Source organism: Magallana gigas, chromosome 3, assembly GCF_963853765.1.
Source record: "Magallana gigas chromosome 3, xbMagGiga1.1, whole genome shotgun sequence".
NCBI lineage: Eukaryota > Metazoa > Mollusca > Bivalvia > Ostreida > Ostreidae > Magallana > Magallana gigas.
This window is the reverse complement of record NC_088855.1, coordinates 37,783,339-37,841,585: the sequence shown is the minus strand read 5'-3', so window position 1 is coordinate 37,841,585 and position 58,247 is coordinate 37,783,339. Positions and strand designations below refer to the sequence as shown.

At 33.0% G+C, this 58,247-nt stretch overlaps 5 protein-coding genes across 8 annotated transcripts; 3 read left to right on the top strand and 2 right to left on the bottom strand.

Moving 5' to 3' along the window:
• Window positions 1–6,163: 6,163 nt before the first annotated feature.
• Window positions 6,164–14,629, bottom strand: LOC105337950 (NADH dehydrogenase (ubiquinone) complex I, assembly factor 6). Its single transcript, XM_011442899.4, has 10 exons — window positions 14,426–14,629; window positions 11,604–11,703; window positions 9,752–9,838; window positions 9,302–9,343; window positions 8,777–8,833; window positions 8,195–8,294; window positions 7,662–7,795; window positions 7,442–7,543; window positions 6,613–6,669; window positions 6,164–6,471 (listed from the first exon to the last, which is right to left on the bottom strand). Exons 1-10 carry the CDS (start codon window positions 14,599–14,601, stop codon window positions 6,346–6,348), a joined length of 981 nt encoding a protein of 326 aa, XP_011441201.3. The 5' UTR covers window positions 14,602–14,629; the 3' UTR covers window positions 6,164–6,345.
• A 146-nt stretch (window positions 14,630–14,775) lies between these two features.
• LOC105337949 (uncharacterized) lies at window positions 14,776–21,373 on the top strand. 2 transcript variants are annotated; one of them, XM_011442898.4, is made up of 9 exons: window positions 14,782–14,907; window positions 15,446–15,498; window positions 15,837–15,952; window positions 16,337–16,500; window positions 16,901–16,928; window positions 17,758–17,869; window positions 18,905–19,033; window positions 19,188–19,328; window positions 19,473–21,373. In XM_011442898.4, the coding sequence occupies exons 2-9, from the start codon at window positions 15,459–15,461 to the stop codon at window positions 19,622–19,624; spliced, it is 882 nt and encodes a 293-aa protein (XP_011441200.3). In that variant the 5' UTR covers window positions 14,782–14,907; window positions 15,446–15,458; the 3' UTR covers window positions 19,625–21,373. The 2 variants fall into 2 exon arrangements, with proteins under 2 accessions (XP_065935722.1, XP_011441200.3); XM_066079650.1 differs by lacking the exon at window positions 18,905–19,033 and having other exon boundaries at window positions 14,776–14,907.
• Window positions 21,374–22,974: 1,601 nt separating this feature from the next.
• On the top strand, window positions 22,975–31,383 carry LOC105322796 (calcium-binding protein P). 2 transcript variants are annotated; one of them, XM_066079647.1, is made up of 9 exons: window positions 22,975–23,160; window positions 26,526–26,594; window positions 26,784–26,899; window positions 27,193–27,356; window positions 27,809–27,836; window positions 28,324–28,480; window positions 28,711–28,962; window positions 29,345–29,443; window positions 29,909–31,383. In XM_066079647.1, exons 2-9 carry the CDS (start codon window positions 26,549–26,551, stop codon window positions 30,058–30,060), a joined length of 1,014 nt encoding a protein of 337 aa, XP_065935719.1. In that variant the 5' UTR covers window positions 22,975–23,160; window positions 26,526–26,548; the 3' UTR covers window positions 30,061–31,383. The 2 variants fall into 2 exon arrangements, with proteins under 2 accessions (XP_065935719.1, XP_065935720.1); XM_066079648.1 differs by lacking the exon at window positions 22,975–23,160 and adding an exon at window positions 26,033–26,158.
• A 1,270-nt stretch (window positions 31,384–32,653) lies between these two features.
• Window positions 32,654–40,471, bottom strand: LOC105322795 (ribonuclease P protein subunit p40). 2 transcript variants are annotated; one of them, XM_011421676.4, is made up of 8 exons: window positions 40,317–40,471; window positions 39,141–39,282; window positions 36,087–36,155; window positions 34,734–34,829; window positions 34,092–34,214; window positions 33,422–33,617; window positions 33,065–33,199; window positions 32,654–32,917 (listed from the first exon to the last, which is right to left on the bottom strand). In XM_011421676.4, the coding sequence occupies exons 1-8, from the start codon at window positions 40,434–40,436 to the stop codon at window positions 32,749–32,751; spliced, it is 1,050 nt and encodes a 349-aa protein (XP_011419978.3). In that variant the 5' UTR covers window positions 40,437–40,471; the 3' UTR covers window positions 32,654–32,748. The 2 variants fall into 2 exon arrangements, with proteins under 2 accessions (XP_011419978.3, XP_011419980.3); XM_011421678.4 differs by lacking the exon at window positions 40,317–40,471 and adding an exon at window positions 40,092–40,210.
• A 170-nt stretch (window positions 40,472–40,641) lies between these two features.
• On the top strand, window positions 40,642–55,932 carry LOC105324177 (pyruvate dehydrogenase phosphatase regulatory subunit, mitochondrial). The gene is made up of 18 exons (XM_034480121.2): window positions 40,642–40,722; window positions 44,690–45,176; window positions 45,471–45,601; window positions 45,861–45,942; window positions 46,051–46,132; window positions 47,918–47,999; window positions 48,214–48,335; window positions 48,620–48,734; window positions 49,246–49,398; window positions 49,832–49,956; window positions 50,881–51,073; window positions 51,411–51,560; window positions 52,113–52,264; window positions 52,611–52,759; window positions 53,185–53,392; window positions 54,013–54,102; window positions 54,794–54,973; window positions 55,200–55,932. The coding sequence occupies exons 2-18, from the start codon at window positions 44,902–44,904 to the stop codon at window positions 55,599–55,601; spliced, it is 2,691 nt and encodes an 896-aa protein (XP_034336012.2). The 5' UTR covers window positions 40,642–40,722; window positions 44,690–44,901; the 3' UTR covers window positions 55,602–55,932.
• Window positions 55,933–58,247: the final 2,315 nt, after the last annotated feature.

The following is a 58,247-nucleotide window of genomic DNA, read 5'->3' as shown; positions in this document are numbered from 1 at the left end:
TATACGTACACAAGGCAAAATTGCTAACGCATCACTTACTATTTTTTTGATTTTTTTTTATGTGAACGCAACAAAGATTGATTAGTATATTATCTTAACAGTTTATTATGATACAGAAAATGAAACATCATTTGTTGCAAACTTATTGACCAGTTGCTTTGAGTACTGTTTATGAGATATTGGTACCCCCCATTATGTGATTCACATATCAGTATCAGGTGTGGGCTCCATTTCCTCGGATAAATGCGATGTGTATGTCTTGTCGCCTAGTATTTACGCGGCACTTTGGAATTCTTGCTCTGTCTCTTACACTTCCGGTTTGTACAAATTTCCGGTACAACCTTGCAATTGACGTGTGGTGCATTTTAAACACTGTGGCTACCTAAATTGACATTGTTTTTATTTGATAAGTATGCTGCGTCATGTTTTAGCCAATATCACCGGTAATCGTTATATTATTAACATATTTTCTAACCTCACTAAAGGAGCATCCTGCAGAGACCATACCAACTGCCCTGCCACGCTCTTTTGTGGCCAAACGCGCCATACCCCGTCGGGTTTTTGTGAGGTTTTAGTAATGCATGCATCAATTATAAGATCACAAAAAAGAAAGTAAAGATTTATCTTTCCAAAAGAAGTGTGAGCACGATTTGAGCATTTCTAAAGAACAGTTACGCTTCGGTTAACATTGCATCCATTTATCCGTTTGTGCATTTAAATGTCTTACTTATAATTAAGGTGATCTAAAAACATTAAAAACATCTTTTAAAAATTTTAGGATGTAAATATTATTTTATTTTAAATGGTGCGTTAGCACTTTTGTCTAGTGTATATACAGAAAGAGATCACCCAAGAATATACCGTAAAAAAAAAACCCGCAGTAAAATGGATGCAATATTTTTCTATAACTAATAAAGAAGAAAGCCGGTGTTGTATAGCAGTTTTTCCCCCATAGTAGCATCTCCCCCCGGAAAACCTAGTATATAGTAGCCTTTCCCCTGGGGGGAAAAGCTACTATATAGTAGCTTTTCCCCCATAGTAGGGTTTCTCCCTCACGTTTTTGGTTCAGATTTTATTAAAAATATTGATGGAAATCCAGTAAGGATTAAAATTAATGTTTCTACACTCCCAGGTTGCATACATGTACAACTGTTTTCATCTATAAAGGCTAAGTTTCGTTTTGCCGATTTATTATTTTTATAGACTATGCTGAAAATTGAACATGTGTGTAATGGAATTACACATAAAACTTAATTTAGGTAATTAATTGAAAAAAAAAATACTTGGTTTTACAAGTTATACACTTATATGCATAATTCTGTGTTCTGAAATTGTACTAAGCGAGAATGTTTTAAGAATTTTTTGACAAATCTATCAGACTGTCTGTCTGTTTTTGAAAATTTCATCCAGGCTAAACCTCTGTTTTAAAGAAATTTTGTTTCCAATGTTTCAGAGCCCGATTTCTAAAATCCTATTATAATGATTATAGTGCATATTCTTAAGGGTCCAATGTCTCATAAACTAGAGATGACCATATCACCATATTTTCATAGTGGCAGTGGTTTACCACTTGTAGATGACTCTGAAAATTTCAGCCCTCAGGGTAGGGGCCATTGATGTTTCAGGGCCCGATGTTTAAAACCCCATTTTAATGATTGAATAGTGTTCTATAAGTGGGGATCCGAATCTCATATTCTAGAGATGACCACTTAACCATATTTTCACAGTGATAGTGTTATACCACTAGTAGATGACACTGAAAATTTTAGCCCCCATGCAGGGTAGGGGCCTTAGTTGTTTTCGAGCCCGATGTTTGAAATCAAATTATAAAGAAAATGTATTTTTTAGGGCCCCATATCTCAAAAACTAAATATGACCACATGGACATATTTTTACGGTCATTTAAAAGTAAAAACCTCATTTAAAAATACACAATCGCTCATATATTTCCTTATCAAAATGATTGAAAATTACGATTCTGCTTTTCTTTTTTAAGAACTATATATAATATGATTTAAATTTGGCCCCCATAATTCGCAATTTTTTAAAGTGTTTCGGGTACAGTAAAATGTTATGTTATTTTTTAGAAGAGTTGATTTAAAATATATTTTTTACCTATTCATTTGATTTATTTGCACTCACTTGCAGTATATGACGTCAGAAGTAACGCTATTACTACAATTCAATCAAAATCGGTCAAAAATTGACATTTTTCTTATCCGTTTACGAATGGGAAATAAAGAGCGCATGCTAGAACAAAGATATTTTTTGTTACTTATTAGTCTTGGCTATATATATATTTCTGATTAAAATTTTTTGTTTGTTCAAGCATGCGCTCTATGTTTTCTGAAAGAAAAACTGCTTGAAAACAAGCTGTTTTATGCTAAAGGTGCAAAAATGGCGGGAAAAGGCTGTCTTTACGATGTCATATTTCTTAAATGTGAGCACTTGAATCAAAATGAACATTATGTATAAACATCACATATATATCTGTACAAAGAAAAAAAAGAATTGAAGTAATACGACGATGCTCATTTTAGGGGGCCATCTAAGGCGCCCATATCATATATAGTCCAAAGTTTACGAACAATTTTTTTTAAAAAGGTACGCAGGTAAATTCGTTATTCTTCAAAACATTTAATCAATTCATAAGATGACTAATGATATAATAAATAACTAGATAAATAAATCAATAAACTTTTATTCATAAAAGGAGCAACCGAAAATCAAAAATAAATAACCAACCTAAGCGCATACATGTATACGACTTTTTTAACTTGTTAGTTGATTAGAAGACCAAGCTTATATTTTAAAAAAAAAGTAAGTCAGCTCATCACTATAGATGTGTTGGTTTTTTGGGGGTTTGGGTTTTTTTTTTAATTACCCTTGTTTCATTGTTTGAAGAAATAATATGGTAGACAAGTAAATCTTTATTGCAAAAATATGAAACAAATAGTAATATACGATGTTTAGGTAAGTGAATCGTATATCTGGATTTATATGGCATCGTTTTCAAAATTGCATATTTACAAATCACGTTGCAAACTTAAAAGTGGAAAATTAGCAAATAGTGAGTGTAAATATATACATAAGGTTAGTTCAGGCTCCATTTCACATTTTCCAAAGTAACCAGCAAAGATACCGACATTGTTCTGGTTTTGAAGACATTTCACTTTTTGAAACAAAATGTTTACATCATAAAATCTCGCGTTTCGTAAAAAATGTGCTAAAAATATGAATATGCGTAACTTTAAAACAAAATTGTAAACACTAACTTTTTACATGCTTTTAATATATAATCAATTAAAATACCCCTTACCCATGATTTAGAACCCCAACAATCAAAATAAAACTAAAACATTTCAGTTCTCATCATATCATTGCACCCTGTCTCCCGTTTGATATTTAGAAGAAGAAATATATAATTGTTTTAAAGATCGTCAATTCGAACGGTATTAATTTAAAATTGATAGCCTATTGGACGAAGGGAGTAATACATTTCCACTTTTTATTCCCTTCCTCTACAAAATTAAGTCAAGATTGTACAGTTAGTTCCCTCGGAGAAGCTTATACAGAGATGGTAATACATTGGAAAATTTAAGTTCCAAACCAGCGCATTTTTACTCAAATGTGTTCTCACGTGTTCTTAACGTCGAAGTCAAACCTGTAGATAAGCATCGATTAGATGAAAAAGATTCGAGGTATTCCGAAATCCGTGTAAAAGGTGTTCCAAAAAGGTGTAAAAAAAGGTGAAATAAACGATAATGACACATGAATGTTATGGAGGCGCGTGCCTTAGTTCATATTTGGGGTTAAAAAACCATGAAATGCTATTTTATTCTATGTATTAATAAATGCGATAATTATCCTTTTTTATGAGAAATTAATATCATATCAATTATTGCAAATTATTGCCACGAATGGTCCACCATATACATGGCCGGAATGTAAAAAAAGGGGGAAAATCCACTATATAGTAGGTTTTCCGTGGGGGTAATCTGGCTATAAAAAGGGGGAAAGCCCACTATATAGTCAGCTTTCCCTGGGGGAAAAACTGCTATATAGCCATTTTTCCGGGGGGAAGAACTGCTATATAGCCATTTTTCCGGGGGGAAAGATGGCTAGGGGGAAAAGGCACTATATAACACCGGCATACTAAATTCAGAGAGGGGCCACATCGAAGTAGGGTTTGATCGGGTTTTCTTCTGATTTTCGTTGAGGCTATAATTTAGGGAATTGTTTTGGCAGTTAGAATGAAGATGTTTCAAGTTTTTTTCAGCCCACGACAAAGGGAGGGTTGTAGGGTAAAAACAGGGACCACAAATCAGTGGGTTAAAATACAAAAAATATTAAATATAGAAATATTTTTTTTCTGAAAGAGTTCGGGAAGAATATGTGAAATTATTAGAGAAAGAGATGATAAATAAAGGTTCATGCTTGTTTGAATAAAGACAACGACACACATCCTGATATATTTGGTATATACATATAGAGGTAGAGCTAGTTTGCTATTTGGATCAAAGTTGATCAGGTGAGCTATTTGGCCTATGAGTTCTTTTACTGTTTTCTATAGAGGCAAAGCGATCTCAACAGTATTATTCTTGAAACGTTTCGTAAATTTCTTATAATATGTATAGGAAGTATGCGCACACATATATGTAATGTGTAAACTAGTATGATAATATACAACATTTTATGAATTCAGGGCATTTTAATTAACAAGCTTTACCATAGACACAAGAATAGAATTCCTGGGTCCCCCGCCGGTCAAGCAGTATACTAGTATTGACCAAGGCTGATTTAGGAACTTGACCAAGGTAATAGTGGTATAAACATTTGGTATAAATTTCATGTAAATCCGTCAAAATTTGTAGGCATGAGAGCGCTTACGAGGTCAATTTTTGGATAAAACGGAGTCATTATTGTGGTCAAAGTCCCATAACTCCAACAAAAAGTATCGACCAATGCTAGTTTTCGAACTTGACCAAGGTAATAGTGGTATAAACATTTGGTATAAATTTAATGAAAATTCGTCAAAATTTGTAGGCATCGGAGTGCTTACAAAAAAAGTGTGACAGACGGAAACACGGACGGACGGACAAACAGACCCACGGACACACAGACCCACGGCATTCTATGTCCCCGCTCCGCGTTGCGGCGGGGTACAAAAATAAGAAATGCCTCACTTTACAGCACTGCTTCTGTGTATCAGAGAGTAGCAAATTTTTTTTAGTTGCATTTATTAAATTAAAGCCATAGGTTACCTTGAACAAGTAACATCTCCGAAGGAAGTACCTTCTATATTTTTTATCATTTATAAAAACTCCCCAAAAAATCATTACTCCAATACTCCCTGTAAAAGTGTATATCTTTTCTTTAGTTTTTATCAGCTACAAAGTTTCATGAATTATATTTAGTGGTTTAAGAGGAGTTGCACTGTACTATATTCAATATTGGTCAATATAATATTCCTTACTTGAAAATGCATTTTTTATAATGCTTGCATAAACAGTAATAACCAACACTGTACCATTGTCATTCTTGGCAAGGTTTTTTATAGAAATTTCCCCTATATACATGATTGTACTCTTTTGCTGAAATTTGCATCCCTAAAAGGACCCTTCATTGGTTTTAACAATTTCAATTCTGCACGTTATCAGAATGTTTAAATGCTGTATATAGGGTTATTTTCACCTCATGGGTTTAGCCCTTCTACACTTGCAAACAGTTTTGCCCTGTCTTGGATTCGCCTAAAGAGTCATGTTAAAGCAATATGAGCTGTATTTTTTTAGAAGTTTACTTTGCTGTAAAAACCTGCTAGTATGGTAAGTCTGCATAAAACTTAAACTTTTATGATAAATAAGATTGGAAAAAAATCATTAATTTTGTCCGGGGAAAGTTATATCTTCTAAGGAACATATAGCAAATCAATTTTTGTACAGGACGACAATAATTCAATTTCGCTCCAATTAAGGTTCCTTAACGGCTCTTTTCACAAAAATTTAGCGAAAAGAAATTTAAAAACCATGATATGTTTGTCATTTTGGTAGAAAATAACATTTTCGTTAAAAAAAAATTCTTCATGAAAATTACAGCTCATATTGCTTTAAAAGAAAGTTAATTTGAGACATCAAGTGAACTAAAAAAGAACAAAACAACTTCATCCTTTCATTCAAAATCAATTTAATATAAATTAGTGGTACTGATATCTATCGTGACTCCAAAATTGATTTCATAGTCACAAACAATAAAGTTTCCCTGAAACAATTATATCCTGGTCATGGGCACCAAGGATTATTTCAATAGAATGATATCACAACAAAATTATACACAGATCCCATATTATCAATAAGTTTTCCTAAACTTCTGAAGTAAAAGTTTGTGAAACAAATATCTTCGACGATTGATAGATGGTTCAAATATATTAAAGTCAACAGTTTGTAGGTTTTTCAAATAATCATCACAAAACAACTGAAAAAGAAATGAATGAAATGATATTCAATTCAATATGGCTGAAATATGATTATATGAAAACATAACTTGGAGAGAGAGAGAGAGAGAGAGAGAGAGAGAGAGAGAGAGAGAGAGAGATTGACCAAAAAAGGAACTTACAGATGGTAAAAACACAGGGATAGCGTTTTTAGGAACCTTGTCCTTTAAAGACCTGGCCTACAAAGAGAAAGTATGTGTATACATTTTAGGAAGGGCTACTGAAACAAGTTATATTGACTTACTCATGCAGTTGATTCATAATATTTTGATATATTTACATTTTCAACTGACTTTGTCTGTGATAACATTAAGAATCAATTTTGAACCCTAAAACCCAATAACTTCATAAAACATGAGTGACACAAAATGGGCTAGTCTTATAGCATAACTGAAAAACGGTATTGGCTGCGCCGCATATAAATATAAGTAATATGGAAACATTCTTTGAATATTATGAGGTGATAATTTCGGTCGTAGCGTGGTTAAATCTATCATAAAGTCCTTCGGGCTTTATTAAATTGACCACGCCCCGACTAAATTATCACCTCATAATACTCAAATAATGATTCCTTATTCCTTAAATAAAAACTTAACTGTCAATGCATATCAGGCCAATTTGGCATGGGTAAAATGAAATGCATCAAGTTTTAAAGAGCAGTTTCAGATTTTGAAATTGTAAATTGAAAAATTAAGAAAAGAAGAATAAACATTACATGTTTGTTAAACATGTACTTCCAGTTTTTAATAAATCTAAATCTAAATTTTTTACATTTAAAACATTCATCAATTTAATACGTCTATACATTGAAAACCAATGTACGTGTTATACATAGGAACACAGGAATAAATATTCAAAATTTTACCCCATTTTTTCAGGCCATGATTCTGACTTTACAGTATTTAACATTTTCCAAAAAAGAATTAAAAAATAAAAACATTCTTTATTTACCTTAAGAAGGTGGCTGTTAGCAACACTTGCTATGTCAAATACTATGTCACTAACACCTTTGCTATTTTTTCCTCGTCTGATATCCTCTTGTGAGACTGAATGCTAAAAAGGAATAAAAACTCATGAATATAATACAGGTACAATAATAAATGTTAAACACTCACTGCAAAAAATTTTAAAATCACAACTGAAATTGGATACTCATGACTGATGGATGTACCTTTGCCAATAAGTCATTAGGAAAGAGTATGTTCCCTTTAGAAGCTGTGGCAGGAATAGCCCTGAGAAATGACACGATACCATAGCAACGACCTAAATGACTGGCTGCATGGTCCGCTTGTACATCTTTGACACCTTGTCAAAAAACAAAAAAATTCAGATCTTTTCTCGGATTTCTCTACCTAAATATTATACAGTTTAAATTTATTGATACAATTTAATGCAGGAAAACTTCCTATATTGTGAATACAGGTATTGACATACAATCTAACAGACACATTAAACTATGTGTACCAGACTACCGGTATATACAATTATGTACATGTAGTGTTTATTCTACGATTTAAAAAAGGGCACACAAATTATGAATTAAAAGGGCACTTTTCTTTGTGGTGAATTTTACAATACCTTACACCATCCAAACAATATCTGAATATTAAAATAGGCCTTAATCAATATATTTGTACATATATATATATTTATAAATCGCCTATCATTCTTTCATTCATGATAATATGCTGTTAAAATATTTACCATGTAATTCAAGAAATACATAGTACATAGATGACACAACTTGTTCATAATAATTGTCTAGATCCTCCAAACTGTTGAAACGACTTGCTGGGTTGGATTCCTGTCAAGTAAAATCAATGTAAATTATATATAATATTCATATATGATATTATTTATTCGCCCAGTACTAACACATAAACAAGGATTATTTCAATTTTTCTAAATCATATTCAATTTCATAACAACCTCTGTGTATATGCCCATGATGCACACCAATCATTCAAATATATATTTTGAGAAAAACTGTGAATCAAAGTAACTTATTAATTCTTGTACATCTCTTATATTATGTGTTTTTTAACAGGTATATGGTAATCAGATTCCTACAGATCTTAATTTCTCAAATAAAATTTTGCACCCAAACAATATAGATTATTGTTGATTAACATGCCTAAGTGAAAAACACTTCTTCCATGTTTCAGTAACCTACCTGCTAAAGCTCTGAAAATTGATACCTATCAGTAATTTTTTCAAGATAAAACTTTTTTTTCACATACATGTTGTTTTTCATTTATATCTATTTTCTTATCACTTTAAACTCACCCTTGCATCTATCATCCTGGACAGCCATATCTTTGATATCTTGAATTCATTTGCCACCTAAAAATTACAAGATTTTACCAACTTTTAATGAAGTGTAAAACCCATATAATACATGTATTTAATTCTGTATGTTTTTAACAGACAGTTAACATTAAAAAGGGGATGGCCTGCCCCCTTTTTCTAACAACAAACATTTTACTTAAATTTACATATAGAATATTGAATTTCGAAGGAGTTGCTCTTTTTGAGAGCATGTAATTTTTTTTTTAGTGTCGTAGATATTACATTGTAACAGGAGTGACGACAAAATAGAAGTTTTACATACTTCCTCTTCGCAACCCCATGGATTAGAATTTCGCAGATTGGCAAATAGGTTTTTTTTTTTGGACAAGATTTTGGATAATTCTGCGACACCCCCCCCCCCCCCAAAAAAAAAACTTCAAAAACAAAACTATATGTGTGATTAATATGGAACATGTTAAATAAGATTATTTTACAAAATCAAATATGAGAAGAAATACAAACCCAATTCAACAACTGAACAACAGGAGTTTGGGGTATCTGTCCCTGTTATTGATAAAAACAAACAAAAATCATTTTTTTTGGTTATTGTTTAAAACAGTATACTATACTCTCAAACTAAGAAAATAATAAAATATAATTATCTTTCCTCATAATTTTCAACCTGTATATTTGTCAAATTACTACCACACACCTGAAATTTTACACAGATGTTTACAAGATTACAAATACATGTATTAAATTACTAGTAATTTTTTATTGTTTCCATGTTATCATGAAAGTATTAACAGTATTTTCAAATAAAGATTTTTATATACGTATGTGATCAACACTAAATTTTTAAGTACCATATACGGTACACAGGTAGTCTGTGGTTGATTAATTCACATTGAAATTTACCATCATTCAATAAAATATACAATCGGACACTGCTTATATCTCACCTGAACCTACCTTAGGGTTATAAATCTCATCCAAAGTTTCCCTCCAAAATGTAAACCTGCCTTGTCCTCTGATTGGATCTCTCACATTTTCAGTCACCTAAATTATATAATATCTTAGGTAATTACTTTATAAGGATTTCAATTTTGTTTTTCTTAAAAAAAAAAAAATATATAAAATTAAAAAGACCATTTAAAAATGTCTATTTTAAGCTTGACCAGTATTTCAGTTTTCAAATGATGGCATTTTAAAAAGAGCCTCCATGCAATCTCCTAAATTCAATCTGATTTATACAGAAGTAATACAATAACTCTTTCACAATGAATGCAGTACATCCCTGCATGAAGGAAAATTAGTTTGGTGAAGTCTTAAATAGAGCCTAGAAGATAATGATGCATATTGTTGTACAGTTACTTAATAGTATCACCAAACTATATCAATTTGTCCCACAAAAGGGCAATTAAGCAATCATTGTAAGTACAACATAAAACAAGAGGCCCATGGGCCACATTGCTCACCTGAGCAACAATAGACATAATAAAATCAGCGTTATGGAGTCATAGAAAAAAAAATATGGACAATGTAGTCTTACAGATCCTGTATTAAATAAATCAATTTTTTCCCTAGATATTCTATTTATCATTGATCACCTTTTGTCACAGTATAGGCATTTCACATATTGAGCATTACAGTTCTCAAGAAGATCTAAATCAAATGGGATATAAACCTACATCAAACTTGTTAAGCCCAAGAAATATCCAGGGGTCAAAATCTAAACAAATTTATAGAATCAACAATATGTAAAAATGCTTGCATATAAGTAAAACCATATATTATAACATCTGAGTTTTGGTGAATTTAAAATGTTTTCCTTAGTAAAATTGGACCCCCCCCCCCCATGTGGCTCAACTCTTCTCCTGAAAAATGAAAAATATGATTTAGACGAATTTCAATCTACACTATCTAAGGTTGCTTTCACTAATGTTGCACCTTCTAAGAAAATAATTTTTTATACAAAGATTTTTCTCTATAGATTCCTTTGTAAAGATTTAACCCCTCCCCATTGTGCCCCTACCCTACCCCTAGGAATCATAATTTGACTGAATTTGAATCTACCCTACCTGATGATACTTCACACAAGTTACAGCTTTTCTGGCCAGTTGTGTTCTGAGTAAAAGATTCAAAATAAAATTCCTCTTTATATTCCTATATAAAAATTTGACCCCCCCATTTTGGCCTCACCTTACCCCTGGGGACCATGATTTGAACAAATTTGAATCTGCACAATCTGAGGATGCTTCCACACAAGTTTCAGCTTTTCTGGCCCAATGGTTTGTGAATAGAAGATTTTTAAAGATTAACTCTATATATTTCTATGTAAAACTTCGACCCCATTTCCCAATTATGGCCCCACATTACCCCCGGGGACCTTGATTTGAACAAACTTGAATCTACACAATCTGAGGATGCTTCCACGCAAGTTTCAGCTTTTCTGGCCAAATGGTTTTTGAGGAGAATATTTTTGAAAAATATCACCAAATTTTCAATAAATCCTAATTATGTCCCCTGAAAATAGTGCATGGCCCTTTACTGTAAATTCCTAATTAAACGAGAGGAATTTTTATCCACAGGATAAGTACTCACGTAATATAAGGAATTTACAGTATTTTAACAAACTTGAATCCCCTTTACCCAGTGAGGCTTTGTGCCAATTCTGGTTGAATATGGCCCAGTGGTTCAGGAGAAGAAGTTGAAAATGTAAAAAGTTAAACAGACAGACGGGCAGACAGCCAGACGCTGGACAAAAAGTTATCAGAAAAGCTCACTTGAAGCTGAAAAGTTTAACATCATTAAAAAACAATACCTTTGCTATTTCGATGTTATATGCTCTCAACACAATTGCTGCAGCTCTGAGGTTCTTTTCTATGAGTAATGAACAGAGAAAATGTTCATAATCATTCTGCCTGCAAAATATGGGGAACGATATCATTGGCACAAAACAATTCTTGTTATATACCCCTATCTGGTCATCAAACACCTTCATGTTTACCTGTTTAGACTTTCTAAACAGGAATTATTTATGTTTATGTTTTCTGATTACATTAACCACCACAAGGACATCTTTTCCAATCAGTTTTCTATAACAGTGTATATATTATATAATATGTGTGATAGAAAACCAAGCAGGTAAGATACCCCTATGCATACACTATGTTTTCTGCAACTTCTGCTTAATAATATGCAACTTATGCAATTAGGGGAACACCAACATTTGTCAAGTTAATAAAAATGCATCAACCATAACAATGATAACATATCATATCAAATCTTTATACAAACTAATAATGTTTATAGCGAGCGCAGCTCGCCGGCGCTGTGTGCCAGCGAGCGAAGCGAGCTCTAAGAACCAGTGTACGCGGGAAAAAGAACGAGCTAAACCTACAGTTCATCAAACAAAATTTTTTGTCTACGTCCCATAATGCTCTCTAATGTTTTCACCCGTGGTGCTATGCCAAAAATGGCCGACTTATAACTCGTAATTTACAGTGACTTAAAGTCTGAAGACACGTTTTGAGTATCGCATATGCTCTGGCGAGACTTAAAAGATTTGTTTCATGCTTCCATACCTCCGTATTGAGTCGAGAAACGTAAACAAAGACGAACAAAGTCATGGATGACGTCACAGTGCACTCGCGCTATATTTCCCGCGATAAATTTAGAGGTGGATCAAACATCTGTAATGCGTGTACTAGCTATTTAAGTATAGACTGCGATACCTGCCTCATTGACGTATGATTTGTTTTCAATTTTTTTTAATATAGAGATTTTATGTATATATATTAGCAAGAGCCATACTTTACTGTCATATCGATCCATTTTTAAGCTAATTGTGCATGCATGAGTAGGGAGGAAATAAACAATAGGACATTTTGAAATAAATAAAAAGGAATAAAATGAAAAAATAAACAGTTAAAAAAATTAAGTAGATATTGCATATTGTCAAACCATTAAAAAAAGTGGGAAATTACACACCTATAAACAGGTACCGGGCTCTCTCTCTCTCTCTCTCTCTCTCTCTCTCTCTCTCTCTCTCTCTCTCTCTCTCTCTCTCTCTCTCTCTGTGAAGGGGGTTGCGCTGTATGTATCATAACCATTAAAATAGGTACCTTTGGCATACTTTTTGTAGAACAAAACTCTCTCAAAAATTCTTTGATATGTTCGTTGATACCTAAATAAAACTATAAAATGACAATGATGCAAGGTATGTGTAATTCTTGCTGCGCTCGCCAGAACGGTAGCACCGTAAAACATAATATGTTTTACAGTGTGACTGTTGGGGCAAGCGCAGAAGGAGTCACACGTAGATCTGTCATCATTGTTAAATGCAACCCGTGGACTTAACCAAACAAAAAAACTTTGGCTTTGTCTCGAAAACTTTTACCACCGCAAGGAACCGGAAGATATCAAACTTTTATTCCAATGGTCCCTTACTAGGTTTATACACTTAAACAAAAAACTACCACTGAGCATTAATAAAATGTTAAACAGACTTATTAGAATATTTTGATAAACACAAAGCCGTTTTTTTTTTATTTTTTATCTCTTCTTTACCTTTTAATAATGATCATTAAAATCAATAAATTGTGTGTCTGTGTTATTTCTCATTTTGTTCCTTGTTGTTACCGGTGTTTTAATTTTCCTCTGTGACATCAATTTTGTTTTTAATCTTTTTAATTTGTGTACGCTATATAAGCGTTGTAGACATGTGCCCTCCCCCTTTTTTAGTGTGTGATATCCAATATTATTGAAAGGTTTGACCACATATGCAACTATAACAAATACATGTAGATATTTTAACAGTTTAATTTTTTTCTTTTATTTATTCATTACAAAATGACGTGGCTACACGTAGATCTAATAATGATTAGACTTTTCTTTTTTAATAATTTTTTGTCACCTACCTAACGTATACAATGATTGGATCAATGTGACAATAAATTTAGCTTGGAACTTGCATGTGTATTTACTGAGCAAAAAAAATCATCAAAACAAAACTTATCAGCCAAAGAGTCCCCGTTAATAGTGAGCGCAGTATCAGTATTAACGGTGACTCCCTACTGAGTACTTCCTACACGTTACATTCAGTACAGATGCTTGATCCACCTCTAAATGTATCGCGGGAATATAAAACGCGAGATCACTGTGACGTCATACTTAACTTTTTGCGCACGACAGTTTTCGTAAATTGTCGGACAAATTCGGGGAAGGAAATGACGTCATAGGTACATTTTTTACGTAAGCATATGTGTTGTTTACTTTAAATGTTTTTAAAAGGATTTTTTATTGTTAAATGAAAATGATGTATGCGATTTACAGTAAGAATTTTCCTTAGAAACGCTTCCTGTTCCGCCAAGTTGCTATGCACCGCAAAGGATCACTGGGATAGTAGAACGTTTTCACGTGGCCTCATAAAATTTTCTTTGAACAATGTGCAGATTTCAACTCGAATTTCCTCCGTTCGTACACGTTGTCTATGGAGCTCGCTACGCGAGCGGCGCTTTGCGCCGCCTCGCTGCGCTCGCTATTACTTGAAACCTGTTATGAATAAAATACAATGCTTGGACACGTAGTCTAAATAACATGTAAACATGAGGAAAGGTTAACAGGTTGTGTAAGTGTTTTTACCTTGTGAGATTGTAACAGTAATCAAAACTTTTCTTTGGTATACCGGCAATCACTGATGCATTTCTTTTGAAGTTCAAATAAGACACATTATGATTTTTCAGTTTTGTATACGAAAATCTATTATGTTTTACACCAATTCCACAGCCTCTGGGAATTATTCTCAAGGAGGCTGCCATCTTTTAATATTCTATAACACTCGGACCAAATTATGTCAAGATTATGAAATTTTCCGAAATAAGATTATTGTTATTTAAATCTGCATTTTAATTATCCAGTTCATATCTTATCTGTTGTGTCGTATGCAAATATATAAGAGCATTGCCAGATGTGAGTAGTTATAGCAGAAAAAAAAAATCAACAACTAAACAAACATTTATGGAACAACTTAATATTACAAAAGAGAACTAGATAACTCGTACCTGAAATGGTTTGTTATTTTCCCGAACTTTCTGCAACATTATTACATAAATGAGATAACTAAGGTGAGTGAAAATAGAGATATGAATTTTATCTTTTGGATTAATATTATCACCTTAAATCGTAAGAACAGTCAAGATAAACGAATATGTAATTCATTGCCATATATGTCATATTTCGCATGTATACTTTTTTTAGTTGGTTTATGTTGTACTGTATTTTTGAATTTACGCTGACTTTGACAACTGAACATTTGAATCACAACTTGCATAAGATGGTGCATGTCTTCAATGTTTTATTGAGAGAGAGAGAGAGAGAAATGGAGAGAGAGAGAGAGTTATCATATAAATCATATAAATAATTCCACCCAATCACTCTTGTAAAGGTTTATTACAAGGGAATTTTGTTTAACAGTATGAAGAGAGATTAATCTCTAACAATTAAATATACATGCATGTATTGAATTGAATGTTATTAAACCACTTTGTAAAATTAAACATTAAGCTAAGTTGAAAACATTAATTATCATAATTCATGGAAATTAATGCAATATGATCTGTCAATTTAATCATATTGCACCAATTTTTTTACTTTTACTCTTAGACTCTGTTACAACATGTCTGTAGTGAAGTCTGGATACCTAAAACGTCACAGTAGTAAGTATTTCCATTGATGTTATTCATAATTAAATTTGTTGTTAAGATGATAATTAGGACCAGTCGTTTGTCTATGGGTTTATGTGGTTTCTTAAATTGTTATGTTATTTTTCAGGGAGTGGAGGTGGTTGGGGTTAAAATGTTTTTAAAAAAGAATTATTTTTTATATGTTAGATTAATTAAAGTGGTAGTTTTTTTACTTTATTGTATCTGGACAATAATGTTATGTTCATGTCTTATCCTTTAATCAAATGTCTGTTATTGATAAGGCTTGTTTTGTTTTGCACATGCATATGGTAGATTAATTAATGTTGACATGAATTGCTGCTCTGTTTCAGACAGCTTGTTTCATGGAGGATGGAAGGATACCTGGGTTGTGCTGTATGACAACAGTGATTTATGTCTACACAAACATCAACATGATTCAGACCTCAAAGCCAGGATTCACCTTAGGGTAATTCAGAAGTAATTACATTCCCTTCATACACATTTCATCAAAGAGGCTTTCAGCAGCAACACTCTCCAGGAAAATCTTTTTAAATAATGCATTAAGATACACTATAACTGTACTGTTAAATTATGAACTTGGAACATTTTGTGATTAAGAGATAATATTGCACCTAATTTAATTTAGGTTAAGATTTGAATCCAGATTGTATATTTTACTTAAGATAATATTTTGTTGATGTTTGCTGCTTTTATAGCTGTTTCAGATACCAGGTATTTAAAAAAATGTATAAATGCCAGGTACATGTTACGTATCATGACTCATAACAAACTGTGTATTGAAAACATTTGTCATAAATAAACAGGTTATTCATAAAATTTTAACCCTCAGGATGTGTGTAAGAGATTTGCCTATGGACAGTACACTAACTGTTTCCCTGACCGACCCAAGGTCCCTGAGGGGTACACTTACGACAGTGTGATAGCTATTCCCTCAAGAAATAACAGCAAATGTAAAGTCTTCTGGCTGCTGTGTCATGACCCTAATGAATTAAAGTAAGTGTAGACAAGAAAAAACCAAGAACTCTAAATTTTTTTTTTTTTTTTTTTTTATTGATATTAATTTCATTTGCACATACAATATATCATACAATATATATATCTAAATGAACTCTTATGATTATATGTTGTATAAGGTTAATTAATAATTAAGATCGATTCAATTTACATTAAAACCTGCATTTGAACACATTCCAGATTTAATGAGCAATATCTGAGGTTTAATCAGACTCTAATAGTCCTTGCGGTCAATATCATTGATGTAATGTTACTTACAGGGTAAATCAAGATCAACAGGGCAAATCAACAATAAAATTCTTTGCATCTTTTTATCATACTGGTTTGGTACGCTTCGAAATGCAATTTATTGTAAAACATTATTTGTTTAATTTTACAGTGAATGGATGAATGCAATTTGTAAAACTGTAAGTACATTTTATTTTTGTTACAAATGATCTTACATTTTCCCTTACTTTTTTTAATAGATTTTCAAGCTTACTTAACATTACCATATTTTCTATTGTATGTGATATTGTCATGAAATTACCCCTTTTCAAAACTGTGTACAAACTGCAAACATAAAAAATAATTTAATAATGATTTTTAGCCGGGCTCTGCTGAAAGCAGAGTCCTGGCTATAGGCAGGCAAATCGCCAATGTTACTATAAATAGCACAAGTAAACAAAAAACCAAACAGCGTCAAGGTAAAGCTTCCGCTATACCAAATAGTTACACAAAGAGCCACGTTTTGTCAAAAGTGTTGGCATTTTGTTTCTTTTTTTTAAATTTCGAATGAATTGTCTATCTTTTTTAGTTTTCTTATTAATAACGTATTTTTAAAACATTACTATGCATTTTGGACACATACAATGCGCATGAATTTCCATGAACTACTTTGCTGCGCGATGAAGAAATGGGGATTGAATATATAATGCTTGTTGCAAAATTCAAGGCAGCAACTGTTAAACTTTTTAACTTCTACTAGACAGACATATTTTTTGTTTATAGCCGCTTACAAAATTTGGTCGCTCTCTGATGCTTTGCCGAAATTAAAAGCATGAGAGAGAGAGAGAGAGAGAGAGAGAGAGAGATTTTCAGTCTTTACTACACAATATGCATAAAGACACACCAAAAGAGCCCGGCTTTCAGTACTTCAGTACTTTGATTTTACTTTATTTTTTAAAATTTTAATACTGGGTAGATTTGATTTTGTTACAGGTATGTAAGAACTTTTAAATTTTGTATTCATTGCAGCTTCCCCCTCCTCCTAGTCCACAACAACAGCCACAACAGTCATCTAATGCCCCGCCCCCTTACAATCCAGGTGCCCCCGCCCCAGGAGGCATTGGTTTTGATGGTGTGTCAGGTGAGTTAGTAATATTATAAGTTTTGACTACGGTAATCAACATTGAAAACTTTTTAAAATTATTCGTGAGGTACAATAATGTAATGAGCTTTTAAGAGTCATTGCAAAACATGCATTAAAGCTGACATGAATCCATAAAAACGCATTATTTCTCTTTTTCCTGTGTATGTTATAACATCGCACATGTGCAATCACACATTGTGGCAGAACAAGCAATGCTAATGACCGTATTGATTTCCAAAGGGAGTGTTTTTGTAAAAACTGTAGAAACAGTAGTTACTTTCTTGAATTTACTTTCATTTGTGTACTGTTTTTGGATGTAGTGCAGCTGAGGTCTTCAATAAGTCTTTCAATAAGGTCTTTCATATCCGTTGAGGAGTGATCGAAACTAATATGGCAACCAAATGCTTCTATGAGTTCATGTCAGCTTTAACATGAGCACAATTACCAATAGGAGCATTCCATGATGTCTTTCGAATGTGTTGCAATGTGGTATACAAGCACTATAGTTACTTAGACTTGATTATATCAGATGTCTATAGAAATAATTCAGTGGTTACTTTGGAATGATTTATTACAATGATGAGAAAGTTTTCAAACTTTCTTTTTTTGTCCACAAGGCTTTGTACTCTAGCTAGGGTTAGGAATAAGAGCTTGTATGACCACCTGAGATGGTCTATTTTTCAGTTAGGCAGGTATGAAATTTTAGATGATAGCTAAGCGGTAAAATTTACCCTTAATTAAACACTTGTAGTTGCAAATAAGCCTTATTAGTTTATGTGCATGTACTTGTAAATGAAATCAGAACAGCAGATTATTTAGAGGTGGCAAACTTTTTATGGAGCTAGCCTTGAGGATTGAATGGTATTTTTGGAATGCTTCTCTAACAACACACTCACATTCTTATCGTCTGGATGCTGTGTTTTCTATGCAACAAATTGTACAAGGTGATAAAAGCTATTACGAAATCTTTAAAACCATTATTTAACAATGACCAAACCACATAAGATATTAGGACGTTAATTTTGTACACAGGGGGACACCAAGGAGGACCTACTCCCTACCCCCAGGGACCTCCACCTCAGGGGTACTACCCCCAAGGACCTCCCCCACAGGGGTACTACCAGCAACCCAATCAGCCTCAGTATCAACAGCAACCATATGGTAAAGTCAATGTTTAGTTAGTCATTGTCTTTATTAAACAAATTAATTACGGTAGTTTAATCAGATTTACATGTACTTTGATGTAATCAGGATGACAAATAAACATGTACATGCATTAATAAATTACTCATATTAAATATCAATGGATTTGTAGGTTATGCCCCACAGCAAGAACAACACAAGGGAAAAGGAATACTTGGTGGACTTGGAAATTTATTGGGAGGAAAAGGAGGCGGAGGGGGAGGAGGAGGAGGAGGAGGAATATTAAGTAGTAAAGGAGGAAAAGCTGCAGCAGGTCAGTAATTATAGCTCACCTGATCAGAGATCAAGAATTTGCAACATTCTGTGATTGGTGCGTTTCAATGTGTATAGATCTATAAACATACATTCATTTCATTGTGAATTAAATTTAATTAAAAAAATATTTTAAAATTTGCAGGTCTACTTGGAGGTGCAGCCTTAGGATATGGTGCCTCAAAAATGATTGGTCATGGCTTTGGTGGCTGGGGCCTTGGTCACCACGGTAGTTGGGGGTCCATGAGTAGTTTTGGAAGTGCTGGTAGTTTTGGTAGCATAGGAAGTTTTGATTGAAGTTGGATAGCACTTTATTTACCTTTCGAATTTTTATTAATTATTTTTTTAAAAATGATTATACATGTATATTGTATACCAGTTTGTGTGGTCTTGTATATTTAGAGTCTCTTAACCTCCGATACAACATATTTTATATTGTTGGTCATCAGTACTGTGATACATGTACATGGATGCTTTTTATCTGTACCATATTTAAAATTATAAATTATTTTTAAGCATAAATAATCTAAATAAATAATTTTGAAATGAAGAGAATTTGTTATTTCCTGAAACGAAGAATTTCTATTGCTTTCTTTTTCTGTGTTATAATTAAAGATAAAGTTCTGGGAAAAAATAACTGTCCTGACAAAGATGAAAACTTCCATTGCAAGAAAGTGTTGTGAGAAAATATAGAAGGGGTGGATTTTTTTAGTTTACCCTTATCTTTAACTTGTGGCTTCATGTACACTATAGAAGAGCACAATTTTTCTAACTGCACATGTGCTCAGGTGAAAATGTAACAGTGATATTATTTAATTGTCTTTAACTTTGTTTTTTTTTTCAGATATATATGTTTTTGGTATCTACTTATTTAATTTTATTTACAATACTTATACATACTTTGTATCATTCTGTAGTAATGATATCATTAATGGTGATGATGTGTTAATTGAGTCAGACCTAAAATCTAAGAAGAAGGTACAGTTTCTTTCTGTATATGCCCTAAAAACCAAAAGTTGTTTAAATCTCATGAAAATACACACATACCATCTTGAACATGTGTGTGTGTGTGTATATAAAGTACCAAGTTATACACTTCTATCATATTTTCAAAAAAAGAATATTGACTTCAACATTTTGTCATATTTCTAAGATTTTAAGTACTGATAGTGAAAAATGTTTAAAAAATGGCACACTTTCTCATAGTTTTTTGAAGAGAAAAATGTTTCCGCAGCCGTTGCCCACAACAAAATCAATATATTTTGTGTGATATCACATGATAAAGTTATAATTTGAATTTTGTTGTAAGCAACAACTGTGGACATGCATAGTTTTCTATTTAAAAAAATCTACTGAATTGTTAATCTTCGTATTCTGCTCAGTTTTAAGAAAACCATTGGAAAATGCACCGTTATGATGTTACAAATACCTTTCTGAGAGTCCAGTCAGTTTGCTATATAATAATTTATCAATTCTTAGTTTATAGCTATAGTGTAAATAAACGTTACATTTGATTTTTTTTATGATATTTTTTAAAATTACTTTAAAATATGGAAAATAATGACTGAATCTGTACCTGTTTTTTTCTGAACAATCCATATCTGATACTTATAGATAAAGTATATAGACTGTGCCATAGTAAATAGTTTGATTTGTGAAAAATATGGAATGTTTGTTTGAAAATTATAAGATTAACTGTTCATGTATATATAATGTTGGGTCTTTTCATTTTTTTTTGTATCTATGCAATATTTTTTAAAATACATGTAAATCGTTGAATATAAAATGCTATCAGATTTGAAATCTTTCGAAAATACATATGTATTGTTAACCTTGAAGGTGTTTGAAATACATGTATACGGTAGTTTTTTTATCGTCATGTTATTTTTCAAAATGCATAGATTGTAATAAGTGCCATCAAAATGATTTGTGCCATTTTCATTTATTTGAACTTTAATTATTAATACCTGTAATAAAAGAAATAGTAAATGTAAAGTTAGATGCTGCTATTACAGATAGAAGTAAATAAAGGCAAGATGCCATACTTGTCTGCTTCCTTTACTCTGAAAGCAAAATGATTGCAATTCACGCAAGGGGTTTGGGGGGGGGGGGGGTTACTCCTTGGAATTTGAAGTTAGATACCATGTGTTATTATTATTATACTGTGTGGTAAACTTTATCAGGGAAACAAGCGCCTCTGGTACATAGGGTGATCTTATACAATTAGAATTAAGTTGTACGGTGCACATTTCTTGTCGAACATTTTCTGAATCAGCTTCTCTTCAGATAATTTTTGGCCAATGTACGGTAATCCAGGGTGCAAATATTTTATAACTGTGAGTGTTGCAAATTCAAAATTTCAATGTCTCTTTGCCATCTTCCTCCTGAATCTTCTGCAGCACAAGGGATCACTTGAGAAGGGGGTGGTTCTATACACTGAGATTTTTTTCGATGGCACACTGAGTCATCCATTTCCCATGCTAACTCATCTGAAGAGTAAAAACTTCATTTTCTTATTGCATACAGGTTGAATTTGGAGTACAGTACCTTTGATTAAAAAAAAAATGGGATAACATTTTTTTCTTCTTTCAGGTTCCTTAAATTTCTGTAATTAAACCACTATTCAATCTTGAGACAGGTTGTTTGCCACTGCATTTTTTCTTTAACAAGTTTATTTAGCAATCCTTCATTTTTATGGGAGGAGGTGGCTTCGATCAATAATCCTGATAATCAATAAATGCATGACACCCCCACCCCTCCATCCTTGTGACAATTGAAGCATCTGCACACTTAGTGGATGCTTCTTTAGTAGTTGGCACTAGAAAAAAAAAAAATTTTCATATTCCAGTGGTCGTAATATGTTTTTCTTTAGGCCGCACGAATATAATTTCATGTTCGTCAGACCCCGTCGTATTTAAATACACCAACAAATAATTTTATTTTATACATCCCGCGCATCCAGGAAATCTTGTGCTGTTTTCTGTTCTGTTTTCGTATTTTGAATAAATTTATAAATCAGAAACAAGAGGAAAAAATATAACCGTCCATACAAGTTTATTTATGTAATACCTAAATATTTTGGCTATAAAAAATAGTTTTATTATTTAATTGCTCGCCCGCTCTTACCTTTTTTCACTGGGTGTCCGACAAACAAGAAATTACATTGGTGTGGCCTTACTGGAATTACTGTACATGTTGCTATATGACAAACAGGTGAACGCCATATAAACCGAATATGTAACTGGGTCACTGGAATCCAAGTTACTGCTACATATACCGATATATTTACCATAAAGGCAAAATACAATAACATTTTCAGAGCCGAAGGATTCTGAAAAGAATGGATCTTCTCAGGTGACCTCTATGGCCCATGGGTCTTTTCATAAATTCGTAAATGCCGATAAAACAAACATTGGTATCTAGTTTTAAAATAATTATGGTTTAAAAAGTAAAATGTTATTATATTGTGTTATTTGATTTTCTCAGTTGTACTGGGTTTGATAAAAATAAAATACTGTAGGGCCAATTGGTGAAAGAGTACTGGAAGCCGAAAACCAACGGTGACAAATACATTGGGGACTCGGACATTGTCGGCATTGCGTTTAAGTAAAGCTAAGTTAAGCCTCAGAATCAAGACATCAATGGTCACTGATCAGACATATTTATTTATTTTTTTTTACAACAAACGGGTTGTTGTTCTCAGAACTGTTTAGTGTTTATAGGTATTTCATAAAGCGATTCGTAAAAAGGAAATCAAATTGTAACGTTTGATAACATATATCGATTAGTCTTTCAGCTGAATTGGTGATTTTTATAACCGTTTTAACATTGAGGTAAGTAAACAGTCATCACTTGTCATTACAAAATATAGGTAAACATTACACTTTATCCACTATAGGTAGAATAATTTTACTGTTGTTTGGAATAGAATCGATCCCTCAAAATTCTAATAAAATATTGGTATGTCACACCATATCATGTAACATTCTATTCCTATACGTAAAGTAAATCTATCTGTTTACAATAAGTTTTAATGTTTCATGATATGTCATAATATGCCTATACTCTGTCCCAAGATATTTTGGATTCACGTTTGGCTTAATTGTTTGATATTTATAAATACCTCAGGATCCAAACGATGTTCATTCAAAAGTATGAAAAATTTCCAAGATTTCTCAGTCAAAACGCCCGTGTTAGCTTATCAGGTTTCAATACAATGCTAAAAAATGTGATGTCTACGGATATTTTGCATTGCAGCAAGCCCGGATGATAACGTTGAAATATTGCACGATGTATTCCGAGTGTATTCCGAATGGAGAAAAGATGTAAACATTCCCCATTATAAATCTCCGTAAGGAATCTGTTTTCGTTCCTGTGAATTTTTCCGAGTGAAAGATGATAATGTGTCAATGAAATTATCTTGGAAAATATCCCTTTCAACCATTTCAATTGCACTTCTTTCACGGGTAAGTGTATTTTTATTAAAAATCGTCCAAACGTGAATCCAAAATATCTTGGGACAGAGTATAATACTGGAGTTTATACAGACTGTAACTGATTATCTGAATGATTGAAGAATGCTTTGTCATGAAAATGGTGGTGTCTTTTAGATTCAGTTTAACGTACAATAATAAAATAAAAACAAAATTAGACCTCTACGATAGGCTATACAAGAACTAACACCTTTCTAGTATGAATATTTACATTTGCTAATATGTTTCCTTATATAAACCCATAGAATAGCGAAAACGTTCAATTCTGTATGAACTTTTTCATGACGTCACAATGATCATAGCACAGCTTAATTATCGCTTGTCGCTTGGAATATTGTAAACTTAAAAATTTCGGTAATTTTAACAGTTCTGGACAATTTGTCTTTTTCAAACATAAATATAAGTAATAAACAGCAATGTTAAAAAGTTCACTGGGATATGAAGTTGGTTGGTAAGTGATCAAATATACTGAGAAACCCTGTGGGTTTCACAGGATTTGATCACGTGAGGCAAGAGGCATTTCAAAAAAAAAAAAAATTTATTTGGCCTGAAAAGCATTAAATTGCCTCAGTAACTGTGAAGGGGTCTATAACCACATTGGTCACAAAAATACAGGTGGTGAAACTCAAGTTTATATAATGAGCATGATGAGAGCAAGATCCTAAAACCTCTAGTGAACCAATATGCAAGCATGCAACAATTATATACATTACATTGCGTATAATATACGGTATTCAATATTAGTTCCCACTCTGCAGATAAAAATGTTTTTGAAGTACATATACTTTTAGATAATTATTGTTAAAGTTTCAAGCTATTTTTGAAACAAAGAAGATATAAAAAAAAATATATAAATATATATACATGTACAAATGGAAAATATAAGGAAATTCATTAAATCGAAATTAAAATAGAGTTCATTAACAGGACAGGAACTGTTTTTTCCTGTGCTTTATTTCATCTGTCTCTTGGTTTAATTAATTGATATTTTCAGTGGCATTGAAAACTCTTTGTAATAAAGCATTCCTTTTCAAGTTAAATTGGGGAAGTAAAAACTTAACAATATTTTATCTACTTGTACATACTATCGGTACATACCGATACATGTAGGTTGGGGGAGGGGGTGGGTGGGGATGGAATCACCCTGTCTTTAGATTTTTCTCTATTGGATTTACATGGGGTTTTTTTTTTTTACATTTCTTTTTTAATTATTTTATTTTTTAATGACAAATTGTCTCTAGGAGACTACTTGGTAATGTAATTGTTTAAAAAAAGGGGGATAGTCTTAACGGTATATTTATAAATGTCTGTCTGTTAATTCACAATTCACATTCTGTCCATCCTCGGGTATGTTTAGGCTGCCCAAGATTTTCAGGCGATGTGTAGAAAGTCACTTGTCTTTACTTCATAAGATATGACGTCATAATTAACTTTGACATCACAATCTACCTTCCTTTCGATTGTTCTCAGAGAATGTATCGTAATGTAATAAATGAATTTTATTGAACACTTGATTCCTTTACATAACCGCTGTTGTAAATACTGGTGATACTTAAATCAGTATAATCAATATTGAGTATAAAAAAATCAGCAGTTTTAAAGCATTGTACATGTATTATGTAAATAACTATTTATAAACTAATGGTTTGGAGACTCCCCCCTGCTACATTATTTAGTGAATGGAGATATTTATATACTGGTACATGTAAAAAAAAAAGCTTGGTGCAAGTGAAATATTGACACAATCTTAGTTTATTTTATGTGAAATTGGGAGACAAATAAGTACCAATGGGAATCATGCTTGGAGAAACCTACCAGTTGACCCAATGTTGTGTAAATCAAGCTTAAAAGATAAAAATGTGCCTAATTTCGATGATGGTGCAAAATGTTTTAAAAATGTTTTAAATAAAGGAAATATTTATCTGAACCCTCTCCAAGAACAGCAAAATACATTACTTATAGGATTTTTCATAAAAATATTTTTGAATTAATGTCATTATATAATCACTTGTGCCGATACGATTTACATATATCAATTGCTGTGTTAGGATATGCATGTCTTATGCTTATTATAAGAAGAACTTAAGACATCACAAAAATGCATCAAATATGATGTTGGATATCGCTGTTAGTTTATGTAATAAAATTTTTTAGAAATTCGCCGGCTTTAAGTATTTTTCATTAATTAAAAAAATATTGTTTTCCAATGTAAATTTAGCTTCAGACAGCCTTAACATAGCTGCATCAGACTCTTGTCTTCTATCCATTGATCTGTAAAGAGACAAAAAAAAATATCAGAGACCCATACCTGGCACAAAGGTTGTACATGACCCTGAAAGTATGTGTTGACCCTGATATAAGGTCATTTGACCAAGGTGAAGGTCACATCATATCACTAACTTCGCTTTGTATGTTGTTGTTATAGATCTTTCATTCTTCCTGCACTCCAAATACATGTACATAGATAACATATCTTTCAACAATCAATTGTTATACAGTAATATTAAATCTCTATCATACACACAATGAGTTGGCAAACTACATTTTATAAACAGTATACAGGCAAGTTTACGTGAGATGAATATTTCTGTGATTTTTTTTTTAATTTCAGAAAGGGGGACTAAGACATATTTTTTTTACCAATTCTTACTTGAAATTCTTCAACAAATGTACATTGCATATTCATGGATGTTTTTTCTCTCCAGATACTGGGTATATACCAATTACCATGGCATTGAGAATAGTGAAGTCAGGATATCTGAAACGTTTCAGTAGTAAGTCACTGACAGTAGTTTTTAAAGAATATCATTCCAAATTAATTTATGACACATTTTTCATTAATTACCAGTACATTATTCTGCAGTTTGCTCAAGTATGGTATGGCTTTTCATAATATTCACCTAAATTTTACCTCAGTTATCAATGATGGATACATGTATGGATGTATTTTTCTTTGTTTGTAGAAAGTATGTTTTCTGGGGGCTGGAAGGATGTTTGGGTAGTACTTTATGACAACAGTGACTTGTGCATGTATAACCGACAGGGAGATCTAGAAATTAAAGCAAAAATTCATATGAAGGTAAAAAAAAAAAATTCATAATTTTATTTCCATTTAATTAGCACTAGCTGTACTTATTTTTACAAATAATGAAAATAAGTTCTGATTCAAATCTGCTCAATAGATCACTACTAACAAAATTTTAGCTTGTAGGATCATGATTTCTTGACTTCAAATTAAAGTGTATGAATAGATAGATAACATGTTCCATGCAGAGAAGTAATCAACATGTTCCCAAGAATTGCAATGACAGAGTTTTTACTGTAAACCTATAACCCTATAGCAACTTCTCATGGCTTTAATATGTCTCTAAGGATGTATGCAAAAGATTTGCCTTTGGAGATTACACCAGCAGCTTTCCTAACAGACCTGATCTCCCCCGGGGGTCGTCGTATGAGCATGTCCTGGCGATCCCTCACAAGAACAACAGTCAGGCTAAAGTTTTCTGGTTCCTCTGTCGGGACAGCAATGACTTACAGTAAGTCCATTCAGTGGCTTATTCAATGTGGTTGTTGATCTACAGTTAGTCAAAAGAGGAATTATTCTTGTAGATTTTTTTTAGATTTATTTGCTGGTAATTTTTTTAAATCCAATGAGTATAAGGTCATTTAGGTGAGGCAACTTCTTTTATTTTTTCAAACTTTTGACAAAGTATTTGTAGATTTCCAGATAACATCTTATAGTTAAACTGATTTGCATGCAGATGACATCTTTCATTTGGACTGACATTTTTATTTTGTAAATAGTACTTTACAGAAAAATTCTACACGTACATGTACCAGTTGTGCAGCGTCTCCTTACTAACAAAAATATATGCTAATTAAGTTAGGGAAAATACATGTTTTTATTTAAATGTATGTTTAACTCAAAAGACATGTAGTGTATTCTCTTCTCATGTTATCATACATGCATTCTGTTTTTCTATTTTAGTGAATGGATGAATGCAATTTGTCAAGTGGTAAGTATCCATTTCCTGGCAGAATTCAGATCACTCAATTGTAAAACTATTTCTATAACACTGTAGATATCCTTGATTTCATATACATACCCGCAAGACACATATATCTTTACCTATCAGAAATTTTGAATAAAAATGAATTCTGGTTTAATATATGTACTGGTACATGTACCAGGTATTTTTTAAATTGTGTATTATGGTACAAAATTAATAGGATTTAGTTGCTAAGAAATATGTACATTATATTGTGTGGCCACCTTATATTATAGATTGACTAGATTTGAATGTAAATGATCTCTTTTTAAAATACAAAACCATAAACTTTTGACAAATTTTTCACATACATGTACATGTAATTCATATCTCCTAAACATAATTACAGGTTTATTTTCAGAAAGTATTGTTATCTATATTACCCAGTTTTATGGTCTAAAAGAGACATTGGATTGTTCCTCTCTAACAGTTCTGTGTATTCTTGTTTCCACAGCTTCCAGCCCCTGCTCAGAAGCAGCCAGCGGGAGGAATGCATCCCAGTAGTTCTTCAGGCAGTATGCCCCCAATGTCCAGCGCCCCTCCCGCATCAGCACCACCCCCGTACAGCCCAGCTCCATCAGGGCCTGGCATTGGTTTTGATGGTCTGTCAGGTTAGTTTGAGGGTTTTATGCTTGTATTTATCATGGTCATATATTGTGTCAAGTTTACATTTATTTTCAATATTTTTTTGTTGCAAAATTCAAGAATGAAATGTATTATCAAAATAGAATGTGTGCAATAGTTCATGCAGTGTAGTGTAAAAAGAAAAACTATTGCACAATATTTTGTTGAAATGACAATTAAGAGTTCTCAGCTTTTACATGCTATTATTTTTTCACAGGTGGATCAGCGCCATATCCTACACAACCAGGAGGGTTTCCTCAAGCTGGCCCTCCCCAACCTTACATGCCACCACAGGGGTATCCCCAGCAGCAGCCCGCTGCTTACCCCCAGCAACCAGCAGCCTACCCTCAGCAGGCTTACCAACAGTACCCACAGCAACCATACCAACAGTACCCCCAACAGCCTTATCAACAATATCCACAACAGCCATATCAACAATACCCTCAGCAGCAGTACCAGCAGCCATACGGTAATATGTGTACTTGTGTAAAAAACCTGCCTAACGTATTCTATGTATTCTTTTCCAATTCTATGATTTCCTTAAGAATAAAAAATGTAGGGCTTCATGATTTTTTTTTTGGTGTAATCCAAGAAAGTCTGTTGTTTTGTTTCTTTGGTTGGTTTTTTTTTTGGGGGGGGGGGGGGTGATTAATTAACTACTGGTACCCGTAATTGTAAATAAAAAATGTTTCATTGAGATATTTTTCAAATTCGGTAATTTTGATATCCAAAGACTTAACAAAAACAACATGCATGTACAATACATTTTGTGGCAAGTGTTGATTTTAAAAAAATTAAGCATGGAATGATTGTTGTCATTTAATTATTTTTCATATACATATATATCATAGGTTATACTGCACCAGGATACCAACAACAGTATGTTGTGAAACCACAAAAGAGTAAGAGTGGAGGAATGTTAGGGGGCAACACTGGAAAACTGGCAGCAGGTGGGTTGGAATTTACAGTCAAACTTCATTATCTCAAACTAGATTGGACTATTTAAATAGTTTGATATTTCTGAGTATTCCAGATATCGAGGGTAAAATTCTTAAAAAATAAGTGGTTGGGACTTACAATTCACTTCGACATATCCATTGTATTCGATATATCAGTTTTCAAGATATCGAAGTTTAACTGTATTAATTTTATTTTTTAATCAAATAGTATTAAACTGTCTTTAATTGATCAGTAAATTTTTTTTTTTTTAAATCAATGATCTGGTGTCCTTGAATATCATGACTGAGAAATTCTCAGTATGCCCAGTAGACTGAATTTGGGAATAGGTCGACCATATGTGATGTAGTAGTTTCAACAATATTGCTAGTTAATTTTTTTCCAATTAACTTCTACATGTCGTATTGTATGTACAAGTTTTATTCCAAAATTTTGAAAAAGGAACATGTTGTTTGCAGGTTTGATAGGAGGGGCTGCATTAGGGTACGGAGCATCACGAATGATGGGTCATGGATTCGGAGGGCCATTTGGCTGGGGCCTAGGTCATCATGGTAGTTGGAGTTCCCTAAGTAGTTTCGGGAGTGTGGGAAGTTTTGGCAGCTTTGATTGAATTAAAAACCTGGTGCATGTGCTTTACTTTACTTTTACTGAAAGTGTTTGATATTAAATTGAATAAATGTGGACAAACTGAATGGCTTTGTTATGGTAATCCATATTCCCTGTGAATTGTTAAATATTGTGGTTTTATCAATATTCATTGAACACGATTTTTTATAAAGTATTTGATATGTGCTGTTTAGTCAATCCACAAAATTGAATATATTTAAAATGCAATATCTGATAACATACATGTATCAAATACTGTATTTTGATATGACTATATTGTCCATGAACTTATGTATCCTTGAAACTGTCACTCAATCAGTGGAAATTGATGATCAAATATTTATTGAACTACAGTTATTGTTATATAATTAGAATGTTCACCAGTTACTTGCATATACATGTAAATATGTTCTTGTTTGAAGAAAATGTCTCAAATACAAAGTACAGATCAGTCTTGGAATGGAAAATATTTATAAGTATCTTCATATTTTAAAAACATGGTGACTGGCCTTTTATTTTTGAAGATGGCTTTAATTTTGTTGCAGTGGAGCTTTTGCTTGCATTTGTTTATGTTGTTGAAAGAGTTCTTAAATTACTCTTTTTGATGGCTACAACATTCTTGAAAAATATTAAGAAGTGATATGAATTGTTCTGAAAGGGGGGGGATGTTAGTACATGTATGCAACATTTTGTGATTTTATTTTTTTATTCCCTCTCTTCCTACTATAAATGTTCTAGACTTCACAATTCGGTAGTCTCTTAATGCCATAAAGAATACAAAAACTTCAAAAAGCTTCAAGTTACATGTACATACAGTGAGAAATATTTTTTTCAAAAGTTCAGGTACACTGCAATTATTTAATTAATGTTCATGATATAAGCAAATGCTATACTTTAATCAATTGATCATTTTTCTCTGAAACATTAGCTAAAATTTGAATTTACTTTCATAGTTTATTTTTTTTTGGCAAGTTTTTTTTGGCTGTCATCTTTGTCATTTCATATGCTTTACCAGTATGCAAGAGAGAGAGGGTTAGCCAAATATATGTACAGGAAGGCATCTGGAAAAACATTTTACACAAATTTTCTATGAACCCTACCATTGGATTTCGTTGCATAATATTGATGTAGATTTTTGTTAGTAGGGATATAAAATACATACAGTCCTTCTTTACAAAGTTTGATTCCTTCAACATATGGCTTTAATTATACTGTTTGCAAGAAAAGTATGATTTCTTTCCATTAGAATTTGATTAACAGTCTGGGTTGAAGTAAATTAACACTCACATTTTACACTTGGAAATAAATCTCATCTGAAATATTCAAATTTGTTTTGTTTATTAAGATTTATGATCTATTGCAAAGTTTTGGTTTGATCAGAGTAGCCATTCTGTTTCCTGTTGGCCAATATTGCGTACACATACTGTATACATATGTAGATTGTAAAAAAAATACACAATGTATATACAACACAACAGGTAACCTTATTTTGTAAAAATATGTCATATACATCATATACATGTACTGTGGTATACTGGTATGTATCTGTATTTTATGTTAACTTGTTCCATCTATCAACTGTTCAATATTTGTAAATTATTTACATGTCATGGAAATTTTATTTAATTGTTGCTATTTATACAATATATGTACATGTTTAAATTTGTTACTCTATTTATTATTTTACATGTACACAAATGTTGAATACACTATGGATATTGTAGTTAATATCAATATGCTGTTACACAGTCATTCACTTTTTTTAACCAGGATACACTGTTCCGTAGTTTGTGATTTTGAGTGCTCTGATATTTAAAGGGAAAATCTTACAGTGTATAAAAACATTTCTTGAAGTTGTTGTGCAATTTTTATTTACTATTTGAAATAAATTTATGATTCTATAAACATGAAAATTGAAGATTATTCAGTTTCCTAACAAGGCATCTTTGTTGAGGTGTAATTCAAAATGTTGCTTTGTGCATTCAAATTTTTTATGAGCTGAACAGTAATAATAAAGTATCCACGATACTGTATTCTTTTTATTCCTGCAGGAAAATAAACCTTTACATTCACATTAGGAATGTATGGTCAATATGTAGTGCATGTACAGTGTATTTGAATTGTGATAAGCTTTTAAAAATAAAATTTTGTGAATAAGTGGAATCATAGAAATTAATGGGGGCCAATTTTTGAAGACTGACATTTTTTAAGGTTAATAGAAATACAAGTATACCAGTTTTGGGTTGTTTTTTTTTTTTTAAAGAATTAACTTGTACATCCCGGGAATAAAAATTGTGTTTCATAGCTTTTCTTGAATGTTAATTAGTGGGTAAAGGGTACCCCATGAAGAACAACATACAATTATGCCACTAAGGAGTTTAGTGAGTGACTCCACAGTGGTCTGTGACCTCAGTGGTTCTGTTAAAGTTTCTTTTATTCTACTTCTGAAAAATATTCTCTGATTGTTATTGACACAGCATAAAAATAAACTGAGTATGGGGAAAAAATGGTCATTCATTTCAAATAAACAACATCTGCTACATGTAAAGGCTTGTGAGTTTGTGAAATTTATTTTGATAATAACTTTGACGACTGTGTGCTTTGTTTGATGAATTTATTATGAACAAGGAAACAGTAGAGGTATTAATGATAAAGTGATATAAAATCACAATGTATAAACTTTTGTAGGAGTTCATGTATCAGTAAATAACCAGCATCTATCACTTGGTGATAAAACCAAAGTAACACTGTCTGCACACAGTTTGTGGAAATTCTTCTCGGATTTTCCTATGGAGGTCAAAGAATCAGAAAAACCATGAACTGTAACACAGCCCCAGGTGTTGCTTGATTTACAGAGCTGTCTGTAAGAGAAAAAAAATACAAAAGTTTAAAGAAATCTCTGAAATGTTCATGTACCAGCAAGGTGCAATGAGACCTGGATGAATTGACAAAATAATGTCACTCTCTGAACAAGGTGAAAAATCACATGATTTCAAATGGTTGCTTACCTGACTTCTTTGATAAGACTCTGGAGTGTGATGCTGGAGAAGAAGCCAAAGACTTGATTGTGAGCACAGTGACCTAAATTTGTTGGACCAGAGTAGTCACCCAAGGGGCTGTACTCTTCATCAGACTCACTGGACCTAGATGAAAGGAAGTAATGATCAAAATTATTGATAAGCCAATCATTGATAAGTAATGTTATTATATATATAATAGTGATTTCTGCATATTTTGACTAATTGTCTGTTCTGCATGAAAACTAGATTTGAGGTCATCAGTTGCCAGTTTATCTGATCCCATTGAGTAGAAAATGATGTTTTTACAGGCAATAATCATCATCACAAGCAGTGAATCACTATTACCACAAAATCTGATTGGCCACCCCTCCCAACCAATCATAGAGTTCCTCCTGGTGGTAAACTTCGGCATCCTGGTGCTGCAGGTCAGGAATTTTTATATTTGTATATTTGTGAGATTTTGCAGAAAGGGTAAGATGCACACAACAAAATCCCTTTAAGCAGAAATACCTATGGATGGAGGATGGACACAGCTTATCATCTGAAAATAAAATTAACAAGCAAGATTTAAAATAACTCTGTGAAGTGAAAAAGACTGAATGCTTAATGCATGCTGCCAATACTTTTCCAATGAAAATGGAGAAAGTATATTTATTTTTTTAATTGTGTACATGTAATAGATACATGCAGTTAGGTGCAACAAGTTACTGTAAACTAGCTTGTATAAAATACTTTAAAGTGTGGAAATGTTTTCCAAGATAATATATGTACATGTATCTCCAAAAATTTATCTGCACAATAACAGTTTTCAAAAGAAACAAATACAGTGTATATGTAATACTAAGTTTTCTTTACATTTGTAACATTACAGAAACTACCAGACTTTGCTCTGCAAAACATCAATGTTTACTGTATACAGGTACCTTTTGTGACCTTACATAGTTTGTTCTGAGTTTTCTTTCTTATCTAAGAAGCAATTTACTGATAAAAGTTTCAGTTAAACAGAACTAGGTACCTTGTGGGCTCCAAGACACCAAGAAGTCACAACATATACTAGAACCCAGCAGGCATTGCTTGACTTGCTCGTAGTGTTTCTTCCCAGGTGCAAAGACAGGTGAACTGATATCAATATTGACCACTAAAAAACATATACATATAAATTACAACATAAGTACAGTGTGATTAAATTCATTTCTTATTATTTTATTTCAACAATCAAGTTCAGAAAATTCATCAAATACATACAATTTCAATGTTATGTTGAGGTGATCAATGGATTATTTGGGGCAAATGTTTTATTGTGACACTGCCAAAATAATTAGGTTAAACAATATAATTTTTGTTTGGCCAATCATATTGCTTGTTACAAGCAAAATTAAATTATATCAAAATAAATGCAGACGATCCAACAAAGGTGTTACTTCTACATGACATTGCATTGTTTCCCAAACTATTTCAATCTTTATTGTATCAATCATGCAAATCTAGAAGCATGATATATATATAGGGACACAAAAACTCGATGAAATAAATCAAAATTGATTCTTGAAGCTTTTTCAAGACATCTTTTCTTCAGGTCACATTTTAAACATACCAAATTATAAATATTGACAGTGCTTGCATGTCATGTGAATACATTTTAATTACAGATACTTGCCATATTTTTCTCCTCCGAATTTGTTGAAATGAGATGGTTTTCCATCTAAACCAAGTCTGGTATATGAATCTTTTGTAAGATGAAGTATTAATTGCCCTACAAAATTTGAAAACAGAATCATTAAGTACCCGGTAGGTAATTAGGTATATAATGTTTGAAAAAAAACAAAACCATGCAAAAGGGAAAAGAACTAGGGCAGCTTTAACAAAAGCAGTTTGTGTAAGAAAATGCATGATATATCACATATATCATACACACAGTATGACAAATTGGGTATGATTATCAAAAACATTGCATACATGTATCATAGAATCATTATTGTACAAAAGTACTTATATTTCCACAATTATAATATTGAAAATTTGAAAACTTAACAAACAACAAAATATTATCTTAAAAGACTTCATATACTGGTAGTTTCCAGCTGTTAAAAAAATTTCAATTCATGATTTTTTTTTCCGTCCCATTACATTTGGTGCCATGACCAAACCTTGGACTTGATAGATTATCTCCTTCAAGGGGAAAGAACCTGGGATGTTAATCTTTGAAGATCTAGATTATTTAATGGTAGAGGAATGAGAAGGTCAGACAAGTTTGATGGCTAGCACGAGATAGCTTAGTTTGTAGTGCACCTGACAAGATATTCAGAGGGACCTGGTTCAATTTCATCTCTGGTCAGTCATTATTTCTCCCATCCTAAATACAATAAGCAGTTTAATGCCTGATGGTAAGGGAGAGTTGAAGATTTTTGACTTGCTAAATACAATTTTCTTGAAGGGAATAAATTTTCACAATTCTCTCGCCATCGTGTTTTAAATTCATATTGAAGTGAATCTCACAAGATGACACACGGTGTACCATGAAACAACTGTAAAAGCAGAAATATTCGTTGAGGATTTAATATCTTTATTTTCATTGACAGTATATTAAATCTACGAAATTAAATCCATGACGAATTTTGACCAAAGTATTAATGAATACCAAGAGATTATGATATAATGAAATTAAATACCAACTGAATTTAAAACAACAAAATTTTAACCCAACGAAAATCTCTGCTTCTACAGTAATTTTGACTTTAAGTTTTGGTATTGCATACTATTCTTGGTATAGCTAACAGCATGACAATAATGTACATGTATTCAAAAGGTAAAGAACATATGTTCACCACTTCAACATCATGAAATATAAAACAAATTGGTGTTTGACTGATTGTGTTTCATTATACAATAAATGTTATTGGTTGAAATCTGAAGATACTATGCATCTCTATATCTGGTACATTAACTAGTACAATCTCAATTGTGTCTAATATCACTGAAATTATTGTGTCTCACACTATAGTACACTAACCTGTGGGTAAAATTGCAACACAGTCATTCACTTCTAGTTTTGTTCCAACTGAAAGCATACAAAGGGACCCTGAAATATTAATAATACAGTATAAGTGCATGAAGTAAGTTTAGGACAAATTACTGTAATTGCTTATTTATATATATTACAATGATATACATCTAAACACAGAGGCACGTAGGATCTTATTAAGATTGGCGTATGCATCAGTTGCATTCATTTGTCTTCCTTTGGATGGAGTCTGTATAATGCAGTGTACTTTATTATGTTTGTAGCTCTTTCATGACATTAATTTTGTCAAAGATTTCAACCAAACTCATATTTAACTCATATACTTTAAACAAAAAACATTTGTAAAACACTTATGCCCCTCTCCATCAGCAACCTCTGGAAAGAAAATAAACAAGAGGCCCATGGGCCACATCGCTCACCTGAGGAACAATAGGTATGATAAAGTCAGCTACATGGAGTCATAAAACAAACAATCTGGACAATGTACAATAATACATGTAGATCCTGTATAAATAAAATCCATTTTTCCCCCTTGGAACTCGGATAGCCCTGATTGCTGCCAATATTTACAAGAGCAGACTTTAATCACCGCTCCTGCACATATAAAGGGACTCAAAGTTACGCAGGCAGGGATGACCGCACACCTACGCAACTCAACAGGTACCAACGTTTACGCAAGCAGGGATGACCGCACACTTGCACCAACAGCTCAACCTAACGCAAGCAGGGAGTGCCGCACACTTGCGCTAGAAAGGCCTGAACACCAGCATGGATGACCATACATTAGTGCTCCGCTGCTACCACCACCAATACAAGCAGATATGACTGCCCACTTGTATTAATGCGATAAAGGGCAGGAATGACCGCACACTTTGTATCGAAGGTTAGAAAACACATAGAATAGATAGAGCAAGGATGTTCACACACTCAATCTATCCATACCTGTTCAAGTTTAATCCCAAACAGTCGCTCATCAAATTGCAATAGACACTGTCCCTATATATGTGCCAACCTAAAATAATTCATAGTATCTAAAAATTGGAAATCAAAAATAAACAAAATAATCTGGCCTTTGCCAAAACTTCTTATGCAGAACAACTTTTATACATTGAATATTTATTATTGTATAAAAATAATCATCACAATAATTGGTTAACAGTGGATGCATTAATTAAAATAATCAAGAATCAATAAATCAAGGGCAATAACTCAATACAGTAATACAAAAAGATTCTAATGAAAAAATAACTGCCTGCTTCAATTCTATAGTCATATCACATGTTGAGTATTGCAGTTCTCAAAAAGATCCTTTACAATTGTTTATATATGGGATATTTAGCTACATCAAACTCTGAACCTTCTTGTGAGGCCGAAGAATTGTCCTGGAGCCAAAGTTTTAACAATGATAAAGAATCATCTTGCTGATTAGTTTCTGAGAAGAAGATTTTTAAAGATTTACTTTATATATTCCTATGTAAAACTTTAACACCCCTCCCCCCCATGTGGCCTCACACTACCCCCAGGGATCATGATTTTCACAACTTTGAATCTACACTACCTGAGGATACTTCCACACAATTTTCAACTTTCCTGGCTGATTAGTTTCTGAGAAGAAGATTTTTAAAGATTTACTCTATATATTCCTATGTAAAACTTCGACCCCCCATTGTGCCCCACCCTACCCCCAGGGATCATGATTTTCACAACTTTAAATCTACACTACCTGAGGATGCTTCAACAACAGTTTCACCTTTCCTGGCTGATTAGTTTCTGAGAAGAAGATTTTCAAAGATGTACTCTATATATTTCTATGTAAAATTTTAACACCCCCCCCCCCCAATGTGGCCTCACCCTACCCCCAGGAATCATGATTTTCACAACTTTGAATCTACACTACCTGAGGATGCTTCCACACAAGTTTCAGCTTTCCTGGCTGTTTAGTTTCTGAGAAGAAGATTTTTAAAGATTTACTCTATATATACCTATGTAAAACTTCGACCCCCCCATTGTGGCCCCACCCTACCCCTGGGGGTCATGAATTTCACAACTTTGAATCTACACTACCTGAGGATGCTTCCACACAAGTTTCAGCTTTCCTGGCTGTTTAGTTTCTGAGAAGAAGATTTTTAAAGATTTACTCTATATATTCCCATGTAAAACTTCGACCCCCCATTGTGGCCCCACCCTACCCCTGGGGGTCATGAATTTCACAACTTTGAATCTACACTACCTGAGGATGCTTCCACACAAGTTTCAGCTTTCCTGGCTGTTTAGTTTCTGAGAAGAAGATTTTTAAAGATTTACTCTATATATACCTATGTAAAACTTTGACCCCCCATTGTGGCCCCACCCTACCCCCGGGGGTCATGAATTTCACAACTTTGAATCTACACTACCTGAGGATGCTTCCACACAAGTTTCAGCTTTCCTGGCTTTCTGGTTCTTGAGAAGAAGATTTTTGAAAATTCCTCGAAATTTTTCATTAATTTCTAATTATCTCCCCTTGAAAACGGGTATGGCCCTTAATTTTCACAACTTTGAATCCCCTTTGCCTAAGGATGATTTGTGCCAAGTTTGGTTGAAATTGGCCTAGTAGTTCTTGAGAAGATGTTGAAAATGTGAAAAGTTTACGGACGGACGGACGGACAGACGGACAGACGGACAGACGGACAGACAGACGACAGACAAAATGTGATCAGAATAGCTCACTTGAGCTTTCAGCTCAGGTGAGCTAACAAAAAACTGCAAAAAATTGGAATTTTTTTCGCAGTCCAAGGGGCATAACTCTGTCAAAAATTGCTCCATTGTACCTAAAATCAAACTTAATCTAAATAATCTGTACACCTAATTTCATTTCAGTATGCACAACCTGAAGAAAATGAATGAAAACTGTTGGTGGACTGATAAACAGTAGCAAAGTCAAATTTCCTCCCGTCTTCAGTTGTTCTTTGAAGGAGGCATAAATATCACATGATCAAATTCAATATTTACCAACCTGATTTATTCACATATAGGCAATCATAATGTACACATTTGACACACCTTTCTTTTGGAAAGCTCCAAGGAGATCAGAATTAATAAGTTCATGAACTGGCAGACTGTACACAATGAAAGACATTTCATCCATACATGCCTCTGAGATGCTTGGTGGTAATTGGTCCATTTTGGTCATGGTTACTCCAATCTAAAATGACCAAGAAGTAAGGCATGTCAACAAATAAATATACAAATAACTTCTTTGATGGATTGTAGTGTGACCATTGTCTATTACATCCATTACAATATAATCAGGAAAGAAAGAGGTGTTGTAATTTGCATCATCAGAGTACTTTTAAATTACACAAACATTTATTTTTAGCAACTCAAATTTTTTAGATTTACCAGGGGTTTTTTTTCATTGCAAATGAGAAAAAAAATGGTACTATAGGTATCTATACTCTAAAAGATTGTGCACAATACAGAACTGTCTATTTTTAGTGATCATGAAAATGTTTTTCAAAATCCTATGTATAATGAAGCATCATCAGTGTCCATGCAAATGAAATAATATAATGTTTTACAACAACACAGCATTAAACGTATAACAATATTTGCACAAAAAGATGATATCCATATACACGTCAGCTGAGCCTGCAGACATGTGTTTTTACTTTTATTGCTTAAATCTTTTCTTATTGTAATGACTGATACATTATTAATTATCAATGATTTAGAAGACCAGCTGGTATTGGTAAATTTTGTTATAGAATGTGACTCTATCACTTGAATGTACTTTGTGAGTCAATTTTATTTATCTATTTTACATAGGATCTCTCATGATTAGTGATGTTATATGATTTTTATCCATATAGGTAATGAAATATGCATTTTATTATGTTTTTTATTTACTTTTTTCTTCACATACATTGTGGACTAGCCTTTGAACTCGCTTTCTCTCCGGAAAAAAAAACTTTAACTTGTAAGAAAATTTTATTTGCCGATATATTTGACAACCTTCTTTGCACTCATCCTGAACATGCTGAAGTTGGTGCATAAAGTCTTTGTGGAAAATCGCGGAAAAACGGGAAAGCTGTTTTTGGAACAAAGCGATACAACGGAACCCGCGATACAATTGAGAAGTGAGAATACAGATGAAAGGTTAAACAGTTATGCTGCTCTTCGCGACCATTGTTAGTAATTCTGGTGGGATGACGAAATGACAATTATCTAACATCTTACCGAATGTTTCATGCAAATCATATCTGATATCCATTTCAAATTTTCTTCGTTTTCGGCAAAGTTAAATGTGCTTATCTTTAAATTTTCATGTAATGTGGTATTTTTCATGGGCGCTGCCATTTTTATTGGGGAGAACTCATCGTTTCAAAAATCAAAATCACATTTGTTTGCCATTAACATATTTAATCACAGTAACATTAAAAATGATATATGATAGTTACATGTAAATAATTTTTCTTAAGCTTTTTGTCAATAAAACGCCTTTTTGTTGTCATCATTTGGATGTTTATTGTTTACAATAATCATGATAATAACGTCTCCAAATGAATCGGAGTCTTCTAAGCGTTTAGCTCTGTTTACACTGATTCTGAAGGGGAGCAGATACAGCCAGTATCGCAGTTTTATGGTAATGTGTGCTCTGTGTTCTTGTCAATATCGTTAATATAAAACTGTATAGGAATGAGAAAAAATGTCTTTATTCCCAATTACATAAATCCAAAGAAATAATATTATGGCGACAGTTAATCCAAAAATTGGTCAGGTCCTGTTGGTAGAGTAGTAAGATACTATAGTCTGTCCCAAGGGTAGACGGACGTCTCGGCCCAACGACACCTCGGCCCAGGGCGGTTGACACCTCGGCCAAGACGGGTCGGCCCAAAACTATTGACACCTCGGCCCATGTACAGGACTCCTCAGCCCACAGGAATTTTCAGTTAAAAATATGTACAAGACACCTCGGCCCAAAGAAACTTTCGTTAGCATTTTAAATTATAAACAGGGGCAGGTAATTATGTATCTATTCATTTATGTCGTTAATATTATGCAGCTTCATGAATTTTCGTATGAACAGTCTTTATTTTTAGTGCTACTTAAAACGTACTTTTATTAATTTACGGTTTTCTTGAGTGTAAGATATAATTTTTTTTAAATGATTAAACAGACTATTTTTGTCATAGGTACCTGTCATGTTGTCTTGTTTCTCTGGCGATTTTGTAAGTCTGATATGGGGTAGTTACTATTGAAAGGATATATATGGTCTTCGGTGGTTATCGTCTCATAATTAACTGCTCCTAATTAAACCCCCATTGAGACCCGTGACACGCGTTTGAGACTCCAAAGGAGTGTGCTGCATCCTCTTGTTTGTTTATCTAGTAGCACTTAATTGTCGTCATTTTCATAATATTACTTTCTTGTTTGCTTTATAATAAGCACTAAATGGTCTCGTTTTTTCTAATAATTCAACTTCTTTTACAAGTATTTGATATGTAATATTTTGATACTTTTAACATATTTTAATGTGAGTGTGTGTGTGTGTGTGTCTATCTATATATATATATATATATATATATATATATATATATATATATATATATATATATATATATATATATATATAATTTATATTCAATAAAAAAAAAACAAAACATGAAAATCATTGAAATTTTATTTTAATTCTGCTTGAGCCGAGATGTCTTTTGCTTGAGCCCGGGTGTCTCAAAATTTGGGCCGAGGAGCCGAGGTGTCCTGGGGCCGAGGTGTCGTTGGGCCGAGGTGTCTGACAATTGTCCCAAGTTATTGCTTCCATCAATTTTTGATGATTTTTAATAAAAATACACATACCTGTGAAAGAAATACAATTGAAATCGATGAAAGGGAATATAATGAAGATATCTTCATTGAACAATTATCCCTTTTCACTCATAAAATTTCACAGGAACGAAAACAATTTTCTTACGGAGATTTATAATGGGAAATGTTTACATCTTTTCTCCATTCGGAATACACTCGGAATACATCGCGCAATTTTTTACATTATCATCCGGGCTTATTAATGGCTGATGCAATGTAAAATCTCCGTAGACTTTCAATTTTTCGATGTGTATTGAAACCTGAAGCGGTAGAGGGGGCGTTTCAAAACAGATAATCTGGACATTTTTCATATTAGTGGATGAGTTGAGCACAAAGGTATTTACTATTATTGAAATATCAAGCAAAAAGTGGTGGAAGCAAAAACTCGGGACAGAGTATAGTAGTGGAGTATTATACTCAGTAAACAGCGACTGCGTTTTACAAAAGAACTAACGACTTACGACCAAATTAATGAATGCTAATTAATCACAAATTATGTCCGTAAAATATAACTATGGGAATTGAAGTAGTTGGGAACAAATGGTTTTATATAAATTTTGTTCATTAAAGATCATTCTACAAATGGGATATAAATTTAAAGTGCAAAAAATAAAAAATTTGGATTTTGAAATTTTTGATATAAATCTGCATTAGAATAGATGAAATGTAACAACTTTTGGTAAACAACTTTTTCTCTAACAGTACTACTTCGGAGATTGATCCCTCAATATATCCAAAACTTCTTGGGGATCAATCTTACAAACTATAGACATATAGAAAAAACTTCTTAACCAAAAGTTGTTGCATTTGAAACATATTAATGTGGATTTATATCAAAAATTTCAAAATCACGAATTTTTATTTTTTGCACTTTAAATTTATATCCCATTTGGGCTATTATATCTGGAACAGGCTATTATATCTCATTTAGGCAGTTGGTCCCAACTTGTAAAATACATGGTTACTTTCTTCAAATATTATAAAGCTATCATTTGCCCTCTTTCGGGAGGGTTACAGAGGGCAAGCCTAGCCCTCTTCATGTTTTAGACAGTTATCATGTATTTTGTTTATCCTGCAACAAAATATCACATTTTTTGCTAGGTGCAAGTCTGTAGGTCCCATTCTGAAAAAAATTTGGATGGACAACCTGGGAACTACAGTGCCTCCCATAGTAAAATTTTTAATTTACGACACACAAAAATGTGCTAGTTTTGGACTGATCAATCTTATTTGATTCCAAAAATTGGTTTAAATAGTAGACCTATGTACAATTTTGTTCAACAACTTAGGTATTTTATCAGTGAACCAGACTGATTATCAATGGTTTTGAATTACATCTATATCAAACAATGCATAGAGTGCCCTCTTTTTTTATCAATTATTTTTATGCCCTCCTTCGAAGAAGGGAGGGCATATTGCTTTGCTGCTGTCTGTCGGTCCACCAACAGTTTCCATTCATTTTCTTCGCAGAGGATGAACATTTTGAAATGAAATTTGGTATACAGGTTTATCATGATAATATCTAGGTCAAGTTAAATATTGGGTACCATCAAGCAATTTTCAACAGAGTTATGACCCTTGGACGTAGAAAAATTCCAGTTATCTGCAGTTTCCGCTCATTTTCTTCGCAGAGGATAAACATATTGAAATGATATTTGGTATACAGGTTTATCATGATGATATCTAGGTCAAGTTTGATATTGGGTATGATCGAGCAATTTTCGACAGAGTTATGGCCCTTGGACTTAGAAAAATTCCAGTTATTTTGCAGTTTCCGTTCATTTTCTTTGCAGAGGATGAACATATTTGAATGAAATTTGGTATACAGGTTTATCACGATAATTTCTAGGTCAAGTTTGATATTGGGTACTAGCGAGCAATTTTCGACAGAGTAATGGCTCTTGGACATAGAAAAATTCCAGTTAATTGCAGTTTCCATTCATTTTCTTTGCAGCGGGTGCACGTATTGATATGAAATTTGGTTTACAGGTTTATCTAAATAATGTCTAGGTCAAGTTCGATTTTTGGTATGATAGAGCAATTTTCGGCAGAGTTATACTCCTTGGACTTAGAAAAATTCCAGTTATTTGCAGTTTACGTTCATTTTCTTTGTGGGTGTTTCCAAGGGAGGGGGGCATAAGTGTTTCACAAACATCTCTTGTTTTAGAATATTTCATGTATTCAGAAAGATAAAGTTTTGTATTATAAGTACCGTATTGCTGATTATTCAAGTATGATTTCCTTTGTTCCAGGTTCATGCATTCTTGATAAAGTAATTTTTTGAATATTTAAAAATAAAATGATATTAGGAAAATGAATTTAATAGAGAGTTAGTAAGATAATTATCCTATCCTCTTTTTGGAGAGGATTTATATAGGCAATGCCTGCTATCCTATCCGTTTATATGATATATTGTATAATAAAATATTGTTTAAATTTAAATAATTATCCTATTATGTACATTAGGTGTTGTTGTACAGAGCTCTTCACAGTGTGTTCTTAGTGAGATTTATTCATGTCTGTAATACTGTCAACTGTTTTTGAATATGTTTATTCAACTTGCAATGTCCTTACAATATAAATTTACCTTTAAAATATAGGTCAAGGTAATATCCTGAAATAGCAATCTGTTTCAGGTTAATTTCTGGTTTGGTGATAGTAAAGTATATATCTACCTGGATGTTCATGTACAATGTAGACCAACAAGCCCAATTTTTGATCTAAGACAAATGTTTATCTTACAGATTAGGTCTCTTGATGTTGGAATAGACTGGCAGACAAAATTCATTTAAAGATAACCAAATGTAGGTCTACTGTGTTGTAATTTGACTGTACTGGTAATAAAAAAAATAGGATGATGCAGACAAATGTGATCTATCTTTATATGCTGTTCTAATTGATGGCGCAATCTTAAGAGGCAGCTAAAAAAAATCCATTACCGACAAGGAAAGCAATAATGTCGGTGTTGCAGTGTTTAAGAAGTGTGGCTTTGAGCAAGAGAGTTTTTCTGCCTCAAAGTGGACAGTTTTTACATGGAAGACCAGGAAGGTACAATGCAGTGTTGTGGGAAGGGAGTAGGCGGTGTTACTCTCAGTCATCAGAAGAGACCCTCCCGTCCCTGCCCCAGAGTGCCAGGGTGGTCATCAGTGGAGGGGGTGTGGTTGGAACCTCTGTGGCCTATCACCTGGCCAAGGCTGGCTGGACAGATGTAGTGTTGCTGGAACAGGGACAGTGAGTTTTTTTGTATCTCCTAGATCTATGTCAATTGACCGAGAAAAAAAAGAAAAAAACAAAGTAACCCATATTTTGGACAACAAATGAAATTAAGGTTAGATTTATTTCTAAAAAAATGCCTCTTGCTTGCATGATGTCAGTCAGATTAGGGAAATACATGAAAATTGGTCAAATATTTGAGAGTGAGAGGAAGGGAGATAGAGAAAGAGAGAAAGAAAGAAAGGAGAGAGAGCTTGGTTGGTTTAAAATGAGATGAAATATTCACAAAGCTATGTCCCTTGTTTGTTTTAGGTTGACAGGGGGCACTACCTGGCACGCCGCAGGGTTGATCACACAGGCCAGGGATGACCTACCCACCTCTAAGCTGATGCAATATAGCAGAAAGCTATACGAAGATCTGGAGGCTGATGGACAGAATCTGTGTATGTTGAGCAAGTGAATGACAATCTTGCTGTATAAATATATAAGACAATTTTTATGTAAATGATACTTTTGGATTTTATTTAGAATTTGCAGAATAATGTTAAAGGTTTTTTGGGGGTGGGCGAGGGTTCAAGCTACCCTTTTTGTTACCTTTGATTCTGGTGTGAAGGTTTCATATATAAAATTTTATAAATGCACCGGTATGTTTTAATATTAATACATGTATACATGTTACATTTCTCTGCTTTATTATGTCAGGTTTTAAGAAATGTGGTAGTTTAATGTTGGCGCAGACAAAAGACAGAATGATTTATCTTCAGAGGAAAAGCCAGATTGCCATGTGAGCATATTAGATATATCTTAATTGCCTCTTATCTGATGAAATTACTTTTTAGGTACATATTACATTTTAACATGTCCTTGTGATAAATTCTGTACTTACTTGTAGAGCTGCTGGTAACGAAAGTCATATTATTACACCACAGGAGGCTAAATCACTTTGTCCATTACTCAAAGTGGACGATTTAGAGGTAAAACCACACAATTTTTTATACCCCCGCAAACGAAGTTTATTATACCCCCGCAAACGAAGTTTAGGGGGGTATATTGGTTTCACCCTGTCCGTCTGTCCGTCTGTCCGTCCGTCCGTCCGTCCGTCTGTCTGTCCGTCTGTCTGTAGACACAACTTTGTCCCCCCTATAGAATTTTTTATTACTGCATGGAACAGTTTTGAAAATTTGTACATATGTTGAACACCATCTGAAGATGTGCACCTGCAATTTTGTTTAAGATCAGACAAGATTTAATGATTTTATGACAGTTTTCATTTTCCTTATTCTATATATTGTACACTAATGTTGAAAAGTAAGGGAGGTAATCCTTACAGATTTTATCAATTAATTAATAGAAAACACTCTAAAATATATTTATATAAATACATCCAGATGGAGTTTTTTGTCTTTACGTCTTAATTAATAAAAAAAAATTATTTTTTATAAGTATTCTATCAACTGACAATGAAAAAGTTTTTGTTTGTCAATGATAAATTCTTAGGAGCTAATGAGAACATCAAAGACAAGTGTGGCTGAATTCATTTGTCCCAAGGGAGCCATTATCTGAGCCATGGTTCAGATGGAGCATGTGTTTAGGGGAAATTGATAATCTGTAAAATGGGTGATGGTTTTGGGGCTATTTTAAAACTGTTTCATGTAAACCAAAAGGTCTATCATTATAAGGAAATAAATAATATAATTATAAATAAAGAAGTTAAACTATTTTTAGAGGTTGTTTAAATTTATTTGTCAAGTAATTTGATGAAGTGACCCTATTGGGCATTAATTTAAATGAAATTCAAAATTACTGATATGATTGTAGTGTTTTGGCAATTTTAAAATTGTTTGTAATATTAAATTTTCTTTTTTTTTTTTACATATTTTTACATAGTATGGTAATTATGGTAATGTTTTGGGAGTTTATTAAATTTAACAAGCTCATCAAAGAAAATCATAGTCCTATGGGATCAATTTTCTGATATGGAGTTCAATTGTGCCATAGGAGAAAGTGAGGAAAATTTGAAACAACTAATTGCATCTGTCAAGACTCTTATTAGAAAGATATTGAAAGTTTTATCAACAGAAGAGCATTGCTTGGCTACCGGTATTTCTATTCACTGCAAAGGGAGGGGTTATTGTCATTTTGTTGGTTTTTCTTTAAATCAATTAAATTAAAAAAATATATCATCAAATACATACATTTGTAAATGTATTACTGTTATAGATATGTATTTACAGTGAAATTCTCACAATTTTGATTTTAATTTTTCTTTGTTAACTATTTTTTTACAATTCTAGAAATTTTTTTTGTATGTGTTCCAAACCTTAATTATTATTCAATTCAATTATTTTTCCCATTTGAAATTAGCCTAGCGGGGGTATTAGGACAGTTCTAGTTTTTTTTTTACAAAATATAACATCATATTGCTATTGTTTGTTATCACAAAAAATTCTTTCAAATGTTTGCATGGCTAAAAATCTTATAATTTATCATATTTTCCAACTTTTGAAGGTGAATTTAATGAGAATTATTTTTGTATCACTTATTTCTGAATATCAGTGTTAAAGGATCATCATACTAATGAAAATTTTATAAAAATCACATGGCATTAATATAGATACTAGAACTGAGTTTATCTAATGATTGTTCATTTATAACATAGGGCACATGCCATTTTAACACAAGAAGATCAAAATGATGCATGTACAGTGTAGAATTTCTATGCTGTTAGGATTAGTAGAAGATTTGAACTGTTATTGTAGGGAGCCCTGTGGATACCAGGAGATGGAGCACTGACTGCCCCAGATGTAGCCTTGACCTTTGCTTCCCTTGCCAAAGAGATGGGTGAGCTAACAGTGCTTTCACATTGCATTGTATGACTCTCATAATTTCCTCCATATTTGGATTTTTAAAAATTTGACGAGAAGTGCAAACCAAAGGTTTTTCTTTATCATACTGATCAAGAAGATTAATAAGGATTAGCATGGAGATATGGCATTGTTAATTTTATCATATTTTTAACCATAAACCAAAACTGTTGATGAAGATGAATTTGTAGGAGTGAAGATCTTTGAGAGAGTGGGTGTAGAGAGTGTGGTTGCCAAGAGAAGAGTTGTCTCCCATGTCGAAACCACTGCTGGAAAAATCGAATGTGAATACTTTGTAAACTGTGCGGGAATGGTAAGGAAATGCCAGTGAAAAATAACTTGTGGACAGAGACAATTCTTATTTTTCAAATTTTCAATTTAGTTTGGGATCTTTTTATGATTGTTAAACTAAGATGCTCATGCTTTTTTAAAATACTTGGTACATATACTTGTATTATTGATGAGAGATACAAAATTCATTTCCTTTAAATATTGGTGTCGCATCATAATCTTGTGAATGTGGTTAAAAGAACTGTAATGCGGGTACATAATATGTGAATGAGTATTTAAATGGTAGGGTTCTTCTTACTTCCTCAGTGGGCACACAGCCTTGGAAAGAAATCCAAACCTCAAGTCAGGGTGCCTCTTCATCCCTGTGAGCATTTCTACATCACCACAAAACCTATCGAAGGCATGGATCCCATGATGCCAGGTACGGTCCCACCTGGTTAAGTCAGCATTACCTATTCTCCTATTCCAAAAAATTAAAGCTAACGGTAGATATGCAGGAATAGGCGCATCAGCACAGGAATAATCATTTGCTCACCAAAACAAAATTAATCAGAGGTCAGCCTGGTCTCGGATTGTTCAAACTGTTCATTACATATTGATTTTCTACACAGTTAAAGTTTGTTTTTTTTTAAAATGGATTTTTAAATGTTTGAAGATATATTTGATTAAAAATGAATACCGGTATAACTAGGGAGGGATCCATTTTGACTGAGATATATGTAGTTCAAAAATAGAAATCGGAAGTTTTTATAGAATAGTGCAATTAAATTCACGGGTAAGATGGAACATCATCTGCAGTGTTGGTAGTTTATATCATCCTTGTTTATTTTTATTTGAAATAAGATTTTTAACTTTTGAATGCAATATACATGTAAGGCTAAAGCTATAATTCATTATGAATAAAATCTGACATTGGTTTTCTTTTGCAACAGTGGTGAGAGATTACGATGGTCTGGTCTACTTCAGAGAGTGGAGTGGAGGGATTCTTGCTGGTGGTTTTGAACCTGTTGCTAAACCTGCATTTCTGCAAGGCATTCCCAATGATTTTCAGTTTGGTCTGTTACCAGATGACTGGGATCATTTCCGTAAGTTTCTCACAATCAAACCTGACTTAATTGGAGTATAGCTACAGTATAATTTGAGATGAAACAACAGTGAACTGTTCAGCTCAGTTGTTAATGTCTGATGGTGAAATGTGATGGATGAAATGGGTGGCTTTGATAGTTGACAGACGCAAATCTATGATATATGGAAGTCAGTTGTTATTCCATGAAGAAATATTGACCATTTTTTTTAATGTTAAAGCTCTGCAGCATGTTAGATCTTACTTATGATTCACTGTAAGAGTAAAGTTGTCAAGGTATGAGAAACTTGATAGATTCTCTGTTACCCATCTTCGCTGGCCAAGGGTTTTCGGTCCTCTCTTCTCCCCATAAAGCCAGGGAAGTAGAGTGGACAGAAAAACCCTTGGCTAGCGAATATGCTGTAACCTTAATCTTCGTCATCTCCTGTTTACAGAGGTGTTGTTGGACCCCATCTTACACAGGTACCCTGTGATGGAGACGGCCAATGTCCACAAGATGTTCAATGGACCGGAGAGTTTCACTCCAGATGGGCATTGGAACCTTGGAGCAGCTAGTGAGGTGTGAAAAGGGCCCTGTGTGTAAACAGTAATGTCTACATGTATTTACATCAGCATGGTGAAGTCTACAGAATACCTATTGTCAGTTGAATGAAAAAATTATATGCTTTTTGCATGGCTCATTATTAAGAAGGGTCCCAGCTCCACATTTTTTGACTAAAAGTGATTTTTTTTTTTTTAAAGAAAAAAGGTCTCTAGTTTGACACCTTGAAACGGTAATTAAAAATTAAAAAACATTTTAAGGTTAACTGGCATATTTTAGATTTATTACTGTTGCACTTGAAAAACTTAAAAAATATAGGGTCAACATGCTTAATATTTTCTTCCTGTAACTTTTACAACATGTACATATATACCCCTATATCACTCAATCAACTTGACCATGGGAAAATGTAATGCATGAAAAGTTAACTTTTCTTCCATAATTTCTAAGTAAAATAGTTTTGTTTTTTTTTGTTTTTTAAAAAAAAGGTGAGATCTTTGTTTTTAAGAGAAAACCTAGTGATTAGAAAGGTATTTTTGTATATCTGAAATGTGTGTACAAATACAATATTTTGAAGCGTGTAGTAGTAATAGATCAAATTTAAACCTTCTAACATACAGCAAATTGCACATTGGTCTGCTACTAATTAATGCAGTATTATTATTTAAGCTCTATACAAATATTCTGTGCTTAATCAGTAATGATGATTAACTATTTTCAATACAGAACTATCAGTGATGACATCACTTGAGTAGGGACCCCCCTTAATGATGTAATATATTATTACATATACATGTATTCTTCTTAGTATTTATGTTAAAAGACAAGCAATGGAAAAAATGAATCTACGGTATACTGTGAAATTTGTTTTAAGATATACTGGTACCATATAATATCATGATTATGCACATGTATATAGGTCTGTAAGTGTTGTGATTTTAGATTAAGAACTACTACGTAGCAGCAGGGATGGTGTCCATGGGAATAGCGGGGGCGGGAGGGATCGGGAAATACCTGACGGAGTGGATCATTGACGGCATGCCCAGCATCGACTTATCCAGCCATGATATCCTCAGACATGTTCCTCATCACAACAACCCACAGTTCCTGGCTGAGAGGGTCAAAGAAACTCTGGGTAAAAGTTACAGTGGTTAATAGAGTGGAGAGAATATTACATGTACAAGTAAAATCTTAATGATAGACGCTAGCTGACTTCTACAATTCTCTTGTCTATCTTAAGGTACATTTACAATGAGGTATATACATGAGCATGCTACAGTAAAACATGCATATAACGAAGTGCCAGGGACAGGCTGTTTTGCTTCGCTATTAGCGTAATTCATTTTATTCTCAAGATATATTAAAGTCACGAGGAATGAAAATCACTTCACTGTTAGCATCTATTCATTACAAGTGTGTTCACTATAACAGTGTTTTACTGTATTTATATAATTACTGTTGTATACATGTAGGTAATTACACTCTGAGATACCCGACAGAGCAGCGATACAGGGGGAGAAAACTCCGCACCTCTCCACTTCACACAAGGCTCGAAGTTCAGGGAGCCTGCTTTGGAGAAACCAACGCTTACGAAAGACCAATGTGGTTCACAAATTCTCATGGTATGCCGTAATCTTGGTTATGTTTTAAGATAGTGTTATCAAAATTCTCAGCTTTTACAAAGGCATACATGTACTTTATTCCCCAAATTATCTACAATTACAAATATGTCAGAGTGGTTGTGCATGAATTTTTGTTACTTACATTTAGAAGTGATATGCATTTACATACATATTGAAATGCAGGGGTTTGTACTAACAAATATTTGCAACTGAGACATACTTGCAATGGTCATGAATATTTCTAGCTTAGAATAAAAACTGGATTACAGTATTCATTTACCTTACTGTTAGTATTGAAAATAGGGACCAATTTATGATTGAAAGAATTTTATTAAGATTGGAAATAATCAATGTAGGGTAAAAAGAGTCATAACAGGTGATGAAATGGCATGTTTAAGATAAAGCACTACTCTCTAATGACTGAATTTTTAAAATCTATGACAATACACTAAATCTACTACATGCACACAATGTGCATGTGAATTTTCTGCCATCATCACACCTTATGAAATGCTGATGAACTGAACAAATTTGCAAACAATTGCGTTTTAGATGACTATCTGTATAACCAGTACAACTCGGAGAAGGGAAAAGGAACTTTTGGGAAGCCAACATTCTTTGACAATGTTAAGGAGGAATACTGGGCATGCAAGGAACATGTCTGTTTGATTGACATGTCGTCATTCACCAAAACAGAGGTCAAGGTCAGGTCAACTTGTAGCTTATCTTCTGATTAACAGTAATGTCCAACTGACTACCAGTATTTTTTATTGGATTAGTAATAACTTTTGATAATAACAGTTGTGTTTGAAACTTGTCCAGATAAGAAATTTATTATAGGTCATTTGCAATTTAAAAGTGTGTCATAAATGTATACAAGATGCTTGAAAAACTTTCAAAGAAAGCAATGATTCAGCCATGTTAAAGGTTTACAGCAAATATGACTACTGGTGTATATACAGTCATATGAACTCATTAGGATTTATTTATGATTATGCAAGAAATAGGAAATTTTACTGTAAACTTTAAGGTTTTTATCTAAACTTACAGTCAAAGGGACCAGAGGCACTGGAGTTTTTGCAGTATTTGAGCTCTAACAACATTGAACAGCCGATTGGTACGATTATCCACACTGGAATGCAGAATGAGTTTGGAGGATATGAAAATGACTGTACTATTGTTCCAATGGAAAATAACACGTAAGATTGTGTGATTTACTTTCCACAGACATAGTGTAAATAGTGTAATGGTAAAAAGTATTAATTCTATGTCCCAGAGGAGGATTTTTGCAATATTTGGCTTCGATCATACAAGAGGAGGTTGCATCTATTAAAAACATCTTCCTCTTGTTTATAAATTTTATAGAATTTACTGTATATTTTGTAAGTGCAATGTATTGATACTGTGATCCAGATTTTTTTCTTTATATTTTTTTTTACCTTATCTTTTATATTCAGAGGATTATTTTTTAAAACCTGGAATGGATATTTATAAATAATGCTTGATTTGATCAATTTTTATTTGTGTAAGTTCGGCCTAAGTTCATCTTTGTTGTGAAATTTTCCCTTTGGTAAGATCTGAAATTTTTCTTTGTCACAGCTTATGTGTTGGGATTTTATTTTAGTTTTTTTATGATCTCGCCAACATCACAACAGACAAGGTCGTTGAACTGGTTAAGAAAACACCGCCCACTAGATGGCTCTGTAGAGATCCGTGATGTCACTTCCGCTTATGCAGGGATCAATGTGATTGGTCCGCATGCTCCTCAACTGCTGTATGATGTGTCTGGAATCAATACATCAAGGCAGGAATTCAAACAAATGACCTGTAAGGTAGGGTAATGATCTGTTTTGTTTTGAAATGATGTAATAGTAATACAGCTAGTGGATCTAGAAACAAGATGCAATGCATGTACATGAATATCCAGGATTTCCCATACTGAAAATTGACAGCTGTATCAATGAGTTTGAATAGACCAAAGAGAATACTTTGTCATAGCTGTAATTTGTTATACTATAAATTTTAAACTTCAAAGGCATCTTTTAATTAATAATTCATAATAAAAAGATATGTATTATTATAGTAACTTCGATGTTGTTAGTTACAAGAAATATCAATTTACTCTATTTAGGGTTATTTTCACCTAATTTTCGCTCTTCTACACTTGCAAATAATTCTGCCCTATGTTGAATTTAGCCAGACACAGTTGGGTTTAAATAGAGATAATTTGAGACATTGGAATTCACCCAGTCTTACATTCACCCACTGACAATTAGAGCAAAGAAATGAAAATAAAAAAGGGGGGGGGTGAATATTTCCCTGTATAAAATAATTACATTTCACTGTTAATTGAGATCATGTATGAAATGTAACTTTTATGTTTAAAGTCACTTAAAAATGATAAAAATATCTTGTTTGATGTTGTAAATAAGATTTTTATTTTTACCTGTAGGTAATTGATGTTGGGTTTGCCAGTAATATAATTGCCATGAGGCTAACTCACTCAGGGGAAGATGGCTTTGTTCTCTATGTTCCTTCAGAGGTTGGTATACTTTTTGCTTCGAAATTTAATTCAGCATTTTTGGATTGTTATAAGCAAAATGTAAAAAAATATTCACCATTAGATATTTTTCTGTTGATGAATTTAAATTATATTAATTTTTTTAATTATTTGAAGGAGGGATGCATTTTTTTCTTTCATATTTCTCTAAAATTATTTTTTCCCTCTTTCAAAAAGGGAGGGCATATTGCTTTAATGCTGTCGGTAGGTTGGTAAGTCGGTTGGTCCATCATCAGTTTTGGTTCATTTTCTTTCCAGAGGTTGCACCTACTGAATGAAATTTAGTTTACAGATTTATCTTATAAATATCTAGGTCAAGTTCGATTTTGGGTACGATCGCGAAAGTTTTGACAGAGTTTTGCATTTTGGACATAGAAAAAATCCAATTATATGCATTTTTTATTCATTTTCTTTGCAGAGGTTGCAATTCCTGAAATGAAATTTGGTATACAGATATATCATATAAATATCTAGGTCTAATTTGATCAAACGAGTTTTGACAGAGTTATGCCCCTTGGACTTCAACAAATTCCAACTATTTGCAGTTTCTGTTCATTTTCTTCACAGAAATCTTCAAGGGAAGGGGGCATAAGTGTTTCACAAACATCTTTTGTTTTTTGTTTTGCAATAAGTTAAGTTGTTTAAAACTTTCCATAAACTTGTACATTAACAGTATGGCCTCCATGTGTATGAGACTTTGGTGAAGGCAGGGAAAGATTATGGCATACGCGATGCAGGGTATTATGCTCTTCGGGAATTGCGAATTGAGAAATTTTACGCATACTGGGGATCAGACCTGACCACTCACACGACCCCCCTAGAGAGCGGCAGAGAGTTCCGTGTCAACTTTGAGGTAACTTGTTTTAAGATTGGATAATATTTTAATTAAGGGCTCTAGATAATAGCAATTTTTTTGTTTGGTGCAAGACAAAATTAAATGTACCAGTACTTGAATCTAAAATATGTATATAATTTTGCTTTGTTTGGTTAAAGGGTGTTATTAAACAAACTTCATAGGGTTTGATGACTGGCTACAACATTTAATTTTGCAAAATTACTTTAATGTGATTTTTTTGTAGAAGGGAGAATTCATAGGCAGGGATGCTCTTCTGACACAGAGAGAAAATGGAATCAGTAAAAGATTTGCTCAGTTCTTTTTGAATGACTTTGACTATGAAACTGATGTGTGGCCCTGGGGAGGGGAACCAATTTATCGTAATGGCAAATACTGTGGCACCATCACATCTACAGGTTATGCGCACACTCTCGAGAGAATGACGTGTTTGGGATTTGTGACAGACACAGACAGCCAAGGAAATAAAGTCCTACACAAAGCTATGCATGAATTTATCCTTGACAAATCCGCCAAATATGAGATAGCCATTGCTGGGAAGAAGTTTCCCGCTGAGGTCAACTTGTACACTAAACCTACAGTGTATCAGAATGGGGAACCAGTTTTCATTCCTGCACCTAAAAGATAAATACATGTTTATGTATAGCTATGGACCTTGGTATTACTGTATACAAAGTAACAATTTTGCACAGATTTATTCCAGAAACTTTTACCTCAGCTTATACCATACTGAAGACTTTTAGCTGATTGTTTGTGATAGATCAGAGATTGATCCCTTCTGCTTTTTATGTGAGTTTATCATTAACTGCTCTTTGTTTTAGCTGTTGAACTGTATACTCTTTGTTAATCACTGCATTATACAACTGAATTCCTGTGTTTGTACCGGTACATTTATGAGTAATAATGCAATCTAATTTTATGATTGTCTTTTTTTTTTGATTAAATCACTTATTAACATATTCTGGATTTTTTCTGTTATATTTGTCACAAAAGGGATCTTCCAGTTGGTTTTTCATGAAACTTATAGTTGGTGAAATCTAAAATAAAAAACAATATATGGATTTTTAAACTTCCTTAATCTTATCACACTTTATCTCTTTCGTGTATTGTGGGTACCAAAATGATTGTGCCATATTGGTCTCTGCCAAGTTTTTTTCCTAAAAGATTGTGTTTAATTTGGGTATGATGGTATTTGCATATACGAGGGTTGTTCGGAAATTATTGAGACAACTCGAATATTTTCTTCTCTAATTGACGAATTTTGGTGAAAATTGGCATAGACACTGAAGAAACGCCAACAAATAATAAAACAAAGTAATATTTGAAGAATATTTAATATTTTGTTTACGACGGTAGATAAACAAATCGGTGGTCGGGGTACCCGGCGCAGCCATGAACTCGGAGATTTAACAACTTAAGCATCTACTTTATAAGTGTCTGCAGAATTACAGTTAATGATAAAAGAAATCAAATTAAATATTTTCATTTTGCTATTCTTTGCGACTAACTTTTGATTAAGTTTCACTGATGTTCGAGTTGAAATACGGATATGGTACACATCTATTTTCTAAACAATAGAAATCTGACGACGATTTTACATTGAATTTTGACGTCAAGGCGGCGCATTGAAAACCGTCCAACCAGTGGAAATCTCAGAAGAAATCCTTTTAAGGCCAATCAATTGCTTAAAAAACTATACGATGACAAGACAAGGTATAGAGCTTCAGTTCATCATATTTTTTCACCGATTGTTTAACTAGAATTAGGCCAAAGGGATTAATTATCGAGTACTTTTGACACACTAACTGTTGTAAACAGTTCTAAAATATATATATAAAAAGATGACAGAAGGAGACATTCACAGTAATTAGACTTTCGGGAAAAATAACTCGATTCATCCCCTAAAAATAACAAGAATGAGAGAAAATGTAAATGAAAACATCTTGAAATGAAAACAAAAGATGAGAAATAAAGAATAATTCTTATTTCCGTTCGTTTGTAAGGTGTTTAAAACACAGGAGCAATCAGAAGCGTTAAAATGACGTTGCGAAAAGTTTGCGGTTGCGCCGGGTCACTGGACGAAGGCACGTTGGTCAGCTTACCAGGAATGATATATTCATGCCATGGACAAGAAACTTTTCACATTGATAATCTCTATCCTTATTAACGTTATGGTGAAATTTCAAGGGTTTATCTTTTTTACTAAAAGAATAAGAGAAAATGTCTCAATAATTTCCGAACAACCCTCGTATATACTCCTCTAGAAGAACAAAGCTTGCTTCCTGCTTCATGTCATCCAAATGTACCATCCACAGAATGGTTCTGTTCTGGTAAATCTGTTTAGTTTAATTTGAGACTTCCACCCCCATATCTTTAGATAGTGCCCTATTTCTTGATAATCTCCTAAACACTATACACTATACATCAGTAGCTTTTTATAGATTTTTTTTATTCTTTTCTGAATGATTAATCATCATGGAAGCATTTAAAAGTCGCAGGACATTTTTATATTATTTGTATATTATTAGATCCTGGTCATTTTATTTTATTTTTCTCAGTTTGTTTGGCATGAAGAACCAAGTTGCCTGCATTAGTCATAAAAAGAATTTTTTTTGTTACAGTAATAATCAGTAAGGAAGACATTCTTTTTGGTCTAAGTACTAGTACATGTTTATTATGTTTTAGCTTTAACTGGGAGAAACTGTTTTACTGGTACAGAACTGGTATACTAGTACATGTCTGGACTAATACACTCACATTCAATAAATGGCTGTCTGAAAATGAGGTTGGACACAAAGCAAAGAAGTACAAGTGTATTCAAATTATTTTAATAGAATGATAGTGAGATCCTAACTCGCAGCAAATACTTGTAATACAATATCATCATGATCGTGATTTAGTCTGTCTTTATTATACTGAGACTGAGTTTCTATCTACAGTGTAAATTAGACTGATCATCATGATCGTGATTTAGTCTGTCTTTATTATACTGAGACTGAGTTTCTATCTACAGTGTAAATTAAACTGATCATCATGATCGTGATATAGTCTGTCTTTATTATACTAAGACTGAGTTTCTATCTACAGTGTAAATTAAACTGATTTTTTTTCAAGAGTGTTGATGTTTACCAGTGATTAGATATACTAAGTATAGTATTCTACTGACTTCTGACGTCAGTAAGTGGGTGACCACAAAAAATAGAACTGCAGTTATGATACATTACTCTTTGTGTTTTTAACAAACAGGTCTAGCCTATACAAGATATTCAATTGA

What these genes read in the sequence shown, in the direction of transcription:
- LOC105337950 (XM_011442899.4), bottom strand. Translation starts at nt 14,601, where the DNA reads ATGGCAGCCTCCTTGAGAATAATTCCCAGAGGCTGTGGAATTGGTGTA. An exon ending in ATAACATCGAAATAGCAAAG is followed by an intron (nt 9,839 to 11,603) that starts GTATTGTTTTTT and finishes TATATAATTTAG; the next exon opens with GTGACTGAAAATGTGAGAGA. An exon ending in CTAATGACTTATTGGCAAAG is followed by an intron (nt 7,544 to 7,661) that starts GTACATCCATCA and finishes ATTCCTTTTTAG; the next exon opens with CATTCAGTCTCACAAGAGGA.
- LOC105337949 (XM_011442898.4), top strand. Translation starts at nt 15,459, where the DNA reads ATGTCTGTAGTGAAGTCTGGATACCTAAAACGTCACAGTA. An exon ending in TGAATGCAATTTGTAAAACT is followed by an intron (nt 16,929 to 17,757) that starts GTAAGTACATTT and finishes TATTCATTGCAG; the next exon opens with CTTCCCCCTCCTCCTAGTCC. An exon ending in AGGAGGAAAAGCTGCAGCAG is followed by an intron (nt 19,329 to 19,472) that starts GTCAGTAATTAT and finishes TAAAATTTGCAG; the next exon opens with GTCTACTTGGAGGTGCAGCC.
- LOC105322796 (XM_066079647.1), top strand. Translation starts at nt 26,549, where the DNA reads ATGGCATTGAGAATAGTGAAGTCAGGATATCTGAAACGTTTCAGTA. An exon ending in ATATCTGAAACGTTTCAGTA is followed by an intron (nt 26,595 to 26,783) that starts GTAAGTCACTGA and finishes CTTTGTTTGTAG; the next exon opens with AAAGTATGTTTTCTGGGGGC. An exon ending in TGAATGCAATTTGTCAAGTG is followed by an intron (nt 27,837 to 28,323) that starts GTAAGTATCCAT and finishes TTGTTTCCACAG; the next exon opens with CTTCCAGCCCCTGCTCAGAA.
- LOC105322795 (XM_011421676.4), bottom strand. Translation starts at nt 40,436, where the DNA reads ATGGCAGCGCCCATGAAAAATACCACATTACATGAAAATTTAAAGATA. An exon ending in TGTTGCAATTTTACCCACAG is followed by an intron (nt 34,830 to 36,086) that starts GTTAGTGTACTA and finishes CAAATTTTGTAG; the next exon opens with GGCAATTAATACTTCATCTT. An exon ending in GTGGCCAATCAGATTTTGTG is followed by an intron (nt 33,200 to 33,421) that starts GTAATAGTGATT and finishes CCTTTCATCTAG; the next exon opens with GTCCAGTGAGTCTGATGAAG.
- LOC105324177 (XM_034480121.2), top strand. Translation starts at nt 44,902, where the DNA reads ATGTCGGTGTTGCAGTGTTTAAGAAGTGTGGCTTTGAGCAAGAGAGTT. An exon ending in AGGAAAAGCCAGATTGCCAT is followed by an intron (nt 45,943 to 46,050) that starts GTGAGCATATTA and finishes ACTTACTTGTAG; the next exon opens with AGCTGCTGGTAACGAAAGTC. An exon ending in TTCTCTATGTTCCTTCAGAG is followed by an intron (nt 54,103 to 54,793) that starts GTTGGTATACTT and finishes GTACATTAACAG; the next exon opens with TATGGCCTCCATGTGTATGA.